The sequence below is a fragment of the Primulina eburnea genome, chromosome 3 (assembly GCF_022965805.1).
Source record: "Primulina eburnea isolate SZY01 chromosome 3, ASM2296580v1, whole genome shotgun sequence".
In the NCBI taxonomy this organism is placed as follows: Eukaryota; Viridiplantae; Streptophyta; class Magnoliopsida; order Lamiales; family Gesneriaceae; genus Primulina; species Primulina eburnea.
In genome coordinates this window covers 19,572,938-19,645,026 of record NC_133103.1, presented here as the reverse complement: position 1 = coordinate 19,645,026, position 72,089 = coordinate 19,572,938, and the positions used below count along the sequence as shown (strand labels likewise).

At 35.2% G+C, this 72,089-nt stretch overlaps 2 protein-coding genes and 1 long non-coding RNA gene across 4 annotated transcripts; 2 read left to right on the top strand and 1 right to left on the bottom strand.

The window, feature by feature from the left end:
• The first annotated feature begins 33,320 nt into the window (after positions 1-33,320).
• Positions 33,321-34,147, top strand: LOC140827222 (18.1 kDa class I heat shock protein-like). Its single transcript, XM_073189849.1, has one exon. It carries the CDS (start codon positions 33,452-33,454, stop codon positions 33,947-33,949), a length of 498 nt encoding a protein of 165 aa, XP_073045950.1. The 5' UTR covers positions 33,321-33,451; the 3' UTR covers positions 33,950-34,147.
• A 629-nt stretch (positions 34,148-34,776) lies between these two features.
• LOC140827223 (uncharacterized) lies at positions 34,777-47,122 on the bottom strand. 2 transcript variants are annotated; one of them, XR_012116933.1, is made up of 3 exons: positions 46,675-47,122; positions 46,520-46,598; positions 34,777-34,844 (listed from the first exon to the last, which is right to left on the bottom strand). It is a non-coding gene; the product is annotated as an uncharacterized lncRNA (long non-coding RNA). The 2 variants fall into 2 exon arrangements; XR_012116934.1 differs by lacking the exon at positions 34,777-34,844 and adding an exon at positions 36,002-36,375.
• Positions 47,123-49,410: 2,288 nt separating this feature from the next.
• LOC140827220 (lectin-like protein) lies at positions 49,411-50,793 on the top strand. The gene has a single exon (XM_073189847.1). The coding sequence runs from the start codon at positions 49,543-49,545 to the stop codon at positions 50,617-50,619; it is 1,077 nt and encodes a 358-aa protein (XP_073045948.1). The 5' UTR covers positions 49,411-49,542; the 3' UTR covers positions 50,620-50,793.
• Positions 50,794-72,089: the final 21,296 nt, after the last annotated feature.

The window sequence follows — 72,089 nt, the reverse complement described above, 5'->3', positions numbered from 1 at the left end:
TCCCTCAGTGTGTGAGAACATTTCTGTTCAGTTCTCACACACATTCACTCTCAAAACCACCCAAATACAGTCTTGCACAAAGACGTTAAACTTGTGTATGTAGTCTTTCTCACATAGACGTTAAATAAGTGTTGACTGAAAGTGTTGTTTTCAGTCGTAGCTAGGAGTTCAGTTTAGGCAGTAGATAAGTCCTAACTGAGTGTGCTTGTACACGTAGTTGTATAAATCAAAGTTTTCTAATGTATCCTATCCGTGGAGATAAAAGGGGTGACTTAGGAGCAGTTGAAGTCTCCGAACATCCATAACATATATTGTGTATTTAACTGATTAACTATTGCTTAAAAATTGTTTTGATTAGTTAGAGTGTTCGTGTGTTCAGTTGTTACCATAACTGAAATACAAGAATGCAAAAACTAATATGTGTTCTTTCAGTTAGTTGGTTTACACAAGTTAAAATATTTTCTAACATTTCAGTTTTCTTTATGAGGATTACTTCGAGTTTATTCCGCTTGGTTTAAAACCAAACTCGATTTAATTAATCGGTGTTAATATTCTTATAACGCGAGCAATTGAAGCTCACTGAAGATTGTTGTGTGTGAAATGCCTTCGAAGGCGCTAACACACACAATCTATCAGTTGGTGTCAGAGCGGGTTGTTCTAAGAAGAACATTTGAAGAAAACTGTGTTTTAAAAGGTATTACTCTAAAATGGTTTTAAAAGCTATTTGAAAACGTTTTATACGATTTTAAAAACTATTTGAAAATATTTATATGTCGCTCGTTGCTAAAGAGTTGAGAGGATTGGTCCTGCAATTTTCGTTATGACCACTTCTCCAATTTCCTAACCTCGGAGATCTTAATCAGCTTGCAGGGGACTGAGGAACATCTGCAAAGATGAACAGCTGAATTGCTCACTGAACAAGAAATCAGTTGCAAACCTACCAAGTCAGTTGTTCTTCAGACGAAACTTATCTATGTTGGGATGTTGGTAGATTCTTTCACCAGCTGAATTCCACGTGAGCCTAGTCAGAGTCTGCTCGACCAGTTGGTTAAGCACAGGGGACAAGTTCAAAGCAGTTTTACTCGTTTCTCTAGCAAATTGAACTCACAACTGATGCAGCAGTTCAAGCGGTCAAGACAATCAGCTGATGGTATATCCAGTTTTGTCACAGAAACCAACTGATATCTGATGTTATTTAAAATATGCTATTGTTGTAGCAATTTTTCTTTTCTCAACTAATGTATGTACTCATATGTAAATACATGGATGTTTATTCAAATAAAACATCACGATTATTCAGTTATGTCTCGTTGTGATTGAATAGATATTCTCAGTTTTCTTGTCTATAATGCTTGAATGATTAAATGACTAATTAAATAATTGTCAAATACGGGCTTTCATTCTGTTCCTGAGGGGGAGCGTTCTTTTTAACTGAAAACATGTATTAAAATCCAAATACTCTCTCAGTCAACTGATAAATACTGTTTTAAATTTTTTCCTTTCTACTCATTTTTAAAAGATGTCTGTTTTTGATTCATTTGTTAAGGGGGAGCTTTCGACAATTTTAATGTACTAACTCTTAAACTGAATATATTGCGCTTAACTGCTCAAGTTTTGTAACCATAAAAAAAAGGAGATTATTGGAACTTTTCAAGTTCGCAATCTTGATTTTTATGGTAACAAAACTTGTTAATTGTGTTACTAATGATCTACCTTAGTTGTGCAGCATCTAGGATCACCTACGAGTTGTTTACAACGCAAAACTGAAGACCCAACTGATCGCTCAAAATGAATCAGTTCAACTGGCTACGTCATTTGAGCAGAGCAGCTGATTGACCAGTTGATAGGTAATTCAGCAGGAAAACCTCAGAATCCTGGCCAACCGAAAGAGTGTTCAACTGATGAAGAAACCCAGCTGATCAGTCCAACTGAACGAGTGTGAAATCAGTTCCACTGACGAGTCAACAGATTTCACCAGCCCAATTGAAAGATCGATTCAAACTGACCAGTTAGAAGCGTCGGTTAGAATCCTTCAGTTATGGACGATGATAGATTCCTTCGAGTGGATTCCAGCTGTGCGAGAAGGTACAAAGACACTATCCAGTCAAAGGACAATAATGGACGTTGCATCAGAGCATTAAAGACAAAACGCTTCAGATAGACAGTCAAAAATACGAGACACATAGTCCAAGAAGACGATTCAAATGCAACGGATATAATTAATGAGTCTCATTGTACGATTAGCCTCTTTCGGCTATATAAAGTTCAGTGAAGACTCAACATAGATAGTGGTGAGACATTCTTGAGAGTGAAAAGAAAAACATAGAATGACACGCTCAGTTGCAAATTAACTTATCGAAGCATTTAAGCCCAGAGGGAATTATTCATCGTGATATCTGCTTAGTTTAGAAGCATTTTATCCCTCAGTGTGTGAGAATGTTTCTGTTCAGTTCTCACACACATTCACTCTCAAAACCACCCAAATACAGTCTTGCACAAAGACGTTAAACTTGTGTATGTAGTCTTTCTCACATAGACGTTAAATAAGTGTTGACTGAAAGTGTTGTTTTCAGTCGTAGCTAGGAGTTCAGTTTAGGCAGTAGATAAGTCCTAACTGAGTGTGCTTGTACACGTAGTTGTATAAATCAAAGTTTTCTAATGTATCCTATCCGTGGAGATAGAAGGGGTGACTTAGGAGCAGTTGAAGTCTCCGAACATCCATAACATATATTGTGTATTTAACTGATTAACTATTGCTTAAAAATTGTTTTGATTAGTTAGAGTGTTCGTGTGTTCAGTTGTTACCATAACTGAAATACAAGAATGCAAAAACTAATATGTGTTCTTTCAGTTAGTCGGTTTACACAAGTTAAAATATTTTCTAACATTTCAGTTTTCTTTATGAGGATTACTTCGAGTTTATTCCGCTTGGTTTAAAACCAAACTCGATTTAATTAATCGGTGTTAATATTCTTATAACGCGAGCAATTGAAGCTCACTGAAGGTTGTTGTGTGTGAAATGCCTTCGAAGGCGCTAACACACACGATCTATCAGTTGGTGTCAGAGCGAGTTGTTCTAAGAAGAACATTTGAAGAAAACTGTGTTTTAAAAGGTATTACTCTAAAATAGTTTTAAAAGCTATTTGAAAACGTTTTATACGATTTTAAAAACTATTTGAAAATATTTATATGTCGCTCTTTGCTAAAGAGTTGAGAGGATTGGTCCTGCAATTTTCGTTATGGCCACTTCTCCAATTTCCTAACCTCGGAGATCTTAATCAGCTTGCAGGGGACTGAGGAACATCTGCAAAGATGAACAGCTGAATTGCTCACTGAACAAGAAATCAGTTGCAAACCTACCAAGTCAGTTGTTCTTCAGACAAAACTTATCTATGTTGGGATGTTGGTAGATTCTTTCACCAGCTGAATTCCACGTGAGCCTAGTCAGAGTCTGCTCGACCAGTTGGTTAAGCACAGGGGACAAGTTCAAAGCAGTTTTACTCGTTTCTCTAGCAAATTGAACTCACAACTGATGCAGCAGTTCAAGCGGTCAAGACAATCAGCTGATGGTATATCCAGTTTTGTCACAGAAACCAACTGATATCTGATGTTATTTAAAATATGTTATTGTTGTAGCAATTTTTCTTTTCTCAACTAATGTATGTACTCATATGTAAATACATGGATGTTTATTCAAATAAAACATCACGATTATTCAGTTATGTCTCGTTGTGATTGAATAGATATTCTCAGTTTTCTTGTCTATAATGCTTGAATGATTAAATGACTAATTAAATAATTGTCAAATACGGGCTTTCATTCTGTTCCTGAGGGGGAGCGTTCTTTTTAACTGAAAACATGTATTAAAATCCAAGTTACTCTCTCAGTCACTTGATAAATACTGTTTTAAATTTTTTCCTTTCTACTCAGTTTTAAAAGATGTCTGTTTTTGATTCATTTGTTGAGGGGAGCTTTCGACAATTTGAATGTACTAACTCTTAAACTGAATATATTGTGCTTAACTGCTCAAGTTTTGTAACCATAAAAAAGGAGGAGATTGTTGGAACTTTTCAAGTTCGCAATCTTGATTTTGATGGTAACAAAACTTGTTAATTGTGTTACTAATGATCTACCTTAGTTGTGCAGCATCTAGGATCACCTACGAGTTGTTTACATCGTAAAACTGAAGACCCAACTGATCGCTCAAAATGAATCAGTTCAACTGGCTACGTCATTTGTGCCGTACAGCTGATTGACCAGTTGATAGGTAATTCAGCAGGAAAACCTCAGAAGCCTGGCCGGCCGAAAGAGTGTTCAACTGATGAAGAAACCCAGCTGATCAGTCCAACTAAACGAATGTGAAATCAGTTCCACTGACGAGTCAACAGATTTCACCAGCCCAACTGAAAGATCGGTTCAAACTGACCAGTTCGAAGCATCAGTTAGAATCCTTCAGTTATGGACGATGATAGATTCCTTCGAGTGGATTCCATCTGTGCGAGATGGTACAAAGCCACTATCCAGTCAAAGGACAATAATGGACGTTGCATCAGGACATTAAAGACAAAACTCTTCAGATGGACAGTCAAAAAGACGAGACACATAGTCCAAGAAGACGATTCAAATGCAACGGATATAATTAATGAGTCTCATTGTACGATCAGCCTCTTTCGGCTATATAAAGAGAAGATCAGGGAAGACTCAACATAGATAGTGGTGAGACATTCTTGAGAGTGAAAAGAAAAATATTGAAGGACACGCTCAGTTGAAAATTAGCTTATCGAAGCATTTAAGCCCAGCGGGAATTATTCATCGTGATATCTGCTTAGTTTAGAAGCCTTTTATCTCTCAGTGTGTGAGAACGTTTCTGTTCAGTTCTCACACACATTCACTCTCAAAACCACCTAAATACAGTCTTGCACAAAGACGTTAAACTTGTGTATGTAGTCTTTCTCACATAGACGTTAAATAAGTGTTGACTGAAAGTGTTGTTTTCAATCGTAGCTAGGAGTTCAGTTTAGGCAGTAGATAAGTCCTAGCTGAGTAGTCTTGTACATGTAGTTGTATAAATCAAAGTCTTCTATTGTATCCTATCCGTGGAGATAGAAGGAGTGACGTAGGAGCAGTTGAAGTCTCCGAACATCCATAACATATCTTGTGTATTTAACTGATTAACTCTTGCTTTTAAATTATTTTGATTAGTTAGAGTGTTCGTATGTTCAGTTGTTACCATAACTGAAATACAAGAATGCAATAACTAATATGTGTTCTTTCAGTTAGTCGGTTTACACAAGTTAAAATATTTTCTAACATTTCAGTTTTCTTTACGAAGAATTACTTCGAGTTTCTTCCGCTTGGTTTAAAACCAAACTCGATTTAATTCATCGGTGTTAATAATCTTAGAACGCGAGCTATTGAAGCTCATTGAAGGTTGTTGTGTGCGAAATGCCTTCGAAGGCGCTAACACACACGATCCATCAAAATTTAGAAACGTGCCTTTGTCTTTTAGAACGCTCAAATATACGATCGTCGGCGTGTGGTACGAAGAAGGACGAACGGACGACGAAGACTCCTTGCTTCTTCTTCTCCAAATTTTCAAAAATGTGTGTGTGTGTGAGTTTTCGGCTGATAATGATTAGAAAAACCCTAGGATTTCTATTTTATATATTTAATTTGCATGTTAATGAGCTTAGGTTTTGGGTCTTTGAGTTTAGGAGAAATTGTGCCTACTTATCTGAGGTAAATTAGGTCAAATAACACATATTTACTTAAAAAATAAAAGTTTTCAAAAATAATATTTTTGATCTTTTAAAAGTCACTCGTTTGCCCAAATCAGCTTTCCGGAGAAAAACATGCTCATCTCGTAAAATAATTTGAACTATACCATTTTTAGAAAATTTTAATCAATATTTAATCATATTAATAAGCCTTTAAAATATTTGTTGAAAAATATTTATTTATCTTGGTCGTCTCATGTCTTCTTTCCCCACCTATTATCGAAAATTTGGATAAAATTTTCAATTCTCATGAAATCATGTCATTTAATCATTTAATCATGCAATCAAACCCTTAATCATATAATATGCATCATGTAAGCATTTGAAATCAATTAAATAAAGTAATTAAGCAATTTAAATCGTTTGCATACATGTGGTTTACGTAGGTTGGCTTTCGGACGTTACAAGGATAATTGTTGCAATGCATACCTTAGCATATAGTGTTGTGGCAGATTCAACAGATGAGTATATTGAAATAGAGGAGTCTACGACGACTGAAAGTTTAAAAAGATGAGGAGCGACAAGAACAAGAGGCATCCCAACAAACACATCATCATCCAAGTCAAGAAATATGAGCAATATGACACCACATAAAACTAGAGTGGTGCCTCACTACACATTTAATATTTTCCCCAAACATTTCAAAAATATGACGCTTCCCTTCGGAGATTTGCAAAACAAATGCAAATATTGTTCGAAAACTTACAAATTTCAACAAAGAGGTAGTTAAAGAACTTTGAAGTGGCACGTTGAGGAAAAACGTCTGGTGAAAATTGGTATTGATCATTCTAAAACTAAATTTCCGACATTCTCATCTCAAGCGGGTAACTATTCCAACTATTTATATATTCCGAATCTAAATTTAGATGATAAATAACTAGATATTGTGCAATTAAACAACTTTCTTTTAGTTTCTATGATAAATTATCTTTTGAAAATTGGCTTTCAACAAGTGAAAATCCTTCTATTAAATGTATCCCACGAAATAAATTAAAACACACAAGTATAAGATTATTGTGGGTTTAAATAAAGCACAATATGATTTCTAAAAAGATCTCATAAGACTTTTGATAGTGTGCTTTTGATATTTTCAGTCTAAAGAGCGAGAATTGATCATGAAAAATGTCTCTTATTTTTTTATTTATGAGTTCACCTTATATAGATGATCTTCAAACGTCTGGATATTAACGGCTATAAATTAGTCACATTAAGAACATAAATGCACTTGCACGTCTTGCATGTGTCATAAACAACCAATGCTAGGGGAAATGAGCTTAAATTTAATTTTTTTTTCCCTATTAACTTATCAAATTTTGAGTTTTATTTCTTTAACTTGTCAAACTTTATTCTCGATATATTAAATTTTAATTTCCGGAACCGAGTTAGCAAACCAAAGAAATATGATTATAAAAAAAAAAAAAAAAAAAAAAGAGAGAGGGAAAGAAAGAAATCAAAGTTACCACACCAAACCAAAATTTATATATTTAATAGGTCAAATTTAAAATTAAATAAGTGGATAAGATATTATTTCGAAACCAGAGAACATACATAGAAGCTATATCTTGGACAAACCTAGAACCATATCTTAGTACGTAAAACAAATAAATCATCACATAACAAGCCGATATACAATACTACCAAAAATTCATGCATAAATTTGTGCCATTAAAATTAATTTATTTTAACATGGAGAAAAATACATTTTCATTAAAAAAATGGAAATAAATTTTAATTTGGGCCAATGTTTTTACAAATTTTTATTTTTATATATTTTGTAGGATCGATGGAGGTGTATTACAGAAAGTGAATAAAACACCTTGCAATTTTTTTTCTTTTCTGAATAACAAATTACCTCTACTTGTGTTAATAGTGGGAGTCGGATCTCACCATCAAAGATCAGCTAGAAATTGAAATGCAATGCAGAATGAGTCTACCAAACTATGTGCAAAATAGCAGAAGTAATAAAAAGAAATTAATTGTTTCTGGAAATATGAAAGATAAATACGTTCTACGTCTCCATTTCTTTTGTTTACAAAATAGATTCGCTAAAATATTTTGATATTTACAGCTTCTGTAAATACTTACTTCACTAGGGCTTAACACTACCTACTAAAACTCTTAGTATCGGCTTCTTCACAACTTTATACAAACTTCTTAATATAAAGACTCTTAATTTCAGTTACAAAGACTTGCTCAAAAGATAATACAAGTATGATATTACAGTGAGTATAAATAAAGCACAAGATGATCTCTAAAAAGATTTGAGTGTACTTCTGATATTTTCAGTAGAGTTTCTGAATATCAAGAATTGATTTTGTAAAGTGTGTGTATCTTATTTTTGTTTATTTATGAGTTGACCTTTTATTGATGATCGTTCAGATCTGAATGGAAATAAATTGATCGTATGAAGATCATAATTCATTTGTACGTCTTGTCATGTCTCATTCGACATGTTCTAAAAATAGAAAATGGCAATAAAATCTTGTGACACTGACAATCAAATCTGTTAGAAAGTTTTCTCCTTGACTACAATACTGAACATCTTTTGAATATTTGATTTACTGATTTTATGTTCTATTAATTAAGAGAATAAATCGAATGCTCATAAATTACCGAGGAAAAGATTCAATAGTATGAGAATGATAAGTAGTGTTTGTCCATTCATTTCGGTAGACATTGAAGAACTGTCATATGTGAGCAAGTGGTCTGCTGAACTAACTGGCTACTGAATTTCTCGTAGTATTGAATTATAATAATCATGAGTTAATTTCTTAAGGCGTACACATCACCAAAACTTAAATTTTCCAACAATTACTCTCTTTTTTTTTTTTTGTGACGCCAAAAACATCAACTAAATGATTCTAATGCTTCAATTTTAAAAACCAGATTCATTCAGATAAGATACACAACATTTAAAAATAATTTGGCGTTTCTAGATTCGGATGAATGTCTCTAATGGCATTAAAAATTTCCGGCCTTTCTTCCCTTTTTTTGGCATCAACACCCTTTATGTATCTAAAAATTTTAGAAATTAATATTGGAAGTGAGAGGCCTGGACATGATCAGTTTTATCGTAAAAATCTTTGTAATTCTGCTAGTGATTTTACACAATCTCTGGATGGATTTTACGTCAAAATATTTATCTATTCTAGAAAGACTTGTTACTACAAATTAGTTGTTATTTAGAGGAAAGGGAGCCATTTCTCCTGGTCAAAAAGTAAAACTTGACTGGTCTTACATTTAATAATAGGAAATAAAGTTTATGTATATATATATATATTCAAATATATTATATTTTTAAACATAAAAGCATCGTTAGGAAAAATCAAAATTGTCAAAGTCCAAATAATTATGCGGCTACTTCAATTGAATTTGTGAAGCTCTTTTTTATGAAAACTTCTTTCCACTTAATACTTCACAACTGAAGTAAGTATCTTGATGGCGTGCAGAGCTGTGAATGCAGCTTCCATGATAGTTACCCGATAACAAGAGTAGACAAGTCATTGCTGAGCTGCTTAATGACCTTAGCATCATGAGAAACAGGGATGTAGCCAGGAAATAATTTGAGGCTGGGCTGAATGCTAGTTGCGACGGACACTAAGCATCCCTACTAACGACGACTTTTCCAAATACCGTCGTCGATTATCAAAACCGTCGCCACTGGAGATGTCTGAGAGTCCTTCCGTAGGCAAGGAAAAAGTCAAAGGAAACAGGGATTCATCAAATAGATATGTTTGCCGGTCATAGATAACCACTGGAAGACTTAGAAAGGGACATAGTCTATTATTCTCAAAGTTCTGAGCATTTCCACCATAGCCGAATCTTCTAGTCCATAGACGGACTCAAAGTTAACTTGAGAAGAATTCATTCTGTTGGATGCCATTTCATTAAATCTCAATTGAAATGAAGCGAGCAAACCTTCAAGAATGCAAATGATTCAGAGAGTGCTGATAGTAAGAATTTGAGAAGTCTGCAGAGAGTAAAGCAAATAAATTGAGGAAGTGAAAGAGTACGCGTCGGCGTCCAACAAAATGAGACACATGTTTCCACGTGTGAGCAGTTATTTTCAAACATCTGTAAAATTAACTTAAATGAAAAACTAGAAGATTTTAAAAAATTAAAATATTTTAATGTTAATAATTTGAAAAGTGATAAAGGATTGGTTGTCCTTAAAAGGTTAGAAAAAAGAAAATGATTTCGAACCCGTTACACTATTTGATAAGGGATACTGAAATAAAAGATTGTTGGACATTTAATTTTAGCAGAAATCTTAAGTCTTAGGATTTGGTTTGGTGAAGATATCAGCAGCATGTTCTTTGGTAAACACATATTCTAATTTGATAACTTTCTTCATAACTGGTTTATAATGAAATGATGCCTGATATTGACGTGCTTAGTTCTGAAATGCAACGCTGGATTTTATGTTATCGTACCTGATTGAGAAGATAGGCAATTCAGAGCCTGGATTCCATAGTTGTGTATCTACTGTGGATCCATAGCAACTGAGAGCAGCAGCTTCCGGGAGTCAAATATTCAGCTTCTGTGGTTGATGTTGAGATGGAAGTCTGTTTTTTACTGAACTATGATTTGCGTCGATCACTGCGAAGTTGGCATGAACCACTTGTGTTTTTCCGGTATAATTTTCACCCTACATAAGCAGCATCATATAAATATCCATAAATTAAATGTGGAATCTTTTGAATACCATAATTCAACATTATGAATCTTTTTTAAGTATTCCAGTATTTGTTTAATAGCAATAAAATGGGATTGCTTGGGGTAATATTGGAATTTAGCACAAATACAAACTACAAATATTATATCTGATCTACTAGCAGGCAGGTAAAGAAATAATCCAATATGACCTCGATACTGAGTTACCTCTACAGATATAATATTGAGAAATGAATGATGCGTGCATATATTCACTTATTATTTGTCTCCTAGTTCTAAGAGACGCCGAGGTTTACCGATTATCAGTGAAGGAAGATGAGTCTTACTCTACTTGTAACTTGGTTATTAGAATATGTTTTCTTGAGTTGGATCATGATTATCTTATAATGAGATCTTTTCAGTATCCTCTAGAATAGTTTGATAAGTAGTCACTTGATCTTGTCCTCTATTAATATATCTACTACTTGTTACATCTCAGGAACATCATGTTCAGAATAATGAATATTTTTTTTGGCACATCATCTTCACTCTTCTTATAGCTGAATATTGTCCATTTTAATACTTAATTCATTCATTGCTCAAGAGTAATAAAAGATTAAAAAAACATACATGCACAGCCTCTTCAACATTTAATGTTTTATTGTTGAAGACTCTAAATGCTTTAGTGACTTATGAATACCCAATAAATATAACGGCATCTGATTCTGAGTCAAAATCTATTAAGTGGTTCTTAACATTGTTATGGATATAACATTTGCATCCAAAAATATGTAAATAAGAAATAGTTTCAATATTTCATACGTTGTCTTTCTAGATTTCTTGTTCATCATAGTCTGGTTTTGAGTATAACAATCAGTATTCACTACTTCTACCCAAAATATTTGTGAAATACCAGATTCAGTAACCTTGTTCGTGTTGCTTCCTTCAATGTTCCGTTTTTTTCATTTAGCAACTCCATTTTTCTTAGGATTCTCGCTGCTGAATATTCTTGTTGAATTCACTGTTCTGATAGATATATCTCAAGAGCCATTTTAGCGAATTCGGTACCACGATCACTTCTGATCTTGAATATTGAAACTAAACGTTCTCTTGATCAAAAAAAGAAGCTAAAGCTAAAGCGTTGAATTCGCTGCCTTTATAGATATTAGGATCAATCAAGAAGGGGAATTTTTACCTTTTTAATTAATTAATATATATTAATATTAAGGGTAGGTAAGTAAGGATCTGAAACTAGTCCATCTCCTACTTCGGACAAAGACAAAGCACTTAAATACAACTATGCACTTTGAGTATGGAAAATAATCGGGAAAAGACCTTATTTCTTCAATTTGATCATTGGGGGACTGACAATACAACTTTGATAATTGACTTCTATATGGGGATGGAGGAAGCTTGCCCAGGAACTGGTAATTGTACAATTTTTCATTTTTCACGTGTTTAAAAATAAAAAATTTAATCAATGGAGAACATGGATTGTAAGGCCCGAGAATTTGATTACCGTAATCTGAAATGATTTGAGTATAATTACGTTGATTAATTGCTAGAATTGTGATTAGCAAATATCACAGGAATCAAATAAGACAAGAGAGGTGAAGTCGGGCGTCGGTATATTATAAGCTAAGATGTTGGACAGAACATCTGGCGCCCGAGCGGTAGAAAAGAACCGCCCGAGCGCCAGCGTGGGATAAAATGAGAATTGGGCAGAATGTATGGCGCCCGAGCGGTAAAGAATTACCGCCCGAGAGCCAATGGATAACAAGCGTGGTCCTGGACAGAAACTTCCGCGCTCGAGCGGTAATTTCTTACCGCCCGAGCGCGAGTCATGCAAAATGTGAAATTGCCACTTGGTCACTTGCATGCAAACATATATGTATATAGATATATATACGTACAAACATTGATAATTCATTCAGAAGAAATTGAGAAAAGGGTCGAGGAGGTTTACCAGAAATCCTTACGCCTTTTGTGAGAAATCCGTCCGTCAGATTTTGAATCTGAGTACAGTACCGAGTTCCTGTCAACGTAGGCTACAACTGGACGTAAGTTTTGCTACGTTTTGACATGTTTTGAAATTAGACTACTGTCAGAATTGAATAGGATTCATATATGATGTTCTTGTCATGTTAGACATCATAGAATCGAAGTCAGATTGAGAAACAGATTGATTATGAATTGTTATGATTTTGGAATCGATTTGACTGAGAATTCATATCAGATATGTATTGTTATTGAGATTATGACCAGTATCGTTATTGATTATGAGTTCTGGTATTATATCTGTGATGTTTCGACTGACGGGGTTATCAAGATTGTATTGTTATGCCGTCGAAACATCAATTGATTGATATTGAACAGATTCGATAATGATTTTGATTATATCGTGATATCGTCGATATGGATTAGATTATGTGTTGATTTGAGTATTGATCAGAACAGGTATTGACTTGAGTTGTTTATTGATATTATATCTGTTCGGTATTGTTATTACCAGATTGAGAATGAACCGAGATAGAGTCGGGAATTCTTCTTCTTCTGAGCGAGGAGATAAAGGTATAAGTCAATGTGGTATTGGGAGATGGACTTGAGTCGGTTTAGACTCGGATTCCCTAAATCACATACTTTACTTTATTGCATTGATACTTACATTGATTGATTGATATACTTGTTGTCTTGAATTATAGATTACAGGTATTAGAATAGTAATCTTATGACAGAAGTGCCGTTAGTGGTGGGATCGCCACAGGCACATTGCACGATGTCATAAGATGATGTATTGGCGGTTATGCCAAAGACTGTCACTGGATGTTTGGTTATCGATGTGGATAGATTGATAGCTTCTTCTATTACTGTTGGTTGATATTATATCGATGTGGATAGATGTATAGCTTCTTCTATTACTGTTAATTGATATTATATCGATGTGGATAGATTCATCGTTCCTTCTATTACTGTTAATCGATGTTATATCGATGTGAATAGAATCGGACTTTGTTCTATTACTGGTAATCGATATCATATCAATGTGGATAGAATCAAGGCTTGCTCTATTACTGTTAATTGATAATATATCAATGTGGATAGAATCAGGGCTTCGTCTATTACTGTTAATCGATACTGTATCGGTGTGGATAGAACTGGAGTCTTTTCTATTACTGTTAATCGATACTATATCGGCGTGGATAGAACTGGAGTCTTTTCTATTACTGTTAGTCGATATATGCATACCAACTTCTAGAATCGGGATCCCTAGACTAGGATTGAGTCTAGTCTGAATTATGTAGCTACGAGTATAGTTGACAGTGTGCTATTGATTATGTTTCAGATGTGTTACATATTGCTGATACCTGATTACATGCTTTATATCTGTTTCTATGATTGCATGTTTCATTGATTTATACTGGGAGTATATTCTCACCGGTTTATCCGGCTGTTGTCTTGTCTGTATGTGTACTTGACAACAGGTGGGACAGAAGCGGGGTCAGGACGAGAACGAGGCTGGACTAGATAGTGTGGAGTTCCGGGCTTTGAAGCAACGTAGGATTCAGCACGGACTTGTAGTTGAACCTAGTCGAATTATTGTAGATCATACATTAGTTGTATGTGAGATTTAATATGTAATTTGAATTTAATTACATTATGTTTCCGCTGTGTAATTTTAAAAAAAAATTTAGACCCTGTTTATTAATTGATTAATTAGTCCCAATGATGATTAAGGAATGAATTAGCGTCAGGGTCCCCACAACAGGTGGTATCAGAGCTGTAGGTCCTTGAACTATATGTTCCTTAGCACTGAGATAGAGAAGAGTGAGCGGGGTAGAATGAGTTTTCTTTCCTTGCATGTGATTGCTAGCATGTGATTGATTATGATGTGGAATTACATTGTGTATGCTAGCATGATATTCTGCTTTACTGCCTGGATTTATATGGCAGATGATTGAGTATAATGTTGGAATTACATTGTAGATACTACGATTTCAGTATGTTTTATTGTGCATAAAGCTACATGTTACCTGAATATCTGAGTTGATTTGGTAATATGTATTATCGTTGAAACTGGATCAGAACCAATTCTTGATCAGAGGTAAGCTGATCAGGATTGGTATTGAGACGGATTTGTCTCTTGTTACTACTAACATCTGTGATTATCAGATATTCCTCCTAGAAGGATTCCAGAAAGAGGTAGTACTTCGTCTGATCAGATAGATGCATCAGAAACTCAGATGGAAATAAAGCTGAGAGAGTTACAGTTATTGCATCCGCCGATTCTGAGTGGTATTGAGACATCGGAAGATTGTGAAAACTGGTTGGATGATATAGAAATCCTGTTTGATTTAGTTGATTGTACCGAAGAACAGAAAGTTAAACTGGTATTCCATCAGTTGCAAGAGACTGCCAGGAGTTGGTGGATTACAACCAAAGGAATACTAGAACTGCGTGGTACTGTGATCACATGGGAAGCCTTTAGAACTGAATTCTACCGACGATTTGTCTCAGGATTGTACCGAGAGGACAAGAAAGTAGAATTTGAGAATTTGAGCCAAGGACAATTGAATATTGAAGGTTATGTTGATAAATTCTCTACTCTACTTCATTTTGCTCCACATGTAGCTGGAAACGATGAAGCTGTAACGGCTCAGTTCATCAGAGGATTGAACTCGGAGATAGTTGCATTGATGAATATGCAACGACCTTACCATTTTGCTGATGCCTTGAGTAAAGCGAAGAGAGCAGAGACGAGTCTTAGTAGACAACTAAAAAGGTTGTGTGTGATGCAACCCCAGACACAACAATCCCCTTCCAGATTTGATCGTGGCAGTACGAGTGGGAAGCAGGAGTTGCTGAAAGCTCGAAAGAAACAGTTTAAGAAAGTAGGAGGTGGACCGAGTGGTTCATCTAGCTCCAGTGGCTCTAGCCCGAATTATACTGGAGTTTATTGCAGGAATTGCGGTGGGAGACATTCCCCGGAGCTATGCCATGGAGTGACTGGTCGGTGCAACTTCTGTAAACAGCAAGGACACTTTGCTAGAGTCTGTCCACAGAAGAGTTCCCGAAGATTTCAGGGAGCAGGATCATCTGGGGGTGGTGATCGAGGAACAGACCCAGGACGTACTAGATGATACAGTGACAGGTACTGATCTTCTATGATTAGATCGCATATGTATTGATATATACTAATGCATTATTTACGATTATCTTTGACTGAGTGGCATTGATATAAGTTGTACCTGTTGAGTCTGTATTTACTGTAGTATTGATTCTTTACCTTTTTGGGGAAAGAATTTGATATCAGTGATATTCTGTGATATATTGTATATTGCAGTAAGTGGAGAATGAGATTGAATTAGACTAGCTGGTACTTGTATTGTCTGATGATGACTGCATGATTGATATTGATATATCGAGCAAGTACAGAGCTAGTATAGAGTCTTGCCAGGAAATGGTAAGATTTGGACATGAAATGGCCAAAGAATGAATAATATACGGTAAGGGTTCTTGATTTTGAATTCCTTGATATCCGTATTATATATGATCCGATGATTATCGAAAGGAATGGAGTAATTCCTTATATATTCAGTTGATGACTGAAGATGAGCTTATCAGGGATTGATTTACTAGTAGCAGGAAGTTTGCTATAGTCTTGCAAATGAGAATTCAGGTTTGTCCTGTATTAGGGAGAGTGACTTCGGCCTTGATGTGATTCCAGGTATTGGTTTCATTTTAGAATTTCTTATAGACTGATATTGATTGAATTGAGATAATGGAGATATCAGTTGAAAGATTTATTGCCTGAAGAATTAGAGTTACATCTGATTATGTGTTTCTCTGGAAAATCCTTCATTTCTGTTTATGAGTTGATAAATCATGTGCTCGGAAGTGTTCTGATGATTTTATGCTCAGTCTATCTATGATATTTTGACATATTCGCAGCATATGATTGATTGAATCGAACAGTTGACATTTATATTGAATATTCTGGGAACTGAGATTGTTATATACAGAATTGTTCGGATATGAATCTCGATTGTAACAGATTATATTCAGAGTCTGTGATATCTGAAGATAGTATACTGATTGATTGTGCACAGTAAGACCGTGATCAGTGGCTGAGAACGATATTGAATATAGCAGAATTTTCGAAATGTCAGAAATTGCGTTCTATGCAGTTATTAGATCAGTATTGCGTATTGATATTCTGAATCTGATATGATATTGTTATCATTCTGAGTCTGTGTTTGATACCGATTGATATGAACTGTTGAGATGATATACAGTTCAGTTGAGTCAGAACTGATTTTGAATATAAAGCAGTTCAGAAGTTTGATCAGACTGTTCAGAACTTGATTTTGATAATCAGAACCGAATACCAGGTAGGTATTATTTTTTAAAAAATTTATATTATTAACTGATTTGTTTGTGTCAGATATCCAAATTGGAAATGACAGGTATTTTCAGATGCACACAGTAGTAGATTTAGTACTATTCTGGTAACAGAGAATGTGTGATAATTCGAATAGACAATGTTGATATAAACAGATGAAATCAGTTATGGCAGTATTTGTATTGATTTCTAAATAGAAATGAGAGTACATTTCTATGGATTGTGTGATGACACTACTGAAATCTTGACAAGATTGTGCGGTAATGTGATTATGATTGACAAAATTCTTGAATCTGCCTCTGTTATATTGTACATGATGACGTACAAATATGATCAGATGACTGATAGGTATGTCAGAAAACGGGAGTCAGATTGTATTGAATGCCAGAGTTGACTTTATCAGACTGTGATTTTTGTTTGATTTTATAATTTTGGCTGAGTGTATAGCATGATTTTCATCTATGATTTATAGATTGAAGGATAGTCGGAATGAACTATCTAGATACTGGAGGATATCCAGGAAATGTAGTGCTGGATTTTAGCACTAGTTGACATGATTCATTGTCACTTATGAATTATTGTACAATAATAGCTATCAGATGAGTATCGAAATAGCATTAGTCGAGGTATTACAGTGCGAACTGTGGATTCCCTTCGTATGGGAATGATATTACAGTGATGCTTGAGAACAGATTTGCTTAGATCAATGATCTGATAAAGAAAATGAAACTGATTCCGAAGTAAAAAGGATAGCTCAGAATACATAGACTAATAAGCCAATGTCGGACGATGACTGTGGGTATTGAAAACCGAAGTTTGAGTATATCTCTGACTGAGATATTGATTGTTAGGAGTTGTTGATTGGTATATACGGATATGGTATAGCCAATAGGGTGTGATTGATTCTATCACGAGTGATGTGATTAATATGAGCTTATTGCATATTCTGTATATCTCCTTCTGGTATCTGATTTGAGATATGATATGATTATCTGTATGACACGAATTGAATGTTTGTGATTTCGGGGACGAAATCATATCTTAGAGGGGGAGAAATGTAAGGCCCGAGAATTTGATTACCATAATCTGAAATGATTTGAGTATAATTACGTTGATTAATTGCTAGAATTGTGATTAGCAAATATCACAGGAATCAAATAAGACATGAGAGGTGAAGCCGGGCGTCGGTATATTATAAGCTAAGATGTTGGACAGAACATCTGGCGCCCGAGCGGTAGAAAAGAACCGCCCGAGCGCCAGCGTGGGATAAAATGAGAATTGGGCAGAATGTATGGCGCCCGAGCGGTAAAGAATTACCGCCCGAGCGCCAATGGATAACAAGCGTGGTCCTGGACAGAAACTTCCGCGCTCGAGCGGTAGTTTCTTACCGCCCGAGCGCGAGTCATGCAAAATGTGAAATTGCCACTTGGTCACTTGCATGCAAACATATATGTATATAGATATATATACGTACAAACATTGATAATTCATTCAGAAGAAATTGAGAAAAGGGTCGAGGAGGTTTACCAGAAATGCTTACGCCTTTTGTGAGAAATCCGTCCGTCAGATTTTGAATCTGAGTACAGTACCGAGTTCCTGTCAACGTAGGCTACAACTGGACGTAAGTTTTGCTACGTTTTGACATGTTTTGAAATTATACTACTGTCAGAATTGAATAGGATTCATATATGATGTTCTTGTCATGTTAGACATCATAGAATCGAAGTCAGATTGAGAAACAGATTGATTATGGAATTGTTATGATTTTTGGAATCGATTTGACTGAGAATTCATATCAGATATGTATTGTTATTGAGATTATGACCAGTATCGATATTGATTATGAGTTCTGGTATTATATCTGTGATGTTTGGACTGACGGGGTTATCAAGATTGTATTGTTATGCCGTCGAAACATCAATTGATTGATATTGAACAGATTCGATAATGATTTTGATTATATCGTGATATCGTCGATATGGATTAGATTATGTGTTGATTTGAGTATTGATCAGAACAGGTATTGACTTGAGTTGTTTATTGATATTATATCTGTTCGGTATTGTTATTACCAGATTGAGAATGAACCGAGATAGAGTCGGGAATTCTTCTTCTTCTGAGCGAGGAGATAAAGGTATAAGTCAATGTGGTATTGGGAGATGGACTTGAGTCGGTTTAGACTCGGGTTTCCCTAAATCACATACTTTACTTTATTGCATTGATACTTACATTGATTGATTGATATACTTGTTGTCTTGAATTATAGATTACAGGTATTAGAAGAGTAATCTTATGACAGAAGTGCCGTTAGTGGTGGGATCGCCACGGGCACATTGCACGATGTCATAAGATGATGTATTGGCGGTTGTGCCAAAGACTGTCACTGGATGTTTGGTTATCGATGTGGATAGATTGATAGCTTCTTCTATTACTGTTGGTTGATATTATATCGATGTGGATAGATGTATAGCTTCTTCTATTACTGTTAATTGATATTATATCGATGTGGATAGATTCATCGTTCCTTCTATTACTGTTAATCGATGTTATATCGATGTGAATAGAATCGGACTTTGTTCTATTACTGGTAATCGATATCATATCAATGTGGATAGAATCAAGGCTTGCTCTATTACTGTTAATCGATAATATATCAATGTGGATAGAATCAGGGCTTCGTCTATTACTGTTAATCGATACTTGTATCGGTGTGGATAGAACTGGAGTCTTTTCTATTACTGTTAATCGATACTATATCGGCATGGATAGAACTGGAGTCTTTTCTATTACTGTTTGTCGATATATGCATACCAACTTCTGGAATCGGGATCCCTAGACTAGGATTGAGTCTAGTCTGAATTATGTAGCTACGAGTATAGTTGACAGTGTGCTATTGATTATGTTTCAGATGTGTTACATATTGCTGATACCTGATTACATGCTTTATATCTGTTTCTATGATTGCATGTTTCATTGATTTATACTGGGAGTATATTCTCACCGGTTTATCCGGCTGTTGTCTTGTCTGTATGTGTACTTGACAACAGGTGGGACAGAAGCGGGGTCAGGACGAGAACGAGGCTGGACTAGATAGCGTGGAGATCCGGGCTTTGAAGCAACGTAGGATTCAGCACGGACTTGTAGTTGAACCTAGTCGAATGAATTATTGTAGATCATACATTAGTTGTATGTGAGATTTAATATGTAATTTGAATTTAATTACATTATGTTTCCGCTGTGTAATTTTAAAAAAAAATTAGACCCTGTTTATTAATTGATTAATTAGTCCCAATGATGATTAAGGAATGAATTAGCGTCCGGGTCCCCACATGGATGATTCTCACCACTCGTAAATATTGAAATAATCAATAAATACCAATCTATACTTAATTTCTCTTAAGTTCGTTACAGGTATCGGATCAAATAAATCCATGTGTAATAGTTCTAAGTATTTAGATGTTAGTTTATTGTATTTATTCTTAGAGCTAGATCTTGTTTATTTTCCTAGTTGGCATGATGAAAATGCATAAACCTTAACAAATTCTATCTCAGGCAATCCATCTACCAGATTCATTTTACGCAAATTGTTAATCGATCAAAAATTTAAATGATTCAAACGTATATACCATTGCCATTATTTATGAGAAGATGATGCAACAGATCTTGTAGAATTATCAGGTTGAGCATATTAACAATTTATTATGTAAGTGTTTCCGCTTCTGATTCCTTGCAATAGAACATTAGAAACATCATTCTTAATTTTGCATATGTGCTTATGAAATTCTACTCGATAACCACAATTGCATATTTAACTAATATTAATCAGATTATAAAACAAACTTTCAACCAATAACACACAATTTATGATATTATTTCCATGGATAATATATCCATTACCAAAAGGTTTACCTTTTTATTTGTCACCAAAGTAATCTTTGGTCTGCTCCAACTGACGACTTCCGAACATAGTTTTTCTTGACTAGTCGTGTGTCTAGACCATCCATTATCTAGATATCAGGTTGATATTTTGATATCAGTAGAGCTATTGTTTTCCATGTAAACACTGAATTTTGTTAATGTACCTAATCTTTTAGGGTCAGAACTGGATAAGTCCCTTACATATGTAGTTTTCTAAAGGGTGTTGTACTTCGGGTAACTTCTAGGGTGTGTGCAACTGAATATCTGACATTATTATTCACAAAATTTACTCTATTAGGTTTTCATTCCCCATTGTTCTTGTCTTATAATGTATGTCTCTTTTGAACAGGTATGTTATTTTGGTATCAATAGTTCCTAGCATTTGTGGAGGGGTGCTCAACTGAAACAGATCCTTTACTGGATCCAGTGTTCAAGTAAAATTTCTCTCAGTCTGAACATAGTAGAGTCCAAAATGCATGTTCATCTAATTTATAGATTTTTCAACTTGAACATTAAGTCTGGTATGTTCATATATCATACTAAACTTAACAAACTGAATGCATTTTCCTTTTCACATGTTTAGCTTTGACTGAGTAGTAGTTTCAAAAGTGCCTTTATTGCTACTAAATCTTAGACCACTTCTATCTCCATACCTCTTTTGTAACTCTTGAATTCTCTCTAATAAATCAAAAGACTTATTCCATGCTTTTACCAGTAAAGATAATTTTTTATTTTCAATAAGTAGCAACTGGTAATTTGCACTCGCTCTCTCATTCTTAGCCTTTAACCTAGTCACTTCAGCTTTCAGATCATCACAATTGTCCTTTGTTAACAAATTGACTTATTTATCTGATTAGTCAAATTTTTATTTCAGTTTTGACTTCATCAAATGATTGAGAAATCTTCAAGTACTCCTCAACCATGTATTGTAATGCTTTTTCTAAATCAACTAGTGTAAATTCATTTGAGTCAAAATCGAGTACCTCATTAGTGGTCATGTCCTGATCAGCATCGGTCATGAGACACTGAACTTTTTTAGCATCACATTAACTGTATTGGCTCTCTAAATTAGAGGATTCAGAACTAGAGTATTTCTATTTGCTTTTGTTATCATCAGCAACGATTTCCTTATGATCCTTGCGAGACTTTTTTTCATTTCTCTTGTGTCCATTATTTTTATAATCATCTTTATTTGGATTAGGACAACCAGCAATGAAATAACCAGTCTTTCCATAGTTTTAACAAGGCATGTCATCGGATGGTGAATAATTCGTATAATTCCAATTAGGATCCTAAAATGTAACGTGGTTCTTCTTCATGAACATGGAAAATTTTTTAACAAACAATGACAAAGAATCATTGCTTAGTTGTTCAGTAGTATTCTTTTGGACAATTTTAGTAGTTGTGACAAAAAGAGCTTTCGTCGGATGGCTAGAAATAGATTACTCTCATACTATGGTTTCTAGTTCAAACTCATATGTCTTTAAGTCTGTAAACAAGCATTTAACTCCAAATTTTTTAGATCTTTTGATTCTGTCATGGAAATTTTCTTTACATCCCATTCCCTTAGAATAACTCTAACAACTTTCAAGGCTACTTCCCTATTGGTGTATTATTTTCCAAGAACTACTGAATCTGTCATCAAAGTCATTCAGAGACTCTTTGGACTTCATTTTGATGTTCTCGAATTTTGCATGGCTACTGTGAGTTTGTTTCTTTTTCTGGTAATTTCTCTCACAGAGATGAATCAGCTTGTTCCTTATCTCTTTCACAGTGGCGCACATCTTGATCATACTAATTTTTTTTCAAGATTTTTGTATAATATGTCATTTGCAACGTTATCCATGTTTGCTTTCTCTTTGTCATCAGTAGTCTATTCTGATAGTGGTTTCTCTAACATCTGTGGTGCACCATCTATAATGTTTACTGCATTTTTGGCCTTCATAATTTTGATTGGTTCTTGAGTAATGACGTACCACATGTCATCGTCCTAGGCTGCCAGATGAGTTTGCATTCTGATTTTCAAGTCATCAAACTCTTCTTTGGAAAACATGATAGTTTTTCTGAAAATGGCATATATATATAAAATGGAGCCCAAAATCAATACACGTAATCTCATGCATTTCTTTAAATTGCTAAATTATTTATTTAATTTTAACATGATTTTTTTCGATACATGATTTTTAATCTTTGCATTTTTTATTTTTACATGTTTATTTAATGCACGTTAAAAGGTTTTCTTGATTTTTATGTTTCAGGAGAATATTCGACACGTGATCGAAAAAAGAGACTGGAGACGATTTAGGCGATTTATGAGTATTGTGGTATTACAAATTCAAGTCAAGAAAGTTGATATTTTAATTATTTGTGGAATTTTTATCAATTTATAGCCTAATTTAATTATTAGGTGATGTTAAGATTTTCAAGTTTTTCAAAGTGTTAATTTGAATAGTGGGGGTTTAAACCTTGAAAATTTGGCACATGTGTATTTTATTAAAATAAGGGGGTTCTAGTAATTAATGGGTGATAGTATTTTAATTAGCATGTTAATTAGTTATTAGTATTTTTTATTTATTTAACTAATTAACCCCTTATTAACTCCCTAATCTACACACTCACACACTTACACATTAATGTTCTGTCCTCGCACATTCGATATCACACGCTAACTCAATTCGTGTCTTGGAATGATCCTTTCATAATCACATCAATTCATAACTTAATCATCTCGAATTAACAGGATAAAAATCTCGGACATTACACTTTTGTAGGTGTTAAAAGTCCACTGGTCTACAATACCAGTAAACCCTTTTGTTTACTATTGAGGTTGTGCAAAACACAATAATAATATTCATTATATGTCCCCAATTTTTTTCTTTAAGAAAAAATGCATATTACCTCTTTGTAACGTTATAGCTCTTGTATAGCTATTGATTTGTAATATCATATTTTAATCAAATCAATATTGGCATTGAATTTACAAATCGATTTACATCAATATTTATTACTATTTTTTGTATCAAGAATATAATCTTTTTTCATAGTCAATCAAACGATCTTTTAGATTCTTAATACATTCATATCAACATACGATGAAAATATAATTTGGGTAGACATCATCGGCCTCCACAAACTTTATATCGGGCTAGACGTATATTGATAAAATTCATTTACGTACTTCAGGTTCGATATCGTATAAACTGCAATATGAGAGACAAATGTACAACACTTGATTAAGACGTATATCTCAATATTTTGTATCAATCTTACAATTCATATATCGCTTCACAAATGAGATAATATATTACTCGTCTTTGAAGAATTACTCAACTACCATGTATCAATTATGTTCATTAACACTTTCACATTCACCTTAGAGAATGAATCACGTTAATTAGATAACTTTCAATATTTTTCTCTCTTTACTTTTGTTGAATCAAAGAAATACTATAATTAAAATATGTAATCATTATTTTGAAGAATTGAAATTGTGAAATTGAAAGTACTTTTTCAAATTCTTATGTGTATCAAATAGATAATTTGATATCAACAATGTCATTCTATATATCATGAATGTCATTTCATATCGAACTTTTGTTCTTAAATTTGCAAAACATATAATACAATAATATTTAATTAAATATTTTATCATTCATAGCACTTTAAAATAAAGATTATTTTTAATTAAAAAAATCAAAATTATTCAAAAAATATATCCACACTAAAAATTTAATCAAAATTTAGGAAACAAAGTTCTAACAATCCAACATGTTCTTAAATAAAAAATAATCTCAAATCAGAAAAATTATCAAAAAATTTCATAATAAATTATTGTAATATCCCAAGCAATATATTTATAGAAAAAGTTCACAAAATTTATAAATGATTTATGTCCCAAAATAATTTATATGAATCAAAATAAATGTATGCTGGAATTTTTTCAAAATTTGGTTGAATCTATTAATTCACTATAAAAATTCAAGATATGTTTGGGAGTAATATGAAAAAGATAAATAAACTAAAATAAATAATTTTAATAATTAAATAAATAAAAATGGCTCAAAATCGTCATAAATCAACCAATTGTCACCATCCTGCATAGGCTACCTTCATGGTCGTTTCCCAATATAGACAATGATATCAATTCATTGAGTGTATCATTTGTTTTCTTTTTCGGTTGATGGCGTTTGAGTCTCACTATCACGCATTCATAATTTTTATTCAATAGCCTATGTATTTCACCATTGAACACCAAGTCACTATTAACAAAAAAAAGTGACAAATAATAGATCATGTTCTTTTAGAGCGTTGATAACAAATATATATTTGAATCGACATGAAGAAAAATATCTTTTGATATATGTTATATCTTGAATTTGATTATTTTATAACACCAATAAATTTATGCATCCTTTTCTTTTTTACCCTTTTCAGTGACTCGATTTTCTAGTGAACAATCAATTGGTAATGTATCTTATCAAATCTCTCCCGGTAATTTTTCTTCCTTTTGGATATATATATATGTACTAATCTTGTCAATAAAAATATATCCAATTCAAATCATGTATTTAATTTCGATTTATTTCCATAAAATTCGCAAATTAATTATTAAAATCTTGGACCAAATTACAATCGGTGGTGATATATTTAATACACAGGATGCTACATTTCTTTCCACATAATATGATCATAATGACTAACTGGAAAAAAAAAACCTCTATAAATTGGACTTTGAAAATTGTAATATTTCAGGAATTATTTTCTTTTCTCCAAAGAAACGATGAGATTCATCATCTATCCGATATTTTTGGTCTCAGTCATTTTTTTTGATCAGGCACTGTCATTAGAGAACAAGCGCACATGCATTTTTACGGACAGCTACCAAATTTACATCGTGGATAGTCTCCCACCCAATTCTGCGCGCTTGTACACGCATTGCCGGTCCAGAGACGACAGCCTTGGCATCCATAGTTTGCTTCCGAGTGAAAATTTCAACTTCGGCTTCTGTGAAAGTGTAAAAGGCACTCAGTTCACTTGTCATATATGGTGGAATAAGAAGAACACAAATATAGATGTCTTTAATTCGGCTTGGAAGAATTATCCATGCATTACAACTGGTGAATGTTATTGGTTCGTAAAGGAAGATGCTATTTATTTCTCGAATAGGAACCCTCCGCAAGAACTAGAGAAAGTATATCCATGGTGACGAACATGGCAGGCTTCATTAATTTCTCGAATATGTTTATTATTGTTTGATTTATAATCGAATGGTATGACGAAATAAAGATGGAGGAGTTTGGTATGATTCAGTTGTATGTTTTTATGAAATTTCCAGATCTAAATTAATTTGAAGTAATAATTTTACTTTCGATTTTCTTCATTAGTTTTGATTTTTGAAAATTCGAAATGTTTTATATTTGTTACATGCACAATCATGGACAAAGTCGTCCTCATTAGCTTATCCATTTATTCTAATTAATTAAATAAATACTTTCCATTTGATTTCGATGCTAGTAATTATTATTTGAGTAGGTCTCATGTGAGACCGTCTCATGGATCACAATCTGTGAGGTGGGTCAACCCTACTCATATTCACAATAAAAAGTAATACTCTTATAAACTGATCGGGCTTGACGTATATTGATAAAATTCATTTACGTACTTCAGGTTCGATATCGTATAAACTGCGATATGAGAGACATATGTACAACACTTGATTAAGATATATATCTCAATATTTTGTATCAATCTTACAATTCATATCGCTTCACAAATGAGATAATATATTACTCGTCTTTGAAGAATTACTCAACTACCATGTATCAACTATGTTCATTAACAATTTTACATTCACCTTAGAGAATAAATCACGTTAGTTAGATAACTTTCAATATTTTTCTCTCTTTACTTTTTTTGAATCAAAGAAATACTATAATTAAAATATTTAATCATTATTTTGGAAGAATTGAAATTGTGAAATTGATAGTACTTTTTCAAATTCTTATGTGTATCAAATAGATAATTTGATATCAACAATGTCATTCTATATATCAGGAATGTCATTTTATATTGAGTTTTTGTTCTTAAATTTGCAAAACATATAAGACAATAACATTTAATTAAATATTTTATCATTCATTAGCACTTTAAAATAAAGACTATTTTTAATTTAAAAAAATCAAAATTATTCAAAAAATAAATCCACACTAAAAATTTAATCAAAATTTAGGAAACAAAGTTCTGACAACCCAACATGTTCTTAAATAAAAAATAATCTCAAATCAGAAAAATTATCACAAAATTTCATAATAAATTAATGTAATATCCCAAGCAATATATTTATAGAATAAGTTCACAAAATTTATAAATGATTTATGCCACAAAATAATTTATATGAATCAAAATAAATGTATGCTAGAATTTTTTCAAAATCTGGTTGAATATATTAATTCACTATAAAAATTCAAGATATGTTAGGGAGTAATATGACAAAAGATAAATAAACTAAAATAAATAAGTTTAATAATTAAATAAATAAAAATGGCTCAAAATCGTCATAAATCAACCAATTGTCACCATCCTGCATAGGCTACCTTCATGGTCGTTTCCCAATATAGACAATGATATCAATTCATTGAGTGTATCATTCGTTTTCTTTTTCGGTTGATGGCTTTTGAATCTCACTATCACGCATTCATAATTTTTATTCAATAGCCTATGTATTTCACCATTGAATACCAAGTCACTATTAACAAAAAAAAGTGACAAATAATAGATCATGTTCTTTTAGAGCGTTGATAACAAATATATATTTGAATCGACATGAAGAAAAATATCTTTTGATATATGTTATATCTTGAATTTGATTATTTTATAACACCAATAAATTTATGCATCCTTTTCTTTTTTACCCTTTTCAGTGACTCGATTTTCTAGTGAACAATCAATTGGTAATGTATCTTATCAAATCTCTCCCGGTAATTTTTCTTCCTTTTGGATATATATATATGTACTAATCTTGTCAATAAAAATATATCCAATTCAAATCATGTATTTAATTTCGATTTATTTCCATAAAATTCGCAAATTAATTATTAAAATCTTGGACCAAATTACAATCGGTGGTGATATATTTAATACACAGGATGCTACATTTCTTTCCACATAATATGATCATAATGACTAACTGGAAAAAAAAAACCTCTATAAATTGGACTTTGAAAATTGTAATATTTCAGGAATTATTTTCTTTTCTCCAAAGAAACGATGAGATTCATCATCTATCCGATATTTTTGGTCTCAGTCATTTTTTTTGATCAGGCACTGTCATTAGAGAACAAGCGCACATGCATTTTTACGGACAGCTACCAAATTTACATCGTGGATAGTCTCCCACCCAATTCTGCGCGCTTGTACACGCATTGCCGGTCCAGAGACGACAGCCTTGGCATCCATAGTTTGCTTCCGAGTGAAAATTTCAACTTCGGCTTCTGTGAAAGTGTAAAAGGCACTCAGTTCACTTGTCATATATGGTGGAATAAGAAGAACACAAATGTAGATGTCTTTAATTCGGCTTGGAAGAATCATCCATGCCTTACAACTGGTGAATGTTATTGGTTCGTAAAGGAAGATGCTATTTATTTCTCGAATAGGAACCCTCCGCAAGAACTAGAGAAAGTATATCCATGGTGACGAACATGGCAGGCTTCATTAATTTCTCGAATATGTTTTATTATTGTTTGATTTATAATCCAATGGTACGAGGAAATAAAGATGGAGGAGTTTGGTATGATTCAGTTGTATGTTTTTATGAAATTTCCAGATCTAAATTAATTTGAAGTAATAATTTTACTTTCGATTTTCTTCATTAGTTTTGATTTTTGAAAATTCGAAATGTTTTATATTTGTTACATGCACAATCATGGACAAAGTCGTCCTCATTAGCTTATCCATTTATTCTAATTAATTAAATAAATACTTTCCATTTGATTTCGATGCTAGTAATTATTATATATGTAGCAAATTAACCAAATTGGAAACAAATACCGAAGAAAAGGTGGGACAATTCTATCCTACTCCGGGAGATTTACTCCCTATCACTAAATAATATATACATGTATAGCATTTAAAAATAGCTACAATAATTTTATTAGCTTTTATAAATGGGTAGAACATAGAATTTCTTATAATAATTAAATTTTAAAATATTGATTTTTTACATTTTATATGATTCTATCACAAAAATAAGAATAATAAAAATGAAAATCTCAGACCTCAAACGTAAAAGTTTTACTATAAAATAAAAATTTCACGTAATTTTTAAATATAAAATATTAAGTTTTAAAATTTGAGAATAATAATAATAATAATATAATGATATAACACATGTTATATACATGAAACGAAATTAGTTTAATGATTAATTTGGTTGATTTTGGTTAAAGTAGTGTGAAATGTAATAATAATAATAATTAAAAAAAACAAGTGTAAAAAAAAATGCAAAAGGGTATACCTCACCTGGAGTAGGATAGAATTGGCCGAAAAGAAAAGGTGATTAAGTTTTTTTTTTATATATAAAGTTTGTCTTATACATTTAGATTCTCAATTTAACAATTATACCATAGATCATGCGTGATAATGGCAATTACGACCTACCAACAAAAAAGCAACATTTACAAAACAATTATATTTCGACATGATCATAATGGATATATATACTTTCTATTTTTATTTCAAAAATTAAATAAATATTTTCCATTCGATTTTTATGCTAGTAATTAATATGATGCAAAATAACCAAATTGGAAACAAAGGTAAATAAGTTTTTAAATATAGTGATTCTATCCATTAAGATTTTCAATTTTACAATTGTATCGTAGATCATGCATGCATGAAAATGGCATTTAGGACCTACCAACAAAAAATCAAGATTTACAAAATAGCTATTTTTTTTATATATATTTTGACATAATAATTGATTTCTGGAGATATACCCTCCAAATAGGTCCCCACGAATATATATAATTTTAACATAGAGTTAGTCTCATGTGAGACGGGTCAACCCTATCCATATTCACAATAAAAAGTAATACTCTTAGCATAAAAAGTAATATTTTTGCATGGATGATCCAAATAAGATATCCGTCTCACAAATACGATACGTGAGACCGTCTCATACAAGTTTTTGCCTTTAACATATCAAAATTATAATATTCCTGGCTCAGGACAATCAAAATGAATTGATGCCATACCTCTTATTTTTGTCACCTCAGATCGTCTGGTTACATCCCTTGCTACCAATATCCTTCTTATCTCCAAAACCCAATGTACCTAGAGCAACCACGGTTAGGATCAAACGTTTAATATTATGTGAAAATCTATAGTTATTAGTCAAAACGTACTATAGTTATTAGTCAAAACGTAATTTTATTTCCTTATACTCGTGGAATCTCATACTACACCTACTTGAGTTCTAATGGGTCGGGTTGTTTCGCATATAAGTTCGATGAAGTACGTGTCTATCTGCAAGTGTTGTCTCGTATTCCTTGTAAAAAACATTATATTATGTTCACATGTCATATTATAGATTTGTGTGTTCAAGATAAATTTAAAAAAATTAGAAGCTCATATTAAACTAATTAAGCAATTTGTTACATATGGACACATCCCCACATTATGAAACAATGAGGTAAAATTTTCAAAATCAACGATATGAGGCCTCAACCGTATGGGAAATTCCAATACTTTAGAATTCAACATATAAAATGTTTTTATCATTTTTTGAATATAAAGATTTATTATATATAGTTTTCATTAACATGTTCAAGCTCGTGATATTTATTTTTTTCAATAATTGGAACATATGCGATAATATTTGTGAAATTTTAAGGTGTTTAATGATGCTTAGTGACTAATTATCCATTTTTTATATTATCCAACCTCTCATTTAGTTTTAACATATTGTTGCAACATTGCATGTACATTTACTGAACATATTAAATATATATGTTGACGTCATGAATGCAAATGGGAAAAAAAAATTAGAAATTTCTGAAATATTTTTATGTGATTTTTTTTTTTTTGATTCTAAACTTAAATGAGATGTTTTTACAAGAAATGCTAACAATATATTATAATTATTTAGACCCTACTACAGAAACAGTTTCATCTAACTCATTGATTTTTTTAAATATTAGAACTCATTTAAATGATATTTATAATGAATACTGGACCAAATATAGTACATAAATTGTAACACATGAAACACAGTCCACTACCAATAGTAGCATCATTTCTAAGCTTACTAAATCACAATTTTTATTTTGAGAACAGACGAAAAGTCTATGAGGATCCTCAAGTTTCAATCAGGAATTTGTCAATTAATTTACCACTATTTTTTATTTTAGTGATGTAAATGAGGACAATTTCGACATATCTCGATGTTGGTCGCCAAAATACAAGTATATCCAATTTTGTCTATAATGGCAAAAGAAATTCTAATTTGCATGTTTTAGTGGTTGTACTGGAGCTAACTTTTAGTATGAGAGAAAATAAATTAGATGAGATATGTTATACAGTAAGGCCGAAAAAATTGCAAGTCCAATACTTCTCAAAGATTGATAAAAAAATTGCTACATGAACACGAGATATTAAAAGTAATGATGATGACCAAGACAAAACTAAGGGAACATCCAAAACAATGACATGAGAAAATGTGAGTGATTGTACAAGATAGAGGCTTGAAAGAAGGAATAAAACATAAGTTCTTTAGCAAGGCGTTGGCTAATGATATTTTATTCATTGAAAACTTTTGAAGAGAACGATTTTTATATTGAGAGAATGAAATATTTGATATAATTTTTATGAATACAAGCCCTTTGTGAATATATATTTTTTAACTTTTTTAAATGTTCATTGACAAATAATAAATTTTTTTTAATTAAAAAAAACTACAGGCTAAACCGGACCCTGACCGCTGAGATCATAAGCCGGACCCTAATCGTCCTAAACAACCACGGTTAAGACCGAAATTTTCCCGACTCTAACTCATCTGAGCACTTGATCTTTCCTTGACTAGCAATCCACACAGCATACATCAGTACAAAAAATATGGAAATAAATTCTTGTTGCAAAGTCTATTTTTGCATTTGAATAAATTAATAGCGGCAAAAAATAGTAACGCCATCACGTGCACATAAATGATAAAATCTGGTGACCCAAATTTCAGGAATTCAAAATATTTACAAGCAGGCCCTGCCCGGCTCGATTACTACTATATATGACTATTTAACCAAATAATATGTTACTACAATAACAACTTTCAAAATTAACATTTTTGATTAAAAATTAAAATAAAAAATAATAAACAGAGAAATAAAACTAATTTTTCATCTATTGACTGACTTATATAATTAATACATAAAATTGTATATTTATCATGTATGTTTTTTTTAATCATACTTGTCAAATATCAATGAAAAATAAATAATCACTTATCCTCATATTTCTTTTTTTAAACAAAAGTTCAAATAACATCAATTTCATAATTTTAGTTGCACGATATTTTGATACTCGACAAAAACTTGTGTGAGACGATCTCACGTGTCGTATTTTGTGAGACAGATCATTTATTTGGGTCATCTATGAAAAATTATTACTTTTTATTCTGAGAGTATTACTTTTTATTCTGAATATCGGTATGATTGACCTGTCTCACAGATAAAGAATCGTGAAACCGTCTCACAAGAGACCTACTCATAATACTTTCGACAATGTGTAATTCATATTTCGTGTTTGAATTTACGAAATTTGTCATTAAAAACATACAACAAATGTGTTACATATATAATTTAATAGTTTCAACATAATAGTATAAAATAACCAAAAAAATAAAATAAAAGGTCAAAATTGACGAAAAAAATAATCTAATTTATATTCATTTGTATCGATTAGATAATTTTGAATTATATGTAGAAAATACGATGAAACACTATTTTGTATGCAAAACAAAAGACTAGAATCATATTAATATTTTTTATTGGGGGTTTATAAGCATTTTTTGATAAAACATGAGGGGCTAATCGCTTATTTATTTTTCAAACGAAGTTATTAGCTATTTTGAGATATTTCAAAAGAGGGACATGTATGCAATTTACTATAATCTATATTATCAAATTTCAGTTGAATAAGTTTGTTTTGATTTTTAACAAATTTTTACATTTTCAATGAGAGTTCTAATGTAACACTTTACATATCAATTTTAAGTCGATATCAAATCAGCATTAGAGAGTTTTGATATAATATTTTACATGTTATCGTGAAGTCGATATCAAATCAGTATTAAGTAAAAAAAAACTAAAATTATGTTAAAAACAAAAAATAACAGGATTAAAAAATACAATTTACCCTAATAAAAGTTATTATAAATTATGAAAACTAAAAATGTATTTCAACTTCTCCTCTTACTGAACTCCTTAAAACTTAACCTCACGTTTTGTAATCATTTGGCGTAGAATAAGCTTTTTTAAAACCTTTTGTCATTCATAAAATATATATACGAAAATACCAGAGACTTCTAGAACGAGAAGCCTCTCCGAAATCTATCCGTTTCCCCGTATAAAACCACCGTCACCCGTCGCTATTTTTCTTGCTCAAATTATTCCGATAGATTGTTTGAACAATTTTCTCACAAGTTTGCACGAAAATGGCGTTGATTCCAAGCTTCTTCCGCCGCCGATCCAACGACGCTTTCGATCCATTCTCTCTTGACATATGGGACCCATTCGAGGGCTTCCCTTTCAGCTCCCACTCCCGGCAACTCTCCGACAATTTGCGTTCCAATTTCCCATCCGAGATCTCCTCTTTTTCCGGAGCAATGATCGACTGGAAGGAGACCCCCACCGCCCATGTGTTCAAGGCTGACGTTCCCGGGCTGAGGAAGGAGGAGGTGAAGGTGGAGCTGGAGGATGACCGGGTTCTGCACATCAGAGGCGAGAGGAAGAGAGAGATGGAGGAGAAAGGGGATACATGGCACAGGGTCGAGCGCAGCAGCGGCACCTTCATACGGCGTTTCAGGCTGCCGGAGAACGCTAAGGTGAATGAGGTGAAGGCGAGTATGGCGGATGGGGTTTTGACTGTGACTGTTCCGAAGGTGGATGATGCCAAGAAGGCCGATGTGAAATCCATTGAAATTTCTGGTTGAATTGTCCTCTCTTGGAGATGGATTTTGTTAGTATTGCCTACTGTGAATCTTATGTCTTGTGGGTATTATGGATTTACTAATCTTGTGGTTTTCTTTTTCTTGTCTGGGTAACTGATAGGTCTATGTGAGAATGGTGCGGTGTTCTGCGTCTGTAAATATTTTGATCAAGAGTGGTAATAGAATCTTGTTTTCTTGTAATATTTGGCTCACGAAATGTTCAGTTCAAACCGACTCAAACAGCAGCTGAACTTTAAATAAAATAATTAGCAATCGGAATCAAAACCGGTACTGTATTTATGGGTTACAATTTCGGTTCCACCGTCCCTTCGAACCCGAACCCTCGTTTTAAAACTGTTGCCAGCACTACAAGGGGAAAAAGACTTGATTCCATGTATTTTTTATGAGACTTGATTCCATATCTCAAAGTGTTGGAGCATATTCTGGATCAACAGACATAGAATAACAGTTCCAGAAAGCTGCAGAATCCACGAATATATTTTACAATTTTCAGGCAGAAATATCTGATTTAGCAATTTTTTTCTGGGGCTCTATTACTAATGTACAGAACCAGGCAACAGTTGAACGAGCAGAAAGTGTGGAGATTGTTGTAAACAATGTTTATATTGTCATTGAGAAGTTTCTTGTTTTGGCTCCTGCGGGAGCTCATGAGCGTCCATTGAAGTGAAAAAGACAGGAAACCACAAATGCAAACACCATACAAGCTAACAAGTAGTTGAGGAATCCATGACCTTGCCACAAGTTTCGAACTTGAGATGATGGTGCGGGCACTTCCGGCAAGGCAGCGACATCAGTCATGTCGTTGCAAAGTTCTATTTATCCAATCTGGTTTACAACAATAAGGTTTCCTGCAATTGATCCACAAATCTCACACATTCTGCCAGAAAGAACATCAAGATTCAGTTATTTACTCAAGAGTTTGCGTCAACGCAGAATAACAAAATTTGTCCTACGAGGGGATCGGGTACCAAATGTATGTTAGCACATCTAATAACCAAGAATACTACAAAGAAAGGAGGCGAAAGTTGAGCTGCAGTTCAACGTCAGATAGAACCTGTTTAATCGAAACATTAAGATTATCAGAAAAGCTATACTTACACTAGTTATACGGTTTATCAAAATATTTATTGAGAAATATTCAAGATTTAGTTATTTACACAACATTTTGCGTTAACGGCAGAATAACGAAATTTTCACCCAAGCCCCGCTGTCCTATGAGGGGATAGGGTACCAGATGTATGTTAGCACATCTAATAACCAGAGTACTACAAAGAAACGTAGCTGAGCTGCAGTTCAAAGGTCAACGTCGGATTGCAGCTGCTTAACCGAAACATATAAGACCATAAGAAAAGCTATACTTACACTACTAGTAATATGTTTATGAAAGTATTTATTAAGAAATCCTTTGGTTAGCATAATGAAACCATAACCACCTGTAAAAAACATTAATCGTGATGATGATATTGTGATGGTTGATCAAAGAATGGAAACTGATTTGTTACTTTAAAGTCCTGAAAAATAAGTGGAGCACAAAAGCAAACAAGGGATGACGAGAGGATTCTAACATTCAACATACTTGTGCATTTTTTCATTTCATTCACGTTAGCACTAAAAACGATCCAGATGAATCAGAAACTTCAAAGGTCATCTAGATACTCATATTTATTAAGATAGAATCTTGCAATGGATGGATCCAAAGTATCTATCTTATCGAAGAATATCTATCTTATCGAAGATACATATTCTCTTGTCATCACACCCCATCGACAGTAAAGATGTGGCAAGTTCAGACATATTTTTTTACAGAGTTAGTACAAGATTATTCCCAATGCAAGCTTAAAACAACACGTTAGCATGTTGGGAGTTCTCAATTACAATGAAAGAGTCATGAACATAGTGTTCTGATTCAAGAACCTGGTATGGTTTAAGGAGAAACCTGGAATATATATATATATATATTATATATATATATAAATATATATATATATATATATATATATATATATATATATATATATATATATATATATATATCTATCTATCTTTAACTAAATATTCAATTTGAAAAAAATCTAGCTAAAATCAAATAAGAAAAAATAAAACAAAATCCAGATCGTATTCAGTCTGGGATCATTCCAAGTAATTATTTCAGAAAAACGTTCTTAAATTCTTGTATCACTGGAATGTCTTCTAGCTTGAGTTCGACTCCTTCCTTTCCTACGCTGGTCATTACTAGATAGACTTCTTCACCAGACTTCATGGCTTTCAAGGTCTAGGAAGCAGAAATCAGGGATTTCTGTTTCTTGGCCTTTTCATGGTATATGATTTCTTCTTATTTCAGGTTCGGAGTTTGATATTCTTGTGCTGGAATTCTACCACTGCATTGTTCTTGGCTAAACAGTTCATCCCTAAAATGACATCGAAATCCACCATTAAAAGTTGAATCAAGTCGGCACAAAATATATGCATATGGATACTGATTTTTCAGTCTCGATGTAGCTCATAGGTTTTCAATAGACTTACTAGTAGGTGTTGTTACTCTAAAGGGTTCAATAAGCATCGTAGGTTTAAGTCATAATTTCGTAGTAAACCTCTTAGATAGAAACAAATGTCATACAATCAAACAACACATAGTAGAGAATTTGTTGATTAGAATGGTACTTGTCACAATATCGTTTGCGTCATCTGCCTCCTTTTGAGTTATGGTAAACACTCGAGCATTTGCTTATTTTCCTTTGTGTTATTCTGGGCAGCAATAGTGTTTGATCCAGTTCCCGTATTCTTGGGTTCGGGAAAATCAACAACGCAGTGTCCCAACATCCCATAGTTAAAGCATGCTACAAACTTCCTATGACATTCTCCATCGTGACGTAGGTGGAAAGTAAGGCATGGTTTCCTTCCCGGGTATGTTGAGACAGGTTCCCTAGATGGTCCACTTGAAATATTTGTCCTCTTGAACCTTTGCCTACTTTGGAACAACGAGCCAGCGAGGGTTACTCTCTTTATTTTGTGTAATCTTTTTGAGGTTTTTTGCATCAAAATAGGACAAAGACACTCCCTTTTTTCTTCTCGATATGGGCTCGTCCCATATGAGCCAAATTTACTGGGCTTTGACCATCTCCACATGAGGAAACCCACCCAATGGGTAGAAAGCTTTTGGAAAATTTGAAGTTCCAACCAAGTTCGATTCACACGTTTGAATAAAAGTAAGTGGGCATATGTATATTTTAAAGAATATGTATATGTGTTAAAGTTTCCATGACTCATTAGAATACTCCAAAAAAAAAAAATTCCCATGACACATTAGAATACTCTTTAGCAGTAACTATAAAACAAAAGTATTTTTCCATCAAAAAACAGTTTCATTATCGTCAACGTTGTGTTAGGTAAGCTGCCACTATCCTGCATTTATTAAAGTTTGGTGGTTGTCGGCAAAAAATCATTAATATGAATGGTTGGTGGCTGAATTTTTTTTTTTTTTTTCAAATTTGGCTGAAGGAGTTTTGACGAAGGAAATGCACTTTCACATTAGGATTAGATTTATAAATAGAGTTCTCGCTGCCTTAGTTTAATCATCCCAACGGAAGCAAAACATCCTACAATAAAGAGCAAAAGAGAATGTTTTTTCTCAGAGTTTTGAGAGGTTCTCTCGTGTGCTAGAAAAATTATTTTCTCGGTTATATTCGATTTGAGATTGTGAGATATTGAGTATTTTGTTATAAACACTTTGTAATATTTCTTCCAATAAAGATTTGTAGTATCTCCGTAGATGTAGCCTATATTAGGTGAACTATGTAAATCATTTTGTTCTTGATGATTGTTTTATTCTGTAATTTTGATACTATATTTCAGTCATGATCGTCATTGTTTCAGTGTAATCCCCAACAACTGTTATAGAAGCCCTCTCGTAAAATTTCTTAAAATTCTAAATATTATGTGGTTGCAGTTTTGTTTAATCTTCCTCATCAGAAAACAATTTTGAGATTTTTTGCTAAGGCAAGAGAAGCGATGGCTGTAGAAGATGGGTCAGACCTGGAATCAACAATTTTGATTGAACAGATTTTTCATTTTGACAGTTAAAAATTAAAGATTATCTATACAGATAGAAGCTTCATCAACCTCTATCAGGAAAGAAGCCAAAAAAGATAGAGGGTGATGAATGAGAGCTCATTGACCGACAAGTTTTATGTGTAATACAATTGACCCTAACGAAGAACATGACACATAACATGACAGAGGCACAAACCGTGTCTATTTTATCGGACATATACGAGAAGACATAAAAAACAACAAAGTACATCTCATAAAAAAGAGATTCAACTTGAAATGGGAGAAGGTTCTTCGGTGGCTAAACATATCAATGAGTTCATGAACATGATTGTTTCTCAACTAACATCGGTTGAAATTAATTTTGATGATGAGATTTGTGCACTTATTTTTTTGGCGTCTTTACCAAATGTTTGGGAACCGATGTAGGCACCTGTTGGAAAGAGATAGTTACAATTCAATGATGTCAGGGATCAAAATTTTCTGAAAAAATTCGAAGGATGGATTCTGGTGAAAGAACATTATCAAGATCTACTTTAAATCTCGATAACAGAGGAAAGGCAGGAATGGCGAAATGGGTTCTAACCCATGGCGCAGTAGATTCAAGTCAAGAAATGGAAAAACAAAAGAAACTTCTAAAACAATTTGAAGTGCAGGAACTATGGTGAGAAAAAGAATTGCAAATCAACAAATAACAATGCAAATGTTGTTACTGAGGACTGAGGATGTAAGGTCTAGGAAATTCGAACTACTTAACCTGACTGCATGCAATCTAGAGTTTTTATTTATAACATGTATTTAATGATTTTTATGCATTTATTGCATGATTATTGGATGGATATGTGTTTATTTCTTGGTTATTTGAAGTTTCATGCATTAGGGTGTTAAGTTCCATTTCATGCTCGAACGAGCAATGGAGACCGCGGATAATCAGGAGAAATATTTTTATTGAATAATTATTTTTAAATATTTAATATATTGTGTATTTAAGTATGTTTTTTGAAAATAGGCCTTGGTTGGGTATTTTTACTCGTTGGGTCATATATTTTTACCACTATGCAAAATTTAGCAAGTCGGGGGACGTTTTGAGGGTTCAGACAATATTTTCAAAAACATACCTAAACGAAATATTTTTCGGGAGTGTTTTTGGGATTGATGGGTTTATTTCATTGCTTAATGGGCTCAAAATCCTTTTTATCCATTTAATTTTTAATAAAACCCATTTATGCTTAAAACTTAAACACATCATTAGCAACCCTAAACCTACTCCCCATCACACGGCCACCCCTCCCCTTTGCTTCAGCAGCCTTTTCGAAATTTTTCTTCAGCATCCACCTCATTTTCTCCATATCTTTCAAAGAAAAAATCATCTCTGCCTCTCCGGTGGGCGTTCTACGCAAGAATCTTCAAGTTTTTGAGCACATAAACATTAAGGCACATCGTGTATCTCTTTTTCTCATCATTTACAATATTTATTATATGTTGATGTACATGTATTTGCATGAAGAATTCTTTGATTTATCATATAGTATTATTTGTGCAAATGTTTGACATGAAATATGCATCTTTTGACTCATACCTCACGTTTTTCTTGATTATGATGCAAGGGGCTGCCATGGCTGGTGGTTTAAGGGTTGTTCATGGCATGAGATAGGGTGTCATGGGTCTGGAATCATGAGTTGGTTGAACCTAGGAGGAGACCGATCATAGCTAGGGTTGTTGGTCGTCGCATGGTCTAGTTTGGCTTGAAGACTATGGCCGGCTGTAGGGGAGCTACACCGAGCCATGGTGCAGAGCCTAAAAGGTCTAAGACATGGTGTGGAAGGGGACCGACCACGGCTGGCCACGTCCAGCAGCCGACCGTAGTGCAAGGGGGCGACTTGGTATGAGGCTTGGACTTGCTTTCAGGTGAAGCACGCGGGGCAGGGTGTACGGTCGGCAAACAAGGTTAGTGTGGGTCCAGTAGAGTGTCCTTGGCTTGGTCTTGGTCCTAGGGTGTGATGGTTCGGGGCTAGTCCGGTCTAGGGTGGGCTAGGCTCAAAGATTCAAGGCTAGGTGCGCTAGGGTTTTGTGGATGGCAAAAATCGACAGTCAAAGGTTTTCGATCACCGGTGCGGCAAAAATCGACAGTCAAAGGTTGTGAAATGGTTTAAGGAATTTTCTGCAGAAAGCTACGGGAAATGATATGGACTCGTGTGTGTTTATAGGTGTAGTGTGTGAGAGAGAGTGTACTATAATATGTGTGTTTATCTTTTTTTTTTTCTTTTCGATTCGAAACTTGACCCGATCTATTTTATTTCAACTCTTGTGTGCTATAAAATTTAAATATGCATAAACACACAATTTAATTATCTGGCTAATTATTTTAAATTCCTTCAATTTAAAATAATAAATCTTAATTATCGCCAAATAACATATAACTAAATCGGATCATTACATTTCTCCCCCTCTAACAAAATATTTCGTCATCGAAATCGAAACACACAACACATCTTATATACAACCTAGTCACACATCTACCACTGATAGTACATAGGAAAGTCTTTTTACATGGAATAATTTGTGACAATTTCGAACAAGTGATGCCATTCTTGACGCATTTTAGCCTCCAATTCCCATGTAGCCTCTTCAGTCCCATGTCTACTCCACTATACCATAACCAGTGGAATCGTCTTATTCTTGAGTTGCTTTTCTTTACGATCAAGAATTTGCACGTGATTCTCAACATAGCTAAGGGAACTTTCTAACTCCATCTCATCAGTCCTCAAGACATGAGAAGGATTCGGCTCGTACTTTTGTAACATAGATTCATAAAACACATCATGTATCGCAGACAAACTCTGCGACAAGTCTAAACGATAAGCCAACGTGCCAATCCTCTCAACAATCACATATGGACCAATATAACGCGGAGCTAGCTTTCCTTTGCGCCCAAATCTCATAGTACCACGAAACGGTGATAATTTCAAGAAAATCTTATCGCCAACTTGAAATTCTATAGGCCTACGCCTTTTATTATCATAGCTGGCTTGACGATCTTGAGCTGCTTTCATTTTTTTCCTGATTACTTCAACCTTCTCTTTCATTTCTTGTATAAATTCTGGCATTGACATCTGTCGTTCTCCTACATCTTCCCATCATATCGGAGATCTACATTTTTTACCGTACAAGGCTTCAAATGGTGCCATTCCGATGGTTGCTTGGAAACTGTTATTGTAAGAGAATTCAACAAGTAACAATGATTCATGCCAACCACCACTAAAATCCATCACGACTGCTCGCAACATGTCCTCGAGTGTCTGAATGGTCCTCTTTGACTGATCATCTGTCGGTGGGTGATATGCAGTGCTCATTGCCAACTTTGAACCCAATGTTGATTGCAAACTACCCCAAAACTTCGAAGCAAACCTGGGATCATGATCTGATACTATGGTTACAGGCACACCATGCAATCTCACTACATGATCGATGTACATTTTTGTCATTTACTTATAAGTACAAGTACGATCATAAAGAATAAAATGGGCTGATTTAGACAATCTATCCACAATCACCCAAATCGCATCACAACCACGATTAGAATGAGGTAGGTGTGTGTCACAAAATCCATAGTAATGTGCTCCCAATTCCACTGTGGCACTTCAAGACTATGTAACATACCACCAGGTCTCATTCTCTCAGCTTTAACCTGTTGGCACGTCAAACATCTAGCCACAAAGTCAGAAATCTCTTTTTTCATACCTTCCCACCAGTAATGAGATTTCAAGATATGATACATCTTTCTCATTCCAGGATGAACACTATGTCAACTACAGTTAGCTTCTCGAAGTATAGATTCCTTTAATTCTATCAAATTCGGAACCACGAGTCTACCATTATAGCGCAGATATCCATCTGAAGCAACACTAAACTTGTCTGATTGACCTGTCTGAGTCAATTCTTTCAATCTATGAATATGTGGATCAGTTCTATGTGCTGCTTTAATTTTAGAAACAATTTCTGGTTCAACTTGAATAGACGAAACTATAAAGTAGTCGCCCTTAGACTGCTAAGTCCATCATGAAGTTCCCAAAGGCTCATGAACCTTTGAAATAGTCAAAGATACCAACATTTTAGGCTAACCTTTCTACTCAAAGCATCTGCAACTTGATTCATTCGCCTTGGTTTGTATTGAATCTCACAATCAAAGTCCTTAAGCAATTCCAACCATCGACGCTGTCTCATATTCAAGTCAGACTGTGTGAAAAGATACTTCAGATTCTTTTGATCAGAATAAATCACAAACTGTTCTCCGTACAGATAATGACGTCATATCTTCAATGCAAACACAATGACAGCTAACTCCAAATCTTGAACTGGATATCGAGTCTCATGTGGTTTCAACTGACGATATGCATACGCAATCACTCGCCCATTTTGCATCAAAACACAACCCAGTCCATTTAGAGAATAATCTGTACAGACAAAAAATCCACATGAGCTTGAAGGCAAAGCTAGTACTGGAGATGTGTTTCAAATTTCGAAAACTAGACTCACATTCTGCAGTTCATACAAAACGTCGATCTTTCTGTGTCAACTGGGTCATAGGCCTAGCTATTCTAGAAAACCCTTCAATGAAACGCCTATAGTATTCAGCTAATCCCAAAAAGCTTCGAATCTCAGACACATTGGTTGGTTTAGGCCAATTGATAACATCTTCAACTTTACTAGGATAAACAGATACTCCTTTTGCAGATATAACATTGCCTAAAAATAAAACTTTGTCCAATCAAAACTCACACTTAGAAAAATTGGCATACAATTGCGCTTCTCTGAATGTTTGAAGAACTAATTTCAAATGTTCCTTATGCTCTTTCTGTGACTTGGAATAAATCAAGATGTCATCAATAAAAACGATAACAAGTTTATCTATGAATTCCCAGAATACACGATTCATTAGATCAATGAAAACCGCTGGAGCATTAGTCAAACCAAACGGCACGACTAGGAATTCATAGTGTCCATAACGTGTCCGAAATGCTGTCTTAGGAACATCTTCCTCTCGAACTCTAAGCTGGTGGTATTCGGAACGAAGATCAATCTTGGAATACACAGAAGTACCCTGCAACTGATCAAACAAGTCGTCAATACACGGCAGAGGATACTTATTCTACACAGTAGCCCGGTTCAACTGCCGATAATCGACGCACATTCTCATCGTTCTGTCTTTCTTCTTTACAAACAATACTGGAGCTCCCCAGGGCGACATACTTGGTCTGATATAGCCTTTCTCCAGTAAATCCTGTAGCTGTTCCTTGAGTTTTTTCAACTCTGTCGGGGCTAAACGATGTGGTGCTCTAGAAATAGGATTTGTCACTGGCATCAATTCAATGCTAAGATCTATTTCCCTTTGAGGTGGAAAACATGGAATATCATCAGGAAATACATCAGGAAAATCCTTGACAATAGGAATACCGAAAACTTTCAATGGTTCTTCTTGTGCCGCGTCGAGAGCAATAAATCATAAATCCTTCATTGTCGATTGACAATAACCTGAACATTTCCATTGCCGATACTAACGGAATGCGATACTATCAATCATACCCGCAAAAGTTCCATTTGCTGCCATAATACGGTCTAAATTTGACAATTTCATGGAAACAATCCACAGTAGCTCGATAATTCGTTAATATATCCATACCGAGGATATAGTCGAAATCAGACATAGCTAACTTGATTAGATTAGTATCATAATATTATCCTCAAATCTAATAAAAAAATTTAAGGCTATCTCGCGAGACATCAAGTATACACCGGCAGGAGTAGCCACAAACACAATATCCAACAATGGAATAGTAGCAATCTCATGCTCATCAACAAATGCAGCAGATAAAAATGAATGAGATGCTCTGGTGTCTATTAATATACGTGTAGGATAATCGAAAACATAGCAAATATCTGCAATCACTCCTCCTGGTGCATCTGAGACTGATCCTGAGTCAATGCATGTACTCGAGCCTGCTGTGGCACTGTAAATTGTAGCTGAGGAGGACCTCTAGGTGGTGGATAACCAGACTGCTGAAATGACTGTGCAGGAGCATATGGCCTGAAAGCTGGTCCTCGGGGAACCTGTCCAGACTGTTGTGGCTGAAATTGTTGTCTTTGTGCATTAGGGCATACTTTGGCATAATGCCCAACTTGACCACAGACGTAACAAGACCCCTGAACTCCTACACATTGGGAACTAAAATGTCGACCACCACATCGGTCACAATGCACAGTGCTAGACGACCCAACAGAACCTACCCCTCGTGCACTGCCTTAACTGGAGGAGCTGGATTGAGACTTCTTCTTGAATTGCTTTCCTTTTGCCTTGTACCTGTGCTGTTTGGGTTGTTGGTATGACTGTACAGGCTGATATGGAGGTAAATCAACTGCCATTGACATACTACTCCTAGATCCCTGAGAAACAGATGATGGACCTGGCTGTGGGTCTCCTCTGAGCAAACTTGATTCCATTTTCTTCGCCTTTTCCACTGCTTGAAGATACGTATTAGGCGATCCAGTCATTACCAAAGTATGAACAGTCCGCTGCAACCCGTGCAGAAAACGTGATAGTTTAGCCTGATCATTCTTAGCAACATGTGGAACATAGGGCAAAAGAGCAGAAAACTGTGAAGCATATTCCACCACTGATTTGTTGTCCTGCACCAACTGATTGAACTCTTCTTCTTTAGCAGCATAATATGATGGTGGTGCATATTCTTAAGTAAAGTGAGCGCGAAAAGCATCCCAAGTAATAATTTCACCAGAGTCCTTCATTGCTTCCTCTGTGGCTTCCCACCAGAGTTGTGCTCGGTCTTTAAGTTGGTAGATGGCAAGTTTCAATCTAATATCTTGGGAATACTCCAACAAATTAAGTAGATGATTTATACTTTTCAGCCAGCCTGCTGCTTTTTCTCCGCTCTCGTTGCCAAAGAATTTTGGAGGACATAATTCTTGGAACTGAGAAATTATTAACTGCATTCCTCCAACTTTCTGTGTCAGCTGTTCCACTTCTTGCTCAATCGCTATCTGTCTAGCTCCAGGTCTTTCAGGTCGAGGAGGTTCTTGGTTCACTTCTTCTTCAACATTTTGAGCGACTTGTCCTCGAGGTCGACCACGTCTACCTCTAATGATATCTGCAAGTCCTCGAACATTTTGCGCCTCATATTCTTGCACTATTTCTTTTCCTTTTCTACATATTCCTCCAGGTGCCATTCTACAAGACATGAGGATTAAATCCACAGGCAGGTACATGTAAAAGAAATTTATAGGCAATTTCTAAACTACATACCATGCCTAATCAGCTAGTCATTCTAACGCAGGTAAATTCAAGAAAATCGCACCAAATAATTCAAATAAGAGCAAATATTCAAACACATGCACAATCATGTTATTTTTGTCTAGACTCAAGTGTCATAGACTCTAATTCGAGCATATCCCAGTTACGCTCTGATACCAACTGTGGGGGCTCGTGCTCCTGATTAATATTTAATGACCAAACAACTAGGATTTATTAATGTAAACAGCAAAAGTGATTAAAATTTTCCATTTTGGGCCTACAGAAATTTCGGAATGACCTATTCATAAATATGCATATTTATTTACTCGAAATAAAGTCATAACATCAATTCACAACATATCTTCACACTGGCCAGAACTAAACACATGTAGAGTCGGCAATGCTCGATAATTCAAAACATCATAAAATTAACAGTACAGCTACATGGGGCATCTCCCCAGTAAATGTATGACTCCATAATATAGTGTGTGTGTGTGTGTCTATATATATATATATATATATATATATATATATATATATATATATATATATATATATATATATGAGAACTCTCAACCATGACTCGACGACTGGGCACCACTACCTGACACTCCACCAGACACGTCAAATCCTCATGGATAACCTGCTATGGCATCAAAAACAACCACAACATAAAAAGAAACAAGAGGTCGGGCCCAGTACGACGAACCAGTAATATTACGACAAATATAACTCACATGAAATAAAATCAAGTAAAATGTGATGCAATGCATGAAAGGTAACAACCGATAACAGATACCAAACGGAGTCCAAATGAATCGCACCAACAATAGTAACAGTGGCCACACGTGCCAGGAACGTAGCAACGCAACATCAAGTCGCCACTCATCCATGCACGTAGCATCGAGGGTTTGGGAGCTACCCGCTCAGCCCTCATGCAAGTTATAAAAAGTGCTAATCCTACCCACCCGCTCCATCGATGACGCAACGTCTCGATAGATTAATATCAATATCAATAGCAATCAAAGGACTCGAGACTCGAAATGCTATTCACTAATAATATCAACTCAAGTAAGTGCATGAATGCAATCATGTATTCACAGAAGCACATAAAGCACATAAAGCACGCCACAACTCATTAAAAAATACTTAACGTCATTCCACATCGCTATAGACGTCATAATAAAATAGTTCATGCGTACCTCAATTGAACCCTTAATTTACCACAAAATATCTTACATCCTCAAGAAAGTCCTGAAAATGTCAACTCAGACAATTCACCTGAATATTAATTTAAATGATCTTATTATCATTTGTGATCGAAATTGAATTAAATTCACATGAAAACAATTCGCACCGAGGCAGCTTGTAATCCGAACAACAGTGGCTGAAACCGAGCCTCAACCAAAGCTAACCAACAATAGGCGGCAAACTCGCCGGAGAATATGACCGGAATTACGCATAAAACAGAGGGTTCTCGAAAATTTGCAAAAGTGGTATTAAAAGAAAGCTTATGATATAAGGAACAAAAACCCTCAATCAATTTTCAGTTTTGAGGGGCGGAAGACGGCGAATTTAGCGGTGAAAGAGGCGGCGTTTTTCGTCGGGTTTTTGGAAATCACGATGTTACCTAGCAAGAGTAGTATCAATGGATAGCTCTTGTTATGGGCTTTCCAAATATATATTTACTTGAATTTTTTGATCACCTGTGCGGCCAAAATGGACGGTCAAAGGTTGCGAAATGGTTGAAGGTATTTTCGACAGAAAGCTACGGGAAATGATATGGATTTGTGTGTGTTTATAGGTGTGGTGTATGAGAGAGAGTGTACTATAATATATATGTATATAAGTGTTCATCTTTTTTTTCTTTTCGGTTCGAAACTTGACCTGATCTATTTTATTTCAACTCTTGTGTGTTATAAAATTTAAATATGCATAAACACACAATTTAATTATCTAGCTAATTATTTTAAATTTCTCAATTTAAAATAATAAATCTTAATTTTCTCCAAATAACATATAATTATATCGGGTCATTATAATTTTTTATCCTTTGAAGCAAGAAAAACACATCACAACGTCATCCGTTTGTTCTCCTTTCTTCCTCGCGTCGATATTCGATATTTCGTGCATTTAAAACACAAAGACATGTCTAAACTCTTCTTCTATGCATCAATCATGTTATATACTGTATTTTGATACAAATTATGCGTGAAAACACATGGGTTTGATTATATGTATGCTAGAACGTTATTAAAAATCGTTTCGATGTATAATATGCATGAACTCCTTCGTGTTCTCGAGTTTTTAATCGTCGTCTTCGCTGGACCAATCCTATGTCTTGTGCTACGTATGTTCACGTTATGGGATGTGTTTAGGTGTCGTTCTTTAGATGGTTCGGGATGGGATGACAGGCTGCTGGTGCAGTAGGAGTTGAAGGAAGCTTCACACATGCATAAGGGTGATCGTGGGTGTGGAAGGGGTCAGATTCAGTGTAATATGGACCAGGGCTCTTGGCTAGGGTCTAGGTGGGGCCTTAGGATCCTGGAGTAGGCATGGTATGGGTTGGTTAGGGTATGGTTGGATACAATAGCTGCTGGAGTTTTGATGGCTGTGAGCATGCGAGTAGGGATTGTGCACGAGCTGCTCTCTGTTTTGGTGGTTTAAGGTGTTGTGTGTGTATGAGCTTGAACGGGCTGGACCAGAGTCTTAGTTATGTCTAAAGGTCGAGTATAGAGCTTGGTTCGGGCTTGGTTCGAGTTAGAATCGATAAGAATTCATACGGAACACATAAGTGTCATAGTATCGTTCTTTGGGCAGCTTGTGTCTTCATGATTCGTGGTGCATGGTTGGGTTTGTGGCATGGTCTGGGGCTGTTTTTGGGCCTTGGGTAGTAGGTTAGGATGTATTCTATGGGTAGGTCGAGTTCCGAATTGATTGGTATGCCCTAAGTGGTTCTATTGAATTCAGGAGTCGTGTCTGAATGCACTTTAGGGGCTACTTGGGGTATTTAATTTAGGATATTGTGGCAACAGGTCCGAGGAAGATCCAATGAAGTTCACGATGTTCGTAAGTATGTGTGACGTGCAAAATATTATTTTAGAGGTATGCAATTTGTCTTGTGATCAAATTATGTTACGGGTTTGGAATCTAGAGAACGTGTTCGGAGACCTCTCCAATCTCTTCGGAGGAACTATGTTATGTGAGGAAGTGGACATCAGTCCAAGGGCTGTGATGATCCCTGATGACCCAGTACTGCGTTTAGTTTTATCAAACGATTTATGTTATATGCAACTTGCATTGAATAGTACTCTACGCACAATAATTTACGATTATGATTACTATGACGAGCACAAAAATATGACTTTTACGAAAATGTTATACATGAAAGTCAAGTGATACATATTTATTCTTTATATTATGCTATGTACGAGCTATGTTTAAATTGCATGAATTTATTACACACTACTTTTTATTCACTGTTTATGCATGTTGAGTCATTAGACTCACTAGAATTGATCGATGCAGATGATGTTGTTGAGGAGACAGGAGGTGGTGATCAGTGTGTAGGCTCGGGCCAGTGGAAGCGCAAATCCGACGACCTTGTAGTTCACTGTAGTTTTATTATATACAATTTAAAACAATTTACTCTGATTTTATCACATTAGTTTTGGTCAGTAGCATAGTGAAACTTTCTATATTATGTTAGAGTTTCTTAAATTAGGATGAATGTTTTTAACCTGGGATTTCTGGTTGTGGCATTCGAATGATGGATTTTCAAATATTAAATTTATTTTTAGTATGAGTGGTGACTGTTATTTTATTTTAGGAGTTATGCTTATAATAAATTATTAAATTAAAAAAATTAATTTTTTTTAAAATATTAAAATAATAGTATTTTAATAAAATGGTTCGTTACATGAATATATTGATTAACTGAACTAGGAATAAATCCAATCTCTAGGGACCCTTAAATATGTGATCCCTAAATTTTTATTGGATATTATCCCTAATTTTTTTGAAGGAGATTTTATCCTTAAATTAATAAAGATTCAAATATTAGCGATATTTATCTACTCATCTTCAGCTTTGAAAGGCAGTTGAAATTCTTTACTGTGGTCAGCATTTCCACACATTTGTGTCGGCACCCTTAGTCCGCTACTTTACTCCACTTCCCCAAATTCTCCAAGAACACAAACCCTAACTTCTGTTAGTCTCTGTAAAAATGTTCAAACATGACCAACCCACCTCCACGATTCACTCTATTGACCCAATTCCGTGTCTAATTACCTTCGTGGCCATTTTCTCTGCTCCCCATTTTGCGTTCTCAGTCACCGACAAGCCCCAGTTTGGTTCCGATCCAGTTCTCATGGGTGACGCCAAATTTGCAAACGACTCATCTTTTGTTCGGCTCACCGACCCAAGAATTTCTTCGCCGAGCTCTGGATTTCTTTTTCAGAAAAGGCCCATCAAGCTATTCAGCTCATTCTCAAAGTCAAGAAAGCCAGTTTCGTTTTCCACGGATTTCAGCTTCTCGATCTCGCCTCAAAATGGTGATGGCATCGCCTTTTTGGTAGTGCCCAGAATCCTGTTATCTAGATTTTCGAAAGGAGGTTTTGGGGTTATTGAGGAAAGGAGGTTTCTTGGGGTGGAGTTCGATACTTTGGTTGATGAGGATGTGGGAGATGTTAATGCAAACCATGTTGGCGTTGATGTCGGCAGTCTTAATTCTGTGAAAACTAGCAATGTGTCGTCGGTTAATTTGGTTTTGAATAGTGGGATGAAGTTGCATTCGTGGGTTGATTACGATTCAAGCTCCAAAAAGATAGAGGTTAGGTTGGGTAAATTTGGTGATGCTAGGCCGTATGATCCTCTATTGGTTTATGGGATTGATTTGGGTGAAATGTGGAAAAATGAAGAAATGCTTGTGGGATTGAGTTCAACTAGTGGAAAGACAATGCAGACTAGTTGTGTCTATTCATGGAAGTTCAGGACAAGAAGTGTTCCTTCCTGGCTTCATTCACAACCGTTGGATCCACGGGCATTCTCCCAAGAGCAAGAGGAGGAGAAATTGGAGCAAAAGAAAAGAATTTGCGCTTTGGGTTTTCTTTCTGGATTGGTTTTCATCATTGGATGTGGAGCGCTGATGGCATTGTTTGTTCTTTTCCTGTGGGCATTACTTGAAAATAGCTTGGAGACAATCCTGACAATCCCTGCAAAGTGCACGGTGCATTCAGGGGATTTTAGTTATAAAAAGATCAATGTAGTTTTGGAGGATGACTCGAGTATTACTAAGAATTAGATATGTATCTGTTTTTAAAGCATTGTAATATAACCTGATGGAGCATGTAGTTCTGGATGATTTTAGCTTTGATTGTATATTTGTCTTTCACTACCTATCTGTCTATCTTTTGCTCCCGAAATCCTGAAGATAATCTGATTGACGTTTCCTTGATGGAAAGGGTATTTTGTTTAATTTGACTCTTCTTCCACTGTTAGTATGATGTGAATTAGATTATGCTACTTTTTCTGGAGGCATACAAATTCCGTTTGTTGAATTGCTAAGAGTCAACAGAGATAAGTTTTGTGTTACGTGTGAAGTGATTAAGATATGCTGAGAGAAAATGAACTATGGACAAAGTTATAAGCATCAATCTGAGAGCTTTAATCTTACTGTCCAATCATGGCATGATGGAATTGTTTCATTTGAAGGGAAATAAAGCCTTAGAAAATCTGCCTTTTGATAAAGATGGTTTTCCAATGTTCGACCGTAGGATAAATTATTTTGGATGCACGTGTTTGGATATTTGTTCATTAACCAACATGTGGTTTGAGATTTATTAGTTTTTAAGTAAAAAAAAAAATTATTTATTTTAATAATATTTTAAGATTTTATTCAATTATAACATTTATTTTATTTGTATAATAATGCAAATTGCATAGGTAAAACTCTTGAATATATTATAGTACCATAAGGTCTATCTGACAACGTAGATCTTGAAATTCATTAGAAAGTGTATTGTATATTCTAAACTTATTCTTCGTCGATTCAGATGTCTAAAACAAAGATAAAGGTGGTCGAACTTGATAATAATATATGTAATCTAAATGTCATGTTTCATTGTGAAGAGCATAGATATGTTCATTCATACAGATGAGTGCTCATTTGATAAGGCATTGAACAACCATCCATTGGACTTTCCAAGTGGTTATCACTTATCGAGTGGATTAGTCTATAGTTATTGTTGTATATCATTAGTCCTTAGGTCCGAGACAACATGAAGGCTCTACGTATTAGCACTACACTTTGAATCATTTACCGACTTCGAGAGGGTGATCAGGTGGAGAGGTTGAGTGTAGTTTCGACGTACGTAGGAGCCTATGCATTGCAGTCGGAGATTCACCGCTCACCTATGAGTATGGATATCCTCTCTGATCTGATGAGTTAATAGTGCAACAAAACTCTGGATAGAATAAGATGTGTGTATTATGAAAATGTTTTTCCTTAGTTACACATACGATGCTACTATGACTACTCAAAGATACTTAACATCATTATCGAATACATTTGCAAATCTCAATATAACAATAGTTGTAGATTTGATCGGGATATATGTTGAAGGGACCGTACTGTACGCTAACCACGACTTATTGGTTCTTGCAAGTATTGTGACACCTCTGACCCGATTAAAGAAAAACAGCGGAATTTAAAATTTTCTTTCAAATATATGGAAGGAGTTTCAAAATACATTTCTTCAAACATCTTTACAATAAAACATATACATGATCATTTAAATGACAAAGCAAAATACAAAATATCATTCTTATGATCATGTCCAAAAATCTTCCTTCCAACATGGCATGCATATGACCCCCTGTCTACAGTCAACGTCCCGGTCCGTCGCTCTTATCTGCATCACATGAAATAACTGAAATGAGTATAAAACTCAGCAAGTGGAACTCTTACATAGCAATGACATAACATAATTTGAGAAACATAGCTTTGAAATCATAAATACCATCAACTCTGAAATAAATATAATAGCAATAGCATAGCAATAGGATGGTATTTCTTTTTACTCTGGTTGGATTGATATCAATAGTATCTCTGTCTCTCACTTATATCCCATCGATATAAATCGATTACTCTGAGGGATATAAGCCTATGGTCGTTGATCAACTAATTGCATGCAATTTCTGACTATGTATCTATCAATCCAAATAAAACATTTAAACTCTCTCTATGACATTAACAAACACTTTGAATACTCTTTCTTTTCTTTTTTATTCCATTTCAATAATTGAGACATGAAATGCCTCTAATATACATAACAAGTGAATCAATACATACTATGAATCAAATGGAAGGGAATATCACAATAAAACTCTTGAAATACAATACATATACTATCATGTGAGCACAAGAAGGAGATTCCACTTACAAACCACAAGAACACCTCAATCTAAGCTCTTGATATACCACCTACAACAATAATCCATTAATAACACCATCATCAACTCAATAATCAAGAACCCATGTCAATTAATCCATAAAACCAACATAAACATCAAACCCAAATCACCTCTCCTCCAAAACCAAGAAATAACAACACCAAAAGCTTACCTTAGCTTCCTAGCACCAAGAAGAACTTCGATCTCAACTCGAATCGCCAACTAAAAGCTTGAATCGAAGATAAGAAGTCAAAGAATTGAGAGAAACCCTAGCCTAAGGAGAGAAATATCGAAGATGGGGAGGAAAGAATGAGGAAAAGTAAGCCAACTACCCACTTAAAATCTCGAACAGTAACCCGAAATGCGCGACCGCGGGTGCGCTACTCTTGTACCGTGGGTGCGGTAAGCTAACGGCAACTCCACAAAATTCTGGAAAACGACGACCGCGGGTGCGGTCCTGCAATCACCGCGGGTGCGGCCTACACCGCGGGTGCGGTGTCCTCTATACCGCGGGTGCGGTGCCGCTACGGGAAAAACACCAAAAATTCGAATAATTCAGACCACGGGTGCGGTCCTTACACTGAGCGCGGGTGCGGTGCTGTCACGGCAGAAACAAAATCTCAAGCAACTAAAATCTAACCGAAACGCTGAAACAAAACAACCACCAACCACAAATATCAACAACACCACAAAACAAGAATAATCAACCATACTATAGCCCATAATCACAACTCTTAACATCTAATCACATAACCCAAATAAACATACAAAGCTTAAACCGTACCGTACACCGGGCTCGGCTATCACAATCTCCCCTCCTTAGAGGAATTTCGTCCTCGAAATTGACGTCACTGCACGAACAACTCAGGATACTTCTCTCTCATCTCATCCTCTGGTTCCCACGTGGCTTCTTCAATCAAATGATTCCTCCAAAGGACTTTAACAATTCCGATCTCTTTGTTCCTCAAAACTCTGACTGTGCGATCCAGAATCTGAATCGGAATCTCTTGGTACGTCTAATTCGGCGTCAAGTCCAATGGCTCGTGGCGAAGAACATGGGAAGGATTCGCAATATACTTCCTGAGCATCGATACGTGAAAAACATTGTGGACTCTGTCTAGATCTGGCGGTAGGGCTAACCTGTAGGCTCGATCACCAACTCTGTCCAAGATCTCAAAGGAGCCAATAAATCTCGGACTCAACTTGCCCTTCTTGCCAAACCGCATCACACCCTTGAGAGGTGCTATCTTCAGAAACACGTGATCGCCCACCTCAAACTGTAAAGGTCTACGACGAACATCTGCATAGCTCTTCTGTCTCGACTGCGCAGTCTTCATCCTCTCACGGATAACAGAAACAACATCCGCAGTCTGTTGGACCAACTCTGGACCCAACATCTTCCTCTCACCAATCTCATCCCAATAAAAAGGAGATCTGCACTTCCTGCCATAAAGTGCCTCATACGGTGCCATCCCAATCGTCGCTTGGTAGCTATTGTTGTACGTGAACTCAATAAGAGGCAATTTGGAATCCCAGCTACCAGGATAATCAATAGTGCAAGCTCTGAGCATATCCTTTAGAATCTGAATGACTCTCTCTGATTGACCGTCGCTCTGAGGATGATAAGCTGTACTGAACGCTAACCGTGAACCCATAGCTCTGTGCAAACTCTTCCAAAACTCTGAGGTAAATCTAGGGTCACGATCAGACACAATCGACACTGGAACACCATGAAGTCTAACAATCTCTGCTATGTAATCCTCGGCATACTGATTCATGGAATACGTCGTCTTGACTGGAAGAAAGTGCGCTGACTTGGTCAACCGATCGACAATAACCCAAATAGAATTGAAACCTTTCTGCGTCTTGGGAAAACCAGTCACGAAGTCCATCGTAATATGCTCCCACTTTCACTGAGGAATCGGCAAAGATAGCAATGTCTCCCAGCAGGTCTCTGGTGCTCAATCTTCACCTGCTGGCAAGTTAGGCACTGAGAAATAAACATAGCAATATCTTTCTTCATACCTGGCCACTAGTAGAGTCTACGAAGATCCTGATACATCTTGGTACTACCTGGGTGTATCGAATATGGAGCGGTATGAGCCTCAGTCAGAATGTCTCGCCGAATATCATCACCAACAGGAACACAAATACGGCCTCTGAAAGTCACCAAACCGTCTCCATTCAATCCAAACTCTGAGTTACCTCTCTCCTCTGCTCTAGCTCTCATCTCTGCCGACTGCAAATCAACAGCCTGCTCTCTACGGATCCTGTCCGTCAAAGTAGCCCAATGACCAACGCTGAAAAGCGAGCAATGGTTCCCGGAACTACCAAAGAAATCTCCTCTCGCTGCAAGTCCAACCACAACGGCTTCTGAATCAAAGAACTCAAGGAAGAACTCGACTTACGGCTCAAAGCGTCTGCTACAACATTCGTTTTCCCTGGGTGGTAACTGATAGTCACATCATAGTCCTTGACAACCTCTAACCACCTCCTCTGCCGCATATTGAGCTCTTTCTGAGAAAACAGATAATTCAAACTCTTGTGGTCTGTGAAGATCTCACACTTTTCGCCATACAAATAATGTCTCCAAATTTTCAGGGCGAAAACCACAGCTGCCAGCTCCAAATCGTGCGTCGGATAATTCTTCTCATAGTTTTTCAACTGGCGAGAAGCATAGGCTATAACCTTACCTCGCTGCATCAGAACTGCACCAAGGCCCTTCTTCGACGCATCGGTAAACACAACAAAATCCTCTGAACCACTGGGCAATGAAAGAACAGGAGCTGTCGTCAACTTATCCTTCAACTCTTGAAATGAACTTTGACAATCAATGGACCACTCGAACTTCACAGTCTTCCTCGTCAGATTGGTTAATGGCAAGGCAATCTTGGAAAAATCTGAAATGAAACGACGATAATAACCCGCCAAACCAAGAAAACTGCGTACCTTAGAAACAGTAGTAGGAATAGGCCACTTCTGAACTGCCTCTATCTTCACTGGATCAACAGCTATGCCATCCTTCGAAACAACATGGCCTAGAAAAGAAATCCAATCCAACCAAAATTCACACTTCTTCAACTTGGCAAACAACCTCTTCTCTATCAACAACTGAAGAGCCAATCTAAGATGCTCTGCATGAAGCTCTCTGGTCTTGGAATAGATCAAGATGTCGTCGATGAAAACAATGACGAAGCTATCCAAATACAGCTTGAACACACGGTTCATCAGATCCATGAAGACCGAAGGAGCATTGGTCAGACCAAAAGACATCACAAGAAACTCATAATGACCGTACCTGGTCCGGAACGCTGTCTTAGGGATATCAGACTCCCTAACCTTCAACTGATAGTAGCCAGACCGAAAATCAATCTTCGAAAGTACAGTGGCACCCTGAATTTGGTCAAATAGATCGTCAATCCGTGGCAACGGATACTTGTTATTGATAGTCACTTTGTTGAGCTCTCTGTAGTCGATACAGAGCCGCAACGACCCATCTTTCTTTTTGACAAACAGAATCGGAGCTCCCCAAGGCGAAGAACTCGGTCGAATAAAACCCTTGTCCAAAAGATCCTGCAACTGCGTCTTCAACTCCTTCATCTCGGTAGGGGCCATCCTATACGGAGCCTTAGAAATAGGAACCGTACCTGGAGCTAGATTAATCACAAACTCAACATCTCTATCCGGCGGCAAACCCGGCACATCATCCTCAAACACATCGGCAAACTCCCTCACAACATCGATATCATCAATATTCAACTTAATCATTCTATCCACATCCACAATCGAAGCCAGAAATACATCACAACCTCTACACATCAACTTCTCAGCCTCAAGACAAGATATAAAAGGAAGGACCAGCGAAGTACCTGCACTGGCGAGCACTCCTCCCTTAATGCCATCATCTGCAAAGGTCACCGTCTTAGCAACGCAATCAATCACTGCACGATAGGTCGATAGCCAATCCATGCCAAGAATAAGATCAAAAGCAACCATAGGGATAACAATCAAATCAGCAAAAACAACTCGCTCCTCAATACGAACATGGCATGCATAAACAATAGGCGTCGGGCACAACACGTCCCCCGAAGGCAAAACAACACTAAGCTGGAGGGAAAGAACAGAAGGAACTATACCCAACGATCTCAAAAACAATTCAGACATAAAAGAATGAGTAGCACCTGTATCAATCAAAGTCGTAGCTACTCTGCCTGAAATTAAAATAGCGCTAGAGATCACAGAAGAATCATGGTTTATACCTTCCTTGGTCATCGAAAAGATACGACCCTGCACTTTCTCTTGGCTAGCTCCTCTGGGACAATCTCTGGCAATGTGGCCTGCCGTGCCACAACGATAACAAGAATGAGTGCCAAATCTGCACTCTCCTCGATGAAGTCTACCGCACTTAGGACACAAAGGCTTCTCGGGATCAGATGGAATAACTGGAACTGTCGGTGGTCTAGGACTCGATTCCACTTTGCCCTTCCCTTTGAAACGATCCTTGCCTCTCTGATTCGAGCCCTGGCCTCTCTGAGCAATGGCCTGATGCCTCGCTTGCCTCTCTCTGGCAATGTCTTTCTCGTCCTGCTCGGCCAACAAAGCCTTGGACACAATCTCCTTGAAAGTCACAGCTTTAGACATATTGATATCCCTCCTGATCTCTGCACGAAGGCCTCGAATGAAATGAGCGCCTTTGTCCTTGTCGTTTGAAGCAATGTACGGAGCAAATAGACAACCCTCCTCGAACTTGATAATGTACTCATCGACGTTCATTCCTCCGTGACGAAGCTCTAAGAACTCAGTCACCTTCCTAGCTCGAAGGGCGTCTGGGAAGTACTTGTCATAGAAAAGATCGGTGAACTCTGACCACTTCAATGTCGGAACATCAACACCCACCTTGGTAGCATTCCACCAAATGCGTGCAGCCTTGACCAACATGAACACTGCACAACTGATTATGTCTTTGTCTTCGTAGTTGAGATGATCAAAGATAGCCTCGAGTGCCTTGATCCACTCTACGACCACTAACGGATCAGTGCTCCCTGCATACTCTGGCGGATCCATCCTCTTGAAAACAGCAAAGATGGCATCAGTACCAACAACCTGAGCAACTTGCCCTCTACCTTGACCTCTGCCCTGACCTGCTCCTTGCAATCGAAGCAACTGCTGGATCTGCTCACTATGAACTTTGTCCTGCTCTTTCAATAACTTGCCGAACTCATCGACAACTCTCGAGGAAGAACTATCCTCACCCTCTATGACTTTTCTCTTAGGAGGCATACTCTACAATGTGCTCACAAAAAGTAAATCAATAGATAACAATGGATAGATGCCAAAGAAAACATACCCGGACAGTTGAAAGTTGACGAAGTCATATGCATTGGTCCGAAGAACGGTGCTCTGATACCACTAAATGTGACATCTCTGACCCGATTAAAGAAAAACAGCAGGAATTTAAAATTTTCTTTCAAATATATGGAAGGAGTTTCAAAATACATTTCTTCAAACATCTTTACAATAAAATATATACATGATCATTTAAATGACAAAGCAAAATACAAAATATCATTCTTATGATCATGTCCAAAAATCTTCCTTCCAACATGGCATGCATATGACCCCCTGTCCACAGTCAATGTCCCGGTCCGTCACTCTTATCTGCATCACATGAAATAACTGAAATGAGTATAAAACTCAGCAAGTGAAACTCTTACATAGCAATGACATAACATACTCTGAGAAACATAGCTTTGAAATCATAAATACCATCAACTCTGAAATAAATATCATAGCAATAGCATAGCAATAGGATGGTATTTCTCTTTACTCTGGTTGGGTTGATATCAATAGCATCTCTGTCTCTCACTTATATCCCATCGATATAAATCGATTACTCTGAGGGATATACGCCTATGGTCGTTGATCAACTAATTGCATGCAATCTCTGACTATCTATCTATCAATCCAAATAAAACATTTAAACTCTCTCTATGTCATTAACAAACACTTTGAATACTCTTTCTTTTCTCTTGTATTCCCTTTTCAATAATTGAGACATGAAATGCCTCTAATATACATAACAAGTGAATCAATACATACTATGAATCAAATGGAAGGGAATATCACAATAAAAATCTTGAAATACAATACATATACTATCATCTGAGCACAAGAAGGAGATTCCACTTACAAACCACAAGAACACCTCAATCTAAGCTCTTGATATACCACCTACAACAATAATCCATTCATAACACCATCATCAACTCAATAATCAAGAACCCATGTCAATTAATCCATAAAACCAACATAAACATCAAACCCAAATCATCTCTCCTCCAAAACCAAGAAATAACAACACCAAAAGCTTACCTTAGCTTCCTAGCACCAAGAAGAACTTCGATCTCAACTCGAATCGCCAACTAAAAGCTTGAATCGAAGATAGGAAGTCAAAGAAATGAGAGAAACCCTAGCCTAAGGAGAGAAATATCGAAGATGGGTAGGAAAGAATGAGGAAAAGTAAGCCAACTACCCACTTAAAATCTCGAACAGTAACCCGAAATGCGCGACGCGGGTGCGCTACTCTTGTACCGCGGGTGCGGTAAGCTCACGGCAACTCCACAAAATTCTGGAAAACGACGACCGCGGGTGCGGTCCTGCAATCACCGCGGGTGCGGTCTACACCGCGGGTGCGGTGTCCTCTATACCGCGGGTGCGGTGCCGCTACGGGAAAAACACCAAAAATTCCAATAATTCAGACCGCGGGTGCGGTCCTTACCTGAGCACGGGTGCGGTGCTGTCACGGCAGAAACAAAATCTCAAGCAACTAAAATCTAACCGAAACGCTGAAACAAAACAACCACCAACCACAAACATCAACAACACCACAAAACAAGAATAATCAACCATACTATAGCCCATAATCACAACTCTTAACATCTAATCACATAACCCAAATAAACATACAAAGCTTAAACCGTACCGTACACCGGGCTCGGCTATTACAAGTATTATCAGTGATACCTAGTGGATAATGGGGCAATGCTACTCAGCACTCTTACCATGATCCGATGTGCGCACTTAGATTTAGTTATGACATTCTTGATCAAGGGGTTGATGAAAAGAACAATGCTAATTAGGGTAAACCTAAATAAAGACAAGTGATGTCCCGAATCACATAAATTTTTGAACCCACAGCTAACTGAATTCCTGAACTATTGAGGTCACATAAGTATTGAATTATGTGTTTCTGTTGAGATATTTAAATTTAAGAAGTTGAATTTGGCGACAGTAAGTTTGATGGAGATAAAAATATAGGTTATAAAAGAGTTTATAAGTATATTTCATATGTTGAGATAGAGAAATGGGTTGAAAATTCTTCTCAAACGGTTGAAAATGTGAGCCACTATTAAGTGTGGAAAGCGGTTCACAATTTCCAATGATTGTTTAAATACTTTAATAGGCTTATCAACATATTGAGGTTGGAAAAGTAAGTGCTTGCGAGAAATAAAACAACACAAGGTTTTTTATGGATGTTCGGAGATTGAATATTCTTATGTCACCCCTTATTCTTCTTCAGGAAGGATTCTACTAAAATACTTTGGCTTTACAAACTTTTTGGAATAGCCCACTTCAATCAGGACTTATCACACTGTTTGTTTTGGAACTCTTAGTGATCACTTTACACTTATGGATTTTAAGAATACTTAGTTCACTAGACACCAAGACTTAATCGAATAACCAAAATGTTACTGATATAAATAAACAATTTGGTTTGTGTAGCACGAAGATGATCCTTAGATGATCGAGTGTATTTTTGTTCAAAACGTGCTGATTGACCGATGAAGTATGTAGACTTTTGATAGCGCTATAGATCTTTGGAGTATGCAAGCTAATGATGATTTTTTAGCTGTGAATAGAGTGACATTTCTCGTGGTATTCATCTTGCATACTTCTCTGTTAATATAGCTGATTTTCCTAACGGTCGGGAAGGACAAACAACGTTAACCTGAGTCCTTGAACAGATGTGTCGATGTCGTCTTTATGAGCATTAATTTTTCTTCAATCGATGCATTTAATGTTGTTTTTGCTCAGCGTAGTTATGAAATACTTTTTTCGAAGAGTTCCTTTTATGGTAACTGATTTCAGCATCAGAACTTAGTAGTCTATATTTGATCTTCCTTTTTTGGGATATAGACATAAATGCATATCTTTCTTGGGATTGGTGTAAAGATAAGTTGATTTTCTGGCGGTGTAATACTTTGAATGTCTAGAGCCGGTCAGAGAATGTCTTTGAATAAATGAGCAATAAATAACTTTCTTTAATGATTCGGTTATGAGGAAGATCATTTAAGTCCAAATTTCAGCGGTCTGAAATTCAAACGGTTAGACTTCTTGTGCTTTAGCCGGTTGAAATATATTCCTGATGCTGAGTTGGACGGTTGAACTGATACCTTTTACACATATGAAAAACAGTTGTTTCTTGAAACAGTGAAGTGATGTCTTGTTTTTGTCATACACCAAAATTCTTGGGTAATAATAATTTCTTAACATCATATTTGAAAGTTGTGGAAGTTAACTAGAATGCTAATATTGAGAGGAGAGTGTTATTGTCTAATTTAATTAGTGAAAGGATTCCAAAATATGCAACAACAAAAAATGAAATAGCGAAATATTTTGATCTTCAAATTTTCACTTTTCATTATAATAACGAGATTTCTATTATCGTCGTATCGACGTTGTCTAATCGTCGATCGAGATTATAATGAAATCATAATTATTTAATTATTAAATTTAGACTATCTTATTAAATATTAATTAATAGTGTTGACCATTATGTAAATTTATCATTGAATATTCTAGAGAGGTCTAAAATTAATTAATTAAATAATATTTATTTAATTATTTCATGTATTGTCAAAATCTGAAAAAATGATATTATGACTCATCGTAGATTATTTTATACAATTGAATAGCCTTAATACAACTCTAACTAGTAAGAGTCCTAGTTAGATAATGAAACCTAATGAAGATTTTTAACAAAATGAAAACTCCAAGTAATAATCTAATTATGATTCAAAATTAAGAGTTCCACTAGAATTTTTAATTTAGAGTCCTAGTATGATTATAACGTAGTCCATGAAAATTATAAATCTGACAATGTGTTGGAACTTTTCAAGTTCGTAATTTTAATTTTGATGATAACATAACTTGTTAATTGTGTTACTAATGATCTATCTTAGTGTGCGGAAACTAGGATCACTCACGAGATGTTTACATCGCAAAACTAAAGACTCGACTTATCGCACAAATAGAATCAGTCTAACTGGTTACGTCAATTGACCAGTCCAGCTGATTGTCCAGTTGATAGGTGATTCAGCAGGAAAACCTCAGAAGCCTGACCAGCCGAATGAGTGTTCAACTGATGAAGAAACCCAGTTGATCAGTCCAACTGAACGAGTGTGAAATCAGTTCCATTGACGAGTCAACTGATTTCACCAGCCAAACTGAAAGATCAGTTCCACTGACAAGTTCGAAGTATCAGTTAGAATCTTTCAGTTATGGATGAAGACAAACTCTTTCAAGTGGAATCTAGCTGTACATGAAGGTACAATACCATTATCCAGTCAAAGGACAATCATGGACGTTGCATCAGTACATTAAAGACAAAACATTTCAGAAGGACAGTCGAAAAGTCGAGACACAAAGTCCAATAAACGAATTCAAGATGCAACAAATACAATAAATGAGTCTCATTGTACGATCATTTTTCCCGTCTATATAAAGAGAAGATCAGTGAAGACTCAAACAAGATATACAACAAAAGAGAGAAAAAGAAAAGGGAACGCTTAAAGTCATATCAGCTTAAGAGAAGCATTCAGCCCAGTCGAGGGAACTCTTTACAGATATATTAGCTTAGATTAGAAGCGTATTTCCCTCAGTGTGTGAGAACATCCTTGTTTAGTTCTCACACACACAAACACTCTCAACCACTAAAATACAGTCTTGCACAAAGACGTTAAATTTATGTATGTAGTTTTTCTCACATAGACATTAAAGAAGTGTTGACTGGAAGGTGATGCTTTCAGTCTAAGTCTAGGAGTTCAATTTAGGCAGTAGGTAAGTCTTAGCTGAGTGGGTTTGTACAAAGAGTTGTATAAATCAAAGTCTTCTAGTAGATCCTACCCGAGGCGGTAGAAGGGGTGACGTAAGAGCAGTTGAAGTCTCCGAACATCCATAAACATATCTTGTGTATTTAACTGATTAACTATAGCTTTCAAACTGTTTTGATCAGTTGGAGTATTCGTCAGTTCATTTGTCACCATAATTGAACTGAAGAATTCAAAAACTAATCTGTCTTCTTTCGGTTATGTCAGTTTACGTAAGTTAAAATGTTTTCAATTATATTCTTCACGAAGGATTGCTTCGAGTTTCTTCTGCTTGGTTTAAACCAAACTCGATTTAATTCATCGGTATTAATATTTTTAAAACACGAGCTATTGCAGCTCATTGGAGAATGTAGTGTTCGAAATGCCTTCGAAGGCACTAACACACTCGATCCTTGAATTGATATCAGAGTGGGTTGTTCTTAGAAGAACATTTGAAAAAAACTGTGTTTTAAAATGTGTTACTTTAAAATAGTGTTAATAGCTACTTAAAATTGTTTTATACAATTTTCAAAACTATTTGAAAATATTTATATGTCGTTCTTTGGTAAAGAGTGGAGAGGATTGGTCCTGCAATTTTCGTTATAGCCACTTCTCCAGACTCCAAACCTGGGGGTTTTAATCAGCCTGTAGGGGACTGAGAAACATCTGCAAAGATGCACAACTAAATTTCTCTCTGAACAAATTTAGTTGCAAACCTACCAAGTCAACTGTAGACGAAACTCATCCATGTTGGGATGTTGGTCGATTTAATCACCGGCTGAACTCCACATGAGCCTAGTCAGAGTCTGCTCGACCAGTTGTGTAAGCACAGAGGATAAGTTCAAAGCAGTTAACTCGTTTCTCTAGCAAATTGAACTCACAACTGATGCAGTAGTTCAAGCAGTCAAGACAACTAGCTGACGGTATATCTAGTTCTGTCACAAAAACCAACTGATATCTGATGATGTTTAAAATTTGCTATTGTTGTAGCAACTTATCTATTTCAACTGATGTATGTACTCAGATGTAAACACAAGGAAATTTATTTAAATAAAACATCATGTCTATTCAGCTGTGTTTCGTTGTGATTGAATAGATATTCTCAGTTCTCTTGTCTACGATGCTTGAATGATTAAATGACTAAATAAGTATTTCTCAAATATGAGTTTTTTATTCAGTTTCTGAGGGGGAGCTTCTTGTCTTTCTCTCAATCTAAAAATATTATCAATCAGTTTTAACACTCAGTTGTTAAGAAAAAGTCTTCCCTTTCATCAACTAAAAAGTAGATTCTTAATTCTGTCAATCTCTTTTATAAGGTTTTAACTCAGTTTTGGAGATGGAGATTTTGGTTATTTTAATTTCATTAAATTCAGTTATAAAAGGGGAGCCTTTAATGATATTTGAACTTGCTAACCCTTAAACTGAATATATTGTGCTTAAACTGCTCAGGTTCTGTAATCATAAAAAAGGGGGAGATTGTTGGAACTTTTCAAGTTCGCGATCTTGATTTTGATGATAACAAAACTTGTTAATTGTGTTACTAATGATCTACCTTAGTGTGTAACATCTAAGATCACTCACGAGATGTTTACATCGCAAAACTAAAGACTCAACTGATCGCACAAAATGAATCAGTCTAATTGGTTACGTCAATTGAGCAGTCCAGCTGATTGTCCAATTGATAGGTGATTCAGCAGGAAAACCTCATAAGCCTGGCCAGGCGAAGGAGTGTTCAACTGATGAAAAAACCCAGCTGATCAGTCCAACTGAACGAGTGTGAAATCAGTTCAACTGACGAGTCAACTGAAAGATCAGTTCAACTGACCGGTTCGAAGAATCAGTTAAAATCTTTCAGTTATGGATGAAGATAAACTCTTTCAAGTGGAATCCAGTTGTACGTGAAGGTACAATACCATTATCCAGTCAAAGGACAATAATGGACGTTGCATCAGTGCATTAAAGACAAAACGTTTCAGAAAGGCGGTCGAAAAGTCGAGACACAAAGTCCAAGAAACGAATTCAAGATGCAACGGATACAATAAATGAGTCTCACTGTACGATCATTTTTCCCGCCTATATAAAGAGAAGATCAGTGAAGACTCAAACAATATATACAACAAAAAGGAGAAAAAGAAAAGGGCACGCTTCAAAGTCATATCAGCTTAAGAGAACCATTCAGCCCAGTCGAGGGAACTCTTTACAGATATATCGGCTTAAATTATAAGCGTATTTCCCTCAGTGTGTGAGAACATCCTTGTTTAGTTCTCACACACACAAACACTCTCAACCACTAAAATACAGTCTTGCACAAAGACGTTAAACTTGTGTATGTAGTCTTTCTCACATAGACATTAAACAAGTGTTGACTGGAAGGTGATGCCTTCAGTCTAAGTCTAGGAGTTCAGTTTAGACAGTAGGTAAGTCCTAGCTGAGTGGGTTTGTACAAAGAGTTGTATAAATCAAAGTCTTCTAGTGGATCTTACCCGAGGCGGTAGAAGAGGTGACGTAGGAGCAGTTGAAGTTTCCGAACATCCATAAACATATCTTGTGTATTTAACTGTTTAACTATAGCTTTCAAACAGTTTTGAGCAGTTGGCGTATTCATTATTTCAGTTGTCACCATAACTGAACTGAAAAAAAAAACTAATCTGTCTTCTTTCGGTTAAGTCAGTTTACATAAGTTAAAATGTTTTCAATTATATTCTTCACGAAGGATTGTTTCGAGTTTCTTCCGCTTGGTTTAAACCAAACTCGATTTAATTCATCAGTGTTAATATTCTTAAAACAGGAGCTATTTCAGCTCATTGGAGAATGTAGTGTTCGAAATACCTTTGAAGGCACTAACACACTCGATCCTTCACAATGCATGTCATATTAAGATGCTAAAATTTTTATCTCTCCTCATAACTCTCAAAATCAGCCCTCCATTTTTGAAATAACTCTCGGCCGATCACTTCCACACTGCCACCGTAAACCACCGCTACTCAACCGTGCTGCTTTTATGGTTCCGCTGTTTTCCGACGATCTCGTTTCAACGCAAATTTCTTTATTATTCTCTAGTGCAAATTAAAAGATGATTCCAATTTTCAATCGTGGTCCTAATTCTGAGATTGAAGAACGGTGATTAATCCAATATATCATTCCTAGGTATTTACAATAAGGAAAATCTCTACTAAAAAATCGAAATAGTATGGTGTCCAGCGTCTTAGAATGCAAATGTAATAACTCTAAACATCCTATGCATGAATTTGAATTATACGACACCCAAGAATATTTTGATTGTCAAAAATAAAATTTCTTTGAAAATTTTAAAATTTTGTTGTGTCTTGGGTGCGAGAAGACGAGAATTCCTAGAACGGTTTCTTAAAAAAAAAAAATTTTAGGCAAGGAAGGTACAATCCTGTCCAAGACAGGAAATAGGTAGCGCATGGGCTAGGGCTGCCCGAGATGTCCTCGGGCAGTCCATAGCTCACATACTCAATTTTTGGGTTATAACAACGCCTTTTTGATTTTTCAAAAATTATGAGTCAAATTGTTATTTTGTGAAAATTTGACAATTTTATTCTTAAAAATAAGTTTTGATAAAATCATGGATTTTTCTTATAAAATAAATAATTAAAATATGATTTTTACTTATTTATGGTATAAATTTTTAACAATGAATTATAATTATCAATAAATTAATTGGATAATTGAGTTAAATTTTTTTATTCAATTTTAATTATTTCCGTTGGTTATAAATATACAAGATTCATGATTTAAGTGAAAATATTTGATATTATTGTTTTATATAATATATGATATTATATGGTACAGAGGTGATGGATAACCATGAGCAAATTACTAGGTGTACGTATGTTAGGATATTTTACATTGTCATTTTTAATTATTAAAGTAAGCATATTTGTGGCACGTTCTCATATATTGTATTTGTATCCCAATGTTACATGAAAATTTAATGTAAATATTAGATTTAATGAGAGATTAAGATTTGAAGATGGTGAGCTCTGATCCTCAAGATTTTTGAATATCGAATACATGTAACATATAGTAAAATTTTGTAATGTTGCATTTGAATCCCAACATTTAACTAGATATTGGACCTTGGATCCATGTATAACTCTCATGGATCAAATAACTCTCGGTTATCGGTCATCATTTATAATTTATAATGCATATAATATATTATAAATAATCAGTATGTGTGTTATTATTATTATAAAATATTTTAAAATAGTAAACAATGATTATCAGTTCCATATTCGGTATATTTACGATTTCTTCACGTAATCTAATATATGCTATACTCAATTAAAATAAGCAAATCTGGACCTAATTATCAAGATAGGATGAGAAACTTGAAATTGTTCTGGCATCGGAAAGAGATTACATATACACTTACTAAGTCTCCTCCAAAAGAGGTGCCTAAACTTGCAGAAGCTTGAGAAATGGTTGGACCATGATATGCAAACTTAGTGTTATGTGCTCGGTTCTATGTCAAATGAATTGTAGAGACAGTCTGAGGAAATAATGAATGTTGCTAACATTGAATGCACATACAAGAGTTGTATAATGCTCAAACTCGTACAATGAGGCACACTATTTTCAACGATCTAATGACTACGAGCATGCAAGATAGGGCATAAGCCCATGAGCGCGTGTGCATATGATTGGGATTATTAAAAAGATAGTGTTCTGATATTGATGATTCCAAATAATTTCCATGATGACATCATCTAGTTATCACTATTTCCTCATTTGACGCTTTTATGGTGAATTTCAATACAACTAAACTCAAGGTCGTCTTTGAAGAGTTGTCCACATGTATATGATATGTGAGACCACCATAAAGAAAGAAAAATATGTTTTCTAATGGGCTCTTCATTTGGAACGAAAAAGGTGCCACATTATAAGTCAAAGAATCATTCTGCCCCTTTAACGAAAAACAAGCGCAATAAGAAGCATTATCCGAAGACTACTTAAAGAGCCCAAAAGCCCGAAGTCAGAACATTTCTGTTTCATTACAAGAAACTTGGACATTGAAAAGTATCTAGGCCAGAAGTGTTTTGACAATAGCTAGATTCCAAAAAATATAGTGATATTCCACTAAAAATGTTCAAACGATTTCAACAAAAACAAATTTAAACAAGATAGTATAAACAAGCGCACTTGTGACACCTAAGTTGGGACATATTTCTCAAATAAAGGTGCACAAATTAGTAAGAGATGTCATGTTTAACTTCTCAGGTATAAACTTCTTAATACATGTAAGTCATGTATGAAATTAAAATTACCAAAGACAATTTCTTAGAGAAACTGAAATGTGCACATGGACTATTTGATTTGATCCATACAGGTGTATGTGGCCCGCTAAGTGTTATCACAAAATATGGACAATATTACTGCATTACCATTACTGATGACTTTTCGAGGTTTGGGTATGTGTATTTAGTTAAATAGAAGTTTGAAGCATTTGAAAATTTTAAAGAATTAAAAGCAGAAATAGAGAAAAATTTAGGAAAAAATATTAAAACACTTCGATGTGATCGAGGTAGATGATACTTAAATACTGAATTTCAAAACTATCTTAAACAAAATATGATTATCTCACAGTGGACTCCACCTGCCATACCAAAGTTGAATGGTGTGTTAGAACGTTGCAATCGAAATTTGATAGACATGGTTCAATCTATAATGAGACCCACCTAATTTTTGCCATCATTTTGCAGATTTGCGCAAGAGACTACGAAAATGTTGTTGAATAATGTACATACAAAGGCAGATGTTAAAACACCGTATGAGATATAGATAGGAAAGCCTCCTAAATATTTTTTTCTTAAGAATATGATGATGTCCTAATTAAGTGAAGTAGACAGTGGGAGAAAAATTATATAATAGAGCCAATTTGGGTTATTTGCTGGATATCACCAAAAAACTATGTTTGATATTACTTATATGATTCCAAAGAAATAAAAATGTTTTTTTCAAGGAATGTCATCTTTTTTGAGAAGGAGTTTCTATTTGATAGAAAATTTGTGATGATAGAATTCGAGGAAATTCGAGAAATACCCACTTCTAAAATATTAGCACCCACGCCCCAATAGCCAGTCAAAAAAATAAATGCTCCTGGGAGATCTGAAAGGTCCTCAAAGACACCTAAGAGGATGATCCTGCTCCTTGAAGAGGACCAAGATGAGATCATTCATGAATATGATCCAAGAAACTTCAAAGAAGAAATATATGATGTCGATTCATTCGAATGACTTGTAGCCGTACAGCCCGAGATGAACTCAATATATTCGAACCAAGTATGGTCCTTAGTATATCCACTTGAGAGAATTGTTCTCGTAGGATGCTAATAGATTTACAAAGAAAACTTTGCGTAGATGGGAATCTGGGAACCTTCAAAGCTAGACTAGTAGCAAAATGGTACACTCAAAGGAAATGAATTAACTGTTAGAAAAAAATTTCTCCAGTCATAATTTTCAAGTCAATTATGATTGTGCTAACCATAACAGCATGGTATGCTTGTGAATTACGGCAAATGGATGTGAAGATAGCATTCTTTATTGGTGATATAAAAGAAGACATTTACATGTCTCAGCCTAAAGGATTCACATGATCAATGGGAAGTTAACATAAAATATGAAAACTTCAAATGTCAATTTATGGACTCAAACTGACATCGAGGAGTTAGAACCTTAGATTCGATAAGACAATCAACGAGTTTGATTTTGTTAAGAATTCTGAGGAATCTTGTGTGTACAAGAAATTTAGTAGGAGTGTAGTGACATTCCTATACTTTATGTTGATGTTATACTACTCATTACGAATGATGTAAGATTGTTGCAATTAAAAAACATTTTATGTATTAGAAATACAAATCTATAGGGATAGATCGAAAAATATGTTAGGTCTCACCCAATCCATTTATATCGATAACATACTAAGAATATTCTCTATGAAAGAGTCCAAGAGAGGATATCTGCTAATATGTCATGATGTGACTTATCCAATTCTATGTGCCCTATTACTGAAGAGGATATAAAAACCATGACACACATCCCATATTCATCTGCTATTTGTATTATTATGTATGGTATAATATCTACTCGACCTGATATAGACTTTACACTGAGTGTTGCAAGAAAACATCACTCGAACCACGGTCCATTGCATTGGAAATCCGTGGAGGATATTTTTAAGTACTTAAGAAGGATTAAGAATATGTTTATGATCTACGGGGGTGGATAATTAAAATTGGAAGGCTACACTGACTTTATCTTGCAATCAGATGTGGATGATTTGAAATCAACTTTCCGATTTATATTCAAACTCAATGGTGGTCTTATATCTTGAAAAAGTTCCAAACATGATACCACATCGGATTCAACCACTTAGGCCGAATGAATAGTTGCATTACCTGCAGTAAAAGAGACTGTTTGGATGAGGAATTTTGTCCAAGAGTTGAGAGTCATTCCTACTAGAATTTATCCAGTCCTGGTGTACTACTACAACACCAGTGTCATTGCGCAAGAAAAGGAGCTGAGGTCACATGCGTTGTCTAATCGTCGATTAAGATTATAATGAAGTCATAATTATGTAATTGGTAATTAAATTTTAATTATTAGTTTTGAATTCTATGTAAAATTTTCATGAATATTTAGAAGGTTCTAGAATAAGTTAATTAAATAATAGTTTTCAAATCTTTTCATGTATTGTCAAAATTTGAAAAAATGCTACATGGGATCACGACTAATTATGGAATATTTGATAGAATTGGAGAACAATAATACAAATATAACTAGGATGAGTCTTAGTTAGACAATTAAACCTATTGGAAATTTTTGACAAGGTGAAAATTTCCATGTAAGAATTCCGTTAGGATTCAAACTTAAGAGTCCAATTAAGATTCTATTTTAGAGTTTTGGTAGGATTCTAACTTAATTCTTAAAAATTACAAATACGACAAAGCATATCATATTAAGATGCTAGACTTTTTCTCTCTACTCACAACTCTCAAAACCAGCCCTCCTCTTTTGAAGTAACTCTCGGCCAATCATTTGCACACCACCATCGTATGCCACTGCCACGGCCACCGTCAAGCCATGTTGGCGCCATGGTTTCGTCATTTTTCGGCAATCTCGTCTTAACGCAAATTTCTTATATATTCTCTAGTGTGAATTAGAGGATGAATCCAATTTTCAATCGTCGACCTAAATCGGATATTGAAGAACGGTGTTTAATCTATTAGATCATTTGTATAGATTTACAAGAAAGATTATCTCCACGTAAAATCCTGAATAGTTTGGAGTCCAGCGTCTTAGAATGCAAAGGTTACAACTCTAAACATTATATGTATAATGTATGGATTTGAATCATACGAAGCTCAAGGATATTTTTATTGTCAAAACTAATTTTTTTTAAAAGTTTAAACTTTCGCTGCATCTTGGGTGTGAGAAAACAATAGTCCAACAATACAAACTAGCTTAATAAAGCTGAACTATATCACTTCAATTTTCTGGGAAGAGTGTTGATGTAATTTGTCTTTTTGAATCTTCTGCTTGGTTTTTCATTTGTTGTTATCAGACACGACAGGAGGCTATTGAGGATGAATGAAAATTCAGCAATGTTTGAGTGGTACGAGCAGATGAGAAAGTGTATTTCGTTACTGGTTCATGCACACGAGTCTCTTCTGTAGCTCGAACCTCTATTCTCTTTCTTTCAATGCGAAAAACCAAGACATTAAGGTGTTATAAATCAACCTACTATTTGTTGTTTAACAACCACACCTTTATGTGCGGGCACTCGTAGATGAATGGCTATGATATAATGTGTCAATGATGTTTACTGAGTGCTCTGATCGAATGTGTCAATGCATGTTCTATGAGTTTTATTAGTTATTATGCAAGGGTGGCACAAGTGCAATCCCTTTATGAAATGAAGTGTTAAGCATTCTCTGCATCTTTTCTTAGTATATTTGCTGATGTTTATTATAGTTTCACATCTATAATGTGCATGTTATGTAAAATAGTGCACCTAATGCGGCACAAGAAGGCTCTTTGGAATGTTGGGACTATCTCAAGAGACCAAACATGTGTTGAAACTGACAGATTTTGAGCATTGTAGGCTATTTTGATTGTAAACGTGTCAAATTCCGATGAACACAACC

Coding starts and splice junctions, on each gene's coding strand:
- LOC140827222 (XM_073189849.1), top strand. CDS start 33,452: ATGGCGTTGATTCCAAGCTTCTTCCGCCGCCGATCCAACGACGCTTTC.
- LOC140827220 (XM_073189847.1), top strand. CDS start 49,543: ATGTTCAAACATGACCAACCCACCTCCACGATTCACTCTATTGACCCA.